We start from the raw sequence: 72,089 nt of genomic DNA on the forward strand, positions 1-72,089 counted from the left end.
TATGCATCACCACCACCATGCCAGGCTTTGCAGTTGGATTTTTCAATTTATTGTTTTTGTTTTGCTTTTATGTTTAAAGCTTTCTTCTTTTCGTGCTTCCTTGGCCAGCACTCAGGGTGATAAGAGGGTTAATTAAATTGGACTAGTTTAAGCTAAACAGCACGTTCCCTCTAGAATCACTTTTGACTTGCCTACAACACGGTTGACTGTCAGGAACTACTCACTGTAGTTCTTTTCATCAGTGACATTGATCTTGCTAACGTACAAAACATGTATGGTGTTTGCACCATGGTCCTCTTGGTTGGAGCCTCTAGGGGCCTGGGTCAGTAGCTAGCATCAGTGGTGGGATGAACAGGACAGGGCAGGAGGAGCCCAGCCGCCTTTCCACCTAGGGCCTCAGATGGAGGCAGGCCCAGGCTGGGGAAGAGAAGTCAGAGTTACTAAGGCAAACTTGGAGTTTTATTTGGTTTGAACCCAGGGACATTCTGCCTCTGAGTTATGCCCCCAGATATTTTTAATTTGTGTGTGTGTGTGTGTGTGTGTGTGTGTGTGTGTGTGTGTGGTACTGGGGTTCCTGGAAACCCTTCTACCTCTGGGCTGCAATCCCACACTCCCAGACCTATTTTATATTTTTTTATTTGGAAACAGGCTTCGAACCAGCATGACAGTTCGAACAGTTTGAACCAGGCTTTGAACTGTCTCCGCCTCCCAAGCGCAGGGATTACAAGCATGCGCCACCACGCCCAGCCTTTTTTTTATCTTTGAAACAGGGTCTTGCCAAGTTGCTGAGGTTGACCTCTGATCCTCCTGTTGCAGCCTCCTAAAGGCTGGGATGATAAACTGGGGGGTTTTGCTTCCTATATAAAAATTTTCACTTAAGAATACTATGATGCTTAAGCATAACTTATGTTTCTCACCCAGGGTATGGATTCTTCATCTGGTCTCTGGATAAAAGTCTATATTTCTTTTTTATATGGGAATATAATTCCATGTTTATTTTCACTAAATTCCACCTGAAATTTAGCATTTCAGTTAATGTAAATTAATAGCAACAAACTCGGTAGCCTTATCAATACTTGTGAGTATGTCAGCAACAGAAATCACAAGGGTTTCCCGTTCACATTACCATGCTGCGCTTCCCTTCATCACTGTCACAATTTTGGCAGCTCTGACACCTATTACCAGCTCTCCCGTCATAGCTGCCATTCTCACACAATTTAAAAAATAAAGCAGAGCGTCATGTCGCATGGCTGTAATCCCAGCTACTTGAAAGAAAGGCTAAGGAAAGAGAATCACAGGTTCAAGACCAGCCTGAGCAACTAGGGAGAAATGTATCAAAAACCGAAAAACATGGGGGATGCAGCTCAGAGGTAGTTCCCAGGTTCAATCCCCAGTATTTAAAATACCTTCCTTTTGAGTGTGTGTGTCTCTGTGTGTATGGTGCTGGGAATTGTACCCAGGGAAGTTCTACCTCAGGGATACATCCCAGTCTCTCTGCCCTTTTTTTCTTTTTTTAATCACGGGGATTACAAGCATGAGCTATCACACCTAGCTGAAAAAACATTTTAAAATATTTTGAGACATCTTTAAGAATTATTATTTTTCTTTTAAATACATGCATTTTATTCTTTTTTTTTAAATACATGCATTTTATTCTTTTTTTAATCACGGGGATTACAAGCATGAGCTATCACACCTAGCTGAAAAAACATTTTAAAATATTTTGAGACATCTTTAAGAATTATTATTTTTCTTTTAAATACATGCATTTTATTCACTTAAAAACATGATTCTGGAAATCATGAGCCAGGAAAATCCAGATTCAAGGCCAGCACAATAGTAGCTTAGATTCTGTTTCAAAATAAATAAAATGAAAGGGGCTGAGTGTTAAGAGGTCAAATACCCTTGGGTTCAACTCATGGTACCACAAATAAATAAATAAGCATGTCAGATTAAAAAAAATAAGGGATGGTGATATAACTCACAGGTAGAATACTACTGAGTTTGACCCTTAGTAACACAAAAATAAAAAGCTGAGGAGCTCCTGAGCTTTGTAGAGGTTTGTGACAGTGAAAATTTAAGAATCTGGTATGGAGGGATAGGAAGTCACGTGCTTACTGATGTACATATTTAGGACAACTCAACCCCCTTCACTAAAGCTTACAGGGAATAGAAGTCATTCAACATGCCAGGTCTCCATGTGGCCCCATCATCACAAGCCAGTCAGACAAAGTGCTGTGTGCTGGAGAGCAGGCAGGTCCAAGTGGAGAGGGAGCATGGCGCAGCCCTGGAGTTGGGCATGGCTGCGGGAGGGAGTGGTCTCTGAATGGCGACGTGCAGGGTTTGGGTGGCTCCGTTAGAGGACAGCGCTGTTGAGGGAAGACAGCAAAGCTTGCATAAAGGCCTGGAGGTGGCAGTGCAGCCTACCTGAGGACATTTCCAGTGCTTGAACATAGATTTGGGGCTGGGAAGCTGGAAGAAGCAGATGTGAATCTTCTCTATGAGTTTACAAGGTTATTGCTGGCCCACACCAGGATGCAATCTCATTGAGAATCTGTCTTATCCACTGTGCATCCTCAGGGTCTAGAATCATACTCAGGGAACAGTTAAGCTCAATAGATACTGGGTTCAATGAAGTCAAACTGAATAAATGTGCAGGCAGGAAACCGGGCACACACAGGCAAAGATATCATGTTAGGGAATTTTGGGATAGTAGCTAAGGAGAGAAATGTTTCTAGAATGAGCAGAAAGATATTTGTGGTAAATCAGAAAACATTAACTTCATCCCAAAAGTATACTGGAACTACTTTTAAGACACCCAAAAGGATCTTTATCCTGCTTTTGAGTTATACCCTAGCACACAGCTGGGAAGGTGTGTAGGGATCTTGGTTTGAAAGGTATTCATAATGCCAACATCCTAAGGGTGATGAAGAACTCTGATAAGACCTTAAGTCAAATGCTGTAAAATGTGCCATATGAACTGGCAGAGAGGTCACAATGAAAGGACCTCCAAGTTTCCACACTATAGAAATTTAAAAGTATAAAATCACAAAGAAACTTGACACCCAGACACCCAGATGCAAAACACAAACAAAAACACCCAAATAAATAAAAAGCCCAAAGCCAAACACTAACTGAAGAAAAGTAAAGGAAAATGCATATTCCTAGTAGCCTGTATATATAAAATTTACCCTACAATTTCAAGAATTTTTGTCTCTTTTTCTATTTTTGGCTCTGAAAATATTTGAATATTCAGATTTTAAAAGAAAAGTTCCCAGTCAGAGATCCAGTGTTTTCTTCACCAATTCAACTGCTTGACCCACTAGCCATTATGAAGTGGAGAACCTACTCCAGTGATGGTTCATTCACATCTTTGCATTTTAACTTTCAGGCCCTCAGTTATCCTTAGTCATTTCCTCCTTTTTTTTGGTAGTGTTGGGGCTGGAACCCAGGGGCATTCTACCTCCGAGCTACACCCCCAGACCTATTTTTTATTCTTCATTTTGAAACAGGGTCTCACCGAGCCACACAGGGCCTAAGTAGCTGAGGCTGTCTGTGAACCCCGATCCTCCTGTATCGGCCTCCCAAATGCTGGTATTACAAATGTGCACCACCACGGCCAGTTCATTTTCTCCTCTTTTAATCCATCCTCCATAATATCGTATACTACATAATATCCCGACTCTGCATCCTTTGAAACACCAAGAATGTAAGTGGGAGGTAATCAGTTAACTTAGGTAAGAGAGAATCCCCTAATATGCGCTATCCCCCATGTGATCTGGCAAACTTCTCTATTATTTACAGATGACTGTCTAGGTCAACATTCTCACTGCTATAATCCAAAACTAACCACACAACTTGGAGGAGGATGTGTTTGCTCACAGTTTTTGAGATTTGGAGTTCAGTTCATATGGGGCTGGGGTCTATGGATCTTAGGTCATGGTAGTGGGCAAGAGAGAGGGGAGAGAGCAAGGGCTCTGCTCTCACATCATGGAGGCCAGAATTCTGTAAAAGAGCAAACAAGCCAGGGGACTGAGCCAAAAGCACAGTCTCTCAGTCAGCACCCTCAGAGACCGGCCTTCTTCAGCCCCACCCACCTGCCTCGTTATGGCCTAGCAAACCTATCACGATAGATTCACACTGTGAGACTAGAGCCCTCAAGACTTAATTCCACCAACCCTGAACATTTATTTCTGAGCTAGCTGTTCAGGGAACAGTCTTCATCTAACCATAACGAAGCAGTGCACAGGCTTCTGGGAATGACCAATACAATCGATGGCATTTTGAAAAAGATGTTTTTTAAACATATGATATATATATATATATATATATATATATATATATATATATATATATATATGTATGTATGTAATTAAGGGTGGTCAAAATGCCAAGAACTTATTTCGAGGCTTTTATAGACGTCAGTTCATTTAGTCCTTATCACTATTCTATGACAAAGATATTATCGTGCACATTTTACACATTAAGGAGCTGGGGTTCACAGTAAGCTTAGCTCTTTGGTCAGTTACCCTGCTAGTAGGCACAATGCCAAGCAGGCAGGCTGTAGAGCTCATACCTGTGGTCATCAACATGTGCTGGCTCTGGTCCACTGTCCATGATTACCGTGTCTCGTGTTTGTGTGCATGTGAGTGCAGAAACAACACACATATTTGCCTTATTTGCCCCCATGATTCTTTGGCCACCACCTATGGTTTGTATATGAATGTCCCACGGGGTCTATATGTTAAAGGCTTGGCCTCCAGTTCAAGGTGCTATTGGGAGGTGGTAGAAATTTTAAGACATGCGGCCTAGTTGGAAACCTTCTGTCATACGGGGGCCTGCCCCCCAGGGGGGCAGCGGACGCGTCCTCCTCTCCTTTTCTTCCTGGCCACCATGAGATGAGTAGCTCCCTCCTCCCTGTATTCCCTGCCATGATGTTCTGCCTCATCACAGGCCCCAGCACAACAGGGCCTGAATCTTCTGAGACCAGAAGCCAAAATAAAGCTTTCCTCTTTTAAAACTTACTGTCTCCGATATTTTGTAATTGACAGAGAGCTGATTAAACATCTTTAACCACTGGTACTATTAAAGGAAGTGCTGGGCACACAGATGGGAGGTAGGAGCAAAGCTGTCAGGGAGGGGGCATGTGTCTAGTTAAACAGTTCTAAGGGCAATAAGGATGTCAAAAGGTAAGAGCTGGCAGCATCATTATGGTTTGGGGGTGCAGGGGAACTTGCTGAAGGAGTTAGCTAGGCAGGCCCCTGAGTGACCGGGATGGTCAGGGCTCATCATGAACTGCTTCTCCGAAAGCCTCACCCTGCAGTCACGCCCGCACTGGCTACTGCCTCGCTCTTGGCCAGGGTGGCGGCAGCACCCCAGCTTTGAACCCAGTGTTCATTCTTTCCCCCCAGCTGCCAGCTGAGGCAGCCAGAACACACGGCGTTGTAGAGGTGCCATCTCCTGCAGACACATTCTAGAGTTAAAATTACTTTGGGACCATCTGCAATAAAGCTGAAGGAAACAACCAAAAGGCCAAAAGAAGCGTGCTTTATTGGATTTACAAAGCACAAAATATATGTAGTTCTTTAGACATTTGCTTTGCTATAAAAATTACACTTTATGGTATAATTATTAATGGATCAACGAGAAATAAACAGTATAAACAAAATATGGCCCAAACCATGAAAATATAAACCATATAAATAAAAAAATCATAAAACAATTATTTAATTCTCAGAAGCCTACTTATATATACACATGAAATTTCTTATACACACATATAATAAAACCCCACAAAAACCATCACTCTGAAGCCAATCACTCTATAAATATGAAAATAAATCTTTAACCTCAATTTTATCTTCAGCAGGAGAGTTGTGTGGCTTGGATTTATGCAAATCACATCTAGTATTAAATAATCAAATGTCACATACATCATATAAAGCAGCAAGTGGAAAAATAAATTATGAAAATGCACAGGGCTTAAAGTTAACAGTGAAAAATGCCTCCTTACCTGAAATTATTTTCTACAATGAAATTAAAATATTATCCAATGTGTCAGGACACATAAAAAAGGAGTGAAATATAATTGTGATTTTGAAAACTCTCAAAGGAAAAACAGAGGCAAGGTGAGTTACTTCCATAGGAATAGGAAAATATATCAAGTCATGTCTGAGTTAAAAACATTAGATGTTTTAGTCCTTAAGGAAAATACACCTTGAACTGGAGAACACCTTCATGAAATAAAAGTGTAGCTAAATAACCATGATCCCCAGCAAGGCTGTGAGGGATGTTTTAAGTAGCTTTTCCTTAAACAAGATTGCTAACCAGAGATACGTCTCTACTGTGAATGACGCTGCCAAAATCTTTATCCACACTCAGACAGCTGAGGATGGGTGGACTGTCCTCCAAAGGCACTGAGGTGATCTCCTGATCCATGGGATGAGCTGGAGCTATGTTCCACAGGCAAAGACCAAGGCAATACTTCTGTATTAATAGTATACTCTTATTTACAGACCCTAAGACAAATGTAGAGAGACTCTTGGGAGTAAATAAATAAGGGTAACACAGTAACGGGTATAATAACAGTGTTGTATAATAAAATTCAAACATGTGTCCTAGTTACTGACACATTTCCAACCTGGGCTCAAGACACACCACCAAGGCAAACAGCAGTAACAAAACTTGTTTTACCAGGCCACGGAAGTAATGACCACTCCCACCCCCACTCATTTGACAATTTCCCACAAGTAAGGCATTTTCTTCGGTCAGAAATGCAATCTTTGTTTCTGGGATCAAAAAACCGCATAGAATAGGAATTCATGGTAGAGTTACCAGAGATCCAATTTCTGCCCAATTCCTTAAATGTCTTCAACAGGAAAAGGCATGCTTTTCAAAGCCAAATGATGCTGTGGCTACTTGTTATCTTTGTGTGTGATGTATCTGGTCAATTTCTACTTTTAAAAAATGAAGCTTGAGTAAATTAAAGTTTGACCATAAAAATAAAAAGTTGGGGAAAGATTACTACATAAAATTATTTTAATTCAATACAAATAAATGTTTTTAACTTACATAATACAATGTTAATGGCTCTCCTTTAAGTTTTTCAGCAAGTTACTTATAAACTAACACAAGTTCAAATTTCTTGCTGGAACAGCTTAAACGGTTCAGGCCACTGAGGGCCAGAGCGAGATTTCTTTGGCTGTTAGTGACATTACAAACCAGGTTCTGAAAGGTGAGCAAGACTGATCTGGTTGATGATGAGGAGTCAATGGTCTTATCAAACAAAGGGCTCTGGCTCACCATTCTTAATGGCACTTCCTCTTAGAGATACCATTTTCCAAAACCATATATAATACTTCCTTCATCCTTCATTATTTAAGGAAGTGAATGCTTAAAACTAGGGAGTTAGGGGATTTGCATTATATTACAGATTATACTTAAAACCATGGGAAGGTTTGAAATAGCATGAATATTTTCATGTGGTAAACATTAAATCCTGCTAAGTGCTGGTATGTTTTAATGAGATATAATTCACATACCATAAAATTAACCCTTTCAAAATGTACAACTGATTGGCTGCTTTGGGTACATTCAAAAGTTACGCAACCATTATTTCTATTCTAATTCCAGAACATTCTCATTCTTCAAAGAAACCCTATACCTATTAGTAGTCCTTCCCAGTTTCCCTCTCCTCAGCGTCTGAAACCACTGGCTACTGTACATGTTTAAGTGAAGAGGAAAATTTTTCCTGGACATCGTACTTTCAGTTGTACATGGCTCTTCATGTTTTCATTAGAATTTCAAACCGAATTCGAACCAAGGACTTTCTAACTAGTCTGAGATTATAAAATATCCTCTTTTTATAAACAACTTTTCTTAAAAAATTTTTTCTTTATACATAAAAGATCGATTTTTGTTACCACTGGATTTAAAATATTACTATTGTTCCTCAAATGAATTCTCTCCTTATTTCAGAAGTGAGAAAAATCAGTATTGAAAAATCAAGAATAGGGCTGGGATGTAGCTCAGTGGCAAAGCACTTACCTGGCAAGCGCACTGCCCTGGTTCGATCCTCAGTCCAAAAAGACAAAAATAAAAAAAATCAAGAATAACCAGAGTCCTTATTAACTGCAGGCCATCATGTTTTGTTTCCTTCTGCTTCGAATGCTACAGAACCTAAGAGGTACCAGAAACACATGGCCTCTGAGGTCAGACTGTTTCTCAGAGAGGACACAGACCTGACATGGGCTAGCCACAAGTCTAGTATCAGAAAGCTAGTTAACAGGGAGGCTAAATAACCCTATTTTACTAGTGCTCTAGAGTCAAGTAATTTAATTGTTATAGGTTAACGAGAAAGTCAGCCACCTCATGAATCGAATCATGTCAATGAGTTTCTTCTACACTTTGAATCTGAGCATGTGATTTTTTAAAACATATTAAAACATTTACATGTCACTTTTTAAGACTCTGTTAAGGACCAGAGGGCCCGAATGGCTCACTGACTGACAGCAAGGAAGAGCCAAGATTTCCGAGGGCCCCAGCAGAACAGTTCAGATCCCGCATGCCACAACTCTCCCCCAGACAGCGTGGGTACGATGAACCACTCTCCTAAGAATCAACCCTGTACAGAACTCAGTATTCTGGGAATGAAGGCCTCATAGAGGGAGACTGTTGGGACTTAACCATTGCAACAGTTCTTCATCTGTGTTGACTTTTTGGAACTGGGCCCCGCCAGACTGGTGATAGACTTGCTGTCATCCTTGTCTGTTCGTTTTTTCACTTCCCTGGGTGTGAGAAGGAGGGAGAAGATTACTAAGATACAAAACTCAGCCACAAGTAGCTCTGTAGAAATAAAAATAGCAATGCTGAGTGTTCATATGAACCATCTAGACATTGTCCTAAATACACTGTACATGTTAACTTATAGTCTTCATAAGAACCTTATAAATTTATTGTGATCACTTTATAGGTATGGAAATGAAGGTAAAATGAAATTAAGATGTGTCTCTTAGGTTACATGAATGGAGAAGTGGGACTCAAACTATGCAGGCTGGCTCTAGTACAGGTATTATGAACACCAGACTAAACATGCACACACGTGTACACACACACACCCTACCGTGCCTCTTTCTGACACTTCACGATGCTGTACCAACTGCCGCATGCGCGGTGCAGTTCCCCACACTCTAGACTGAGCATTACCCGTTCAGGCCTCTCCGTCTCTCCTGGTTTCTGGCTGTGGAGCTGAGCAGTTCTCCTCTGCCACGCCCTTCTGCTATGATTCCTGCCTCACCTCTGGCCCAGAACAATGGAGTCAGCTGACCATGGACTGAGCCCTCTGAAACCATGAGCCAAAATAAACATTTCTTCCTCTAAGTTGTTCTTGCCAGGTATTTGGTCATAGCAATAAAAAGTTGTCTAACATAGGTGACTAATTTGGGGGTTGTTTATTATGAAGTAGTTAATTGAAACTACTGAGAATTTTTCTAATAGAGCAATGTTGTTCAATAGAAATATGAGGTGATCCACATATCATTTTAAAATTGTTAGTACATCCATTTTTTTTGGTACCAGAGACTGACCCTAGGAGTGCTCTATCTCCAAGCTATACCACCCAGCCCCATTTCATTTTTGTTTTGAAATAGTATTTCCCTAGGTTTCTGAGTCTTGCTATATTGCTGAGGCTGTCCTTGAACCTGCAATCATACTGTCTTAGCATCCCAAGTTCTGGGATTACAGGCATGTGCCACCAAACCTAGCCTAGTAGATAAATTAAATATGTAAAAGGAGACAGTTGACATAACTTTTATTAACATATCACTAATCAATTTTTAAATGTAGTATAGCAAGGATATTATCATTTTAGCATGAAATCAATAATAACATTATTGAGATTTTATATTTTATAAACTGTCCAAATCCAGCATATATTAAATATACACAGGATATATGAGTCTGAATTAGCCATCGATGAGGTGACTAGTGGCTAACAAACTGGCCTAGTGTAGCTTCAGAAGATTCTGAAGTGTCCTAACCTTTGAAAGCCACTGTACTATGAGGCAGTAAATAAGATATTCTTACTGTGAGCAACTAATAAACGCTGTAATTCCTCCCCCCTCCCCTCCCCCTCCCCCTCCTCTTCCGCTTCCCCCTCCTCTTCTCTTTCTTCTTCTTCTGTTGTTGTTATTGTACTGGGGACTGAACCCAGGGGCATTCTACATCCTAGCTAGACTTCCAAACCTTTTTATTTATTTATTTTTTGTTTTTGAAACAGGATCTTGTTTGTTGTTGTTTTTGCTTTTGAAACAGGGTCTTGACAGGCTGCTGAATCTTGCTATGTTGCTGAGGCTATTTTCAAACCAACCTGGGATCCTCCTGTCTCAGCCTCCCAAATGCAGGGGTTATAGGCATGCATCACCACATCCAGCTACTTATCTTTAACAGATACCATGCACACACTACACACACACACACACACACACACACACACACACACACTCACACACTCACACAACAGGTTGACAGCTGAGAGTCATTACCCTCACCATGAAGATGAGGAAACCAAGCCTCAGGAAAAGAAACAACGTACAATTAACCCAAACACCCTGAAAGACTCTTGACCTCTAGAACTGTTGGATGAAAGTACATGATTTGAGTCATAATATCTGTGAGAATGTGTCAAAGAGATAAGGAACAGTAAAATAATCTTCAAATAAAAAAATTTGTTCATTTTTTCATTAAACAAATGCCCAATTAATACCTGGCTATGAGACCCTCAGCTAGAGAGCTCTGAGGTACCTAAATAAGTACTTAACAAGGTCCTAAGAAAGAGACTAACACACATGTACAGAGTATTTTAGCTTTATGGAGCTTTCTGGGACTCTGACATTAGAGGGACCACTTGAAATAATAGGGATTCACCTGCAGTCAAGGGCAAAGGGAAATTCCAGGTGCAGGGAACAGCACTCATAAAGGCTAAGGCACTATAGGGCTTGGCCACAAATGGGCACAGAGTTTTTTATGTCTACAGGTCATCATCATTTTAGGAAAAAAAAAAAAAGGATTCAACTAAAGAGGAAGATGAGATTAGGATGAGAGGGTCTATTAGCCAGGTCTCAGGAGCTTGGACGTTGTATCTTAAGAAACATACCAATATGAGGTTTTAAGCTAAAGAGTCAGTGTTAAATTGATTTTTATATACACAGATTCCACTATTTACACTATTTACACTATTACTATTTACTAACCAAGGTGAGAAATTTTAAGGTCTGAACCAAAGGCGAGGGAGAGAGAGACATGGAGTCAAGAGAAGCAGACACGTACCTGTGAACCCGCTGCACTCAGAGCCCACTGGAGACAGACAGAGAAGCAAGAGAGGAGATGAAAGCCACGAGGTCGAGTCTGAGTAGCTGGTGCAGTGGTGCACACTTAGAATCCACTGCAGTACTTGGGAGGCTAAGACAGGTGGATTGCAGGTTCGAGTCCAGTCTCAGCTACTTAGTGAGGCCCTCCTCAACTTAGTGAGAGCCTGTTTCAAAATAAAATAATACAATATGGTTGGGTGTGTAGCTTAGTTAGAATATCTCTGGATTCCACTCCTACTATCCCCCTCAACACACACAGACAAGGATTTGAGTCTGAGTGACTAGCTTTTAGCTATAATTTTGGTAGATACCTGAGACAGGGAACCCAGAATGAAGGTTTAATGAACATGACCATATTGGATTTGGATATATTGGGGTGGTTATACTATACAATTTCCAGTTGGCTCAGGATACACTTATGGAATTTTATAAATATATAGGGGTTAAAATTACAGAAACTCAATGCCACCAGCTAGTTATGATTTCGGAAGCCATGAGGATGGAAGACGTCAGGCAGAGAGAGAGGGAGGGGAAAAGGGAAGCCAATGCAGACGGAATCCTGCGAAGACCAACGCTTACGTACCCAACAGTGGTTTAGGCTAATAGTGAAGACACCTGACTCTACCACTTCCAAGCTGTGCTACTTTGATCAAACTGACTAAACACTCATCTCACCTGTCAGAGGGGCATAACAAGACAGCCTGCATCTCTCCTTTCGGGCGGGTCAAATGGCCTGCATCACATCACGTGGCTGCCTGGTCATATATTTTCATACTTTACCTCTAATCATAAACAAGGCTTCCAAGGCCTCCTTTTATTTCCTTGATATCTCACCAAACTTTGGGCTACCGACATGTTAAATTATCCTAATAATGCAGACATTATTGAACCTGAAGGCAAATTTTAAGAGGGAAAAAGAAACACCTACATCTTTCATTTCACATTTACATCTTTCATTTGACCTTTAGTTTCTTTAATCCACCAAAAATGCAGGCAAAAATGTATATTAAGGAGGTAAGAGGAAAAGACTTGGGGCTATCAAGTCACCTCATTAAAAACTACCACTTGCAGGCCGGGCATGGTGGCGCACGCTTGTAATCCCCGCGCTTGGGAGGCAGAGACAGGAGGATCGCACAGGTTCGAAGCCAGCCGCGCGCGCTGGCTTAGGAGACCCTATTTCCAAATAAAATTTAAAAAAAGTAAAAATAGGCCTGGGAGTGTAGCCCAGAGGTAGAAGGGCTTCCAGGAACCCCAGTACCACCAATAAATAAATAAATAAATAAATAAAACTACCACTTGCTTAAGAACTGCATTTTAAAACTATGAATAATTTTTATGTGTCAATCCAAAAAGTTAAAACTAAAAATAATAATGATCATTCTTATAAACAGATTTACACCCAAGAGGCTCAGATTTTAGGTTAAAATAGTACATCACGTTGAGCTTTTTGTGTTTTTCTCTGATTTGGAGTTGTTGATCAACTGAATGCCTGTTAAATTTGAATCTACTGCAAAATGTTTAAAGCCAGTGGTTCTAGAGATGGTGACTTTACTCACAATGAGACCACGGTTATGAAAGCTAGCCTAGCAACCCTATAGAAAAATCGTACCTTTAGGATAAAATTTACCTGGGATTGGGAGATTTTCAAAGAATAAATGTGTAGTTCGGGTTATGACCCAGAACATACAGCCTCCCCTCAAAAGCAAATTGTATTTCAGACTCTTGCAAACCTATACTATCTCTTATTCCACATTTTAGACATTGTGTGGTATAAAAGGGACCATGCTGGAATCACCCCTTGAAATCTAGATCAAGATCTATGTGCTCTGCATAATATACAATTTTCTAAAGGTTGTAAAACTTAAAAGTAGTAATTCTACCTGTAGAGACTATATCATTTCCATTTTAAACTTGAATACTTCAACATGCAAATCTGAAGGTAAAGCATAACAATTACAGTCTTCACATATTTGCTTTATTTATAACTTTTATATTTAACATATTGCTAACGTAACGAGGCCTAAACCAGGCTATGACAATTCAAAGGAAAAAAAAAAACTCATCCATGATAAGTGGCTCAGAAGTAGCTTGTCTGATTTAATTGGCTAAAGCTTAAAAAGTACCTATGACCTGACCATTACACAGTTGAAATGATCCTGCTATCAAAATGCCTCTGTACACCCGTTGCCTTAAGTGAACAAACACTAGCTGGTGTCTAAGCTACACTGTAAACAGGGCCGATGCCTGGCTGACCCAGCAGGCCACACACGGGAGCAGATGGGAGGAAGCAGGCGGCATGCAACCCCTCGCATGTTTATGATACAATACAGAGAAGTGAGTCCACACTGTGGTGTGCTCAGGACACCTCACATCCACTTAACTCTATTAGGGCCTCGTAAGATAGCTGGGCATCAGTAAGGGTTATGTTGCTCAGTGCAGCGCTGCCATCACATGTAGGTCATAGGCTGTTAGTATTGGGAAGGACCCTGAGATCACTGTTTCAGGCCTGTCTCTCATTTATAGAAGAGAGAAGCCTAAAGGAAACCAGGGAATTGCTGAAGGATGAAAAGCCATTTATGGGTAGATTTTAGAATGGACTGGAGTCTCCTTCTCCTACACTCCTCCAATATGCTAGGCAAAAGCCTGTAACCTGGTGCAACTTGAGTATCTCTTTTATAAAATGCCTGGGCACAGAGGTGTTTCAGATTCCGAAGTTTTAAGGATTTGGGAACGTATGCATAGACTTTACTAGCTGAGTTTCCCTAACTGGAAATGCCCCAAAATACAAAATGTTTTGACCATCAATATCTGAGCATTTCAGAGTGTTGGGTAGGAATGCTCCACCTATAGGGAGCTTGACCTGCAGTATCATTTCCTACTCTGTAGGAGCAGAAGTCAATGCTCCACAGAGCAGGGCGCAGGCAGCACCCAGCTCTTACTAAATCTGGGGTGCTCTAAAGACCCATGGCTCCTCCCCCATCCCTCACAGCCCCAGCAGCTACATCTCTCTCCAGGAATCCTCAGGTATACATTCATGAAACACCACACACCCATTTGTAAAAGTGAAAACACCCATCAACTCAGCAATTATTCCACCTTGAGTAAAGGCAAATGCTACATTTCACTGAATTCTCTCTTTACTAAAAGTTGCTTGTTTGGCCAAAAGCATTTGGTATTTCCTATATACCCAGAGACACAAAGAATCCATTATTTGTCCATACATATCTAGATATATTTTACTCTGGCTCTTTTATTCTTTTATGACAAATGTAATATTAGCCCATGATTCTTTTACTAATCATGGGCAAAAAAATTATGTCATTCAGCTGAACCTATATATGCTTAAATATTTGCCTTTTTCTCTACCTGTTCTAGTTTACACTCAAAGTGAGCACTGGTTTTGCTTTAAATAGAGATGATTTCCAGGGTCACAGGGTTGGGGAAGGTGGCCATTTCTCTTAGATTGATGTCAAAGAGGAAAATGTTCAATGATGCTGAGTGTGATCCCAGGACTTCCACTAAGCCCTGACGCAAACTAGTGTCATGCAGTCTGGCACCCATTTACTCATTCTCTCTAGTGAGGGAACCCATATATCCCCAGACCCAAGCCCAAGACTACTAAGTCTAGTCTGTTAGGCATCATAAATACCAAGTTGTTAATTGCAAAGTAGCACTGAAATTATTACAATGATTCCTTCCTTCCTTCCATCCGTCCGTCCATCCGTCCGTCCGTCCGTCTGTCCTTCCTAGTACTGGGAAAGGAACATTCTATCTCCAAGCTACACCACCAGCCCTATTTTTTATTCTTTATTTTGACAGAGGGATTCACTAAGTATCTGAGGCTGGCTGCGAACCTGTGATCCTCCTGTCTCAGCCTCCCAAGTACTAGGATTACAGATGTGTGCCACCATGCCCAGCTGCAATATACTCTAATTGTAATGTTTGGTAGAATAGGTCGAAAATCACATGAAAGATTCCAATAAAATTTCAAAAATAATCAGAACAAGAATTACATGTCTAAACTGATGTTTGCTTTGTTTACGATTAGAGATAATTTTCCTAAATTTTGTTTATGCATATTTTAATTTTTTTCCTGTTTACAATGTAGTACATATAATCCCTTTAGGCCACTAAGGAACTATCTTTTCATCTGTAGCAGAAAAACTCTGCAAAAGAGATGAATTTAAAGCTGGTTGTGATAGAGCATGTTTGTAATCCTAGCATTTGGGAGGCTGACAAAGGAGGATCACAGTTTGAGGAAAGCCTCAGCTACTTAGTGAGGCCCTTTGCAACATAGTGAGACCCCATTTCAAAATAAAGAATAAAAAATAGGGCTAGGGGTGCAGCTTGGAAATAGAATGGTTCCATCCCCAGTACTAAAAAAAAAAAAAAAGACATGGATCTAGAAAATAATGTTTTCTTTCCTGAGAATATTTTAATAATTAAAGCATGTCTATTTATATGCATGTTCTATAATGATGTAATTTTCATTCCAATATATACCCTCAAATATTTATTATTAACAACCATAGCACTAGTTTAATAATTACCTGGGTAATAATTTTGATTCCAACTGGCATGATATACAATGTGCTTTGTTAGTTTTTTTTTTCCCTTTCTCCCCATTTATTCAATAAAATGTCATAACAGATAGCTGTATTCACAATAGTCTCTTGTATTTAAAATGTGGTTCCTGGAGATGATTCATACAAGTCAATTATTAGCTTTGTGCTGACATTTTTCAGGAACATAAACAACACCTCAGATGCACCTGTTTTCTTTGGCAATAAAGACATTTTGCCAATGTTTGCAGTGAACAAGCAGCACTACCAGTTTTTATACCAATGTGTGTTTCTCCTACATGACTAGAAGACAGAAGGGTATTACTCACTGAATGTTACTGTCAACAAATTGAATATATGAATTAGCGAAGTGAAATTCACTTTGTCTAATTTTCCAAACTTAAGGCAACACTTACCGAGCAAGATGGAGAACGGCCTCCACTATATTGGACCCATCTTTGGCACTCGTTTCACAGAACAATGCTCCATAGCTCTGTAGAAAAGAATTGCGCACAGTTAAAGACACAATTAAATGTATGCAACTATATATGTCCTTAATTTGGCTTCCTAAAATTTTAGTCACTACAAAATCCATGTTGACCATGAAGTGAGACTAGTAATTAAGAAAACTGAATTCAGAACTTCAATACTTAAGAGTATGGTTAGTTCCTAAGTCAGAGGACTTTTATTTTCCATAAAAATACAAAATTTCTCGTGTTAAGTTTTGTAAAGTTCCAATCATCATATACATGCTACCAAACGTTCTCTATTAAATAATTTAAGTGAGGTAAAGATGCTAGCGTAAGGGAGCCACTAAGGATTAAATGTCCATCAGATGCCTGTCTGCTTGCCAGCATCTTCATCTCTCAGGAGCCAGAGGCCTCTGGGATACTAAAGCGAAGGCACATTTTCTCATGCTCTCCTGTTCAACCTCCAAGCAGTCAGGTGTAAGATCACTGACCCTATCGTCCTCTTGCTTCAAACGTCCCCATGCCTCCCAACCCTCTTCAGTGACACTCAAGTGCTCTCCTGTGGCCAAAAAGGCCCTGCCTCATGTGACACAGCATTTCCTTCCACTCACTCGTCAGCTCCAGTGACCTTGCCCTTCCCTGCAGATATCCACCGCCCCAGTTCCCACTGACCTCAGGACCTCAGCACCTGCCCTTCCATCACCTAGTTTACTCCTCCCTTACGAGCTGCTTCACCATTATGACTCCTCACCTATCTTTGGGATTTTTATCTAACCCTCCCTTGAAAATTAAGATTAAGTCATTTCCAACCCTAAAAAGTCTGTATTAGTTTTTTTTTCTGTCATAAAACCTCACAATACTCTGTATTTTTTCTATATAGTATTTGCCATCAAATAATTTCTGCAGTTATTTTTGCGTGTCTTTGCCTAACAAGCTGGAGACATTTTCTCTAAATGAAAGAGAACTAGGTGTGCTGTGGGTCTGGGTGTGGATTAAATATTCCTGTGTGGGACAGAGGGGAATTTGATGTTTGCTCTGGAGCATGGAGAGAGAAGAGGCTGAGCGTGGGGAGAGGCTTCACAAGAGACCTTTACCAAGGAGCTCGAAATCCACGGATAATTTTACATGTCACAGAATGAATGGACGTTTAGCAGAAAGTCAGTGCTTTTGGGCACAGTGGTACACACCTGTAATCCCAGTATTTGGGAGGGTAAAAAAGGAGGACCACAGGTTCAATGATAGCCTCAGCAATTTAGTGAGATCCTGTTTTAAAATGAAAAAGTAAAATAGGGCTGGAGGGCATAGCTCAGAGGTAAAATGCCGGTAGGTTCAATCCCCAGTACAAGCAAAAAGTCAGTGCTGCTGCTGACTACATCCAGGATGTTGCAGAGTGAAACAGACTGCCTTCGAGGATGCAGGAGGATGGACGTGATGAAATGCTGACGGAGGCAAAGCAAGGACTCTGAGAGGGAACAAAGCCGGCAGGTGGCCACGAACTACCAGGTCTTGAAGGGGCTGTGTGGAACAGAGTCTGGCACGTGGACTACATGAGTTTAATGTCTGTGTCCCAGAGAGTCACTGTGCAAGGACCAGGACTGCTGGTTCTGTTCTCTGATCTTCACTTGTACAGAATGAAGTGTGTGTCTCACAGTGGATACACCATGCATGGGATGAATCTCCTCTGGATCTCACTGCCTGCTGTGGTTAATCTCATTTGTTTTGCAGTTCTAAAGCATAAAATGAGATTTCCAACTGCAAATGGTGATGTTCTTCTTAAAGCCCATACACCTGTGCCTGAGAGCAGTCCTTTGCTCATACTCAGGAAAGACACCGATGTCAACAGCAAGTCACACTGCTGCAGTGTGAACTTACTTGACCTCAGGTGCAGCTGACTCCTGGTATGGGTAAAGAATGCAGTGGGAGTGTTCCGACAGTGGTTACTAGTAATGGGAAGAAAAACATTCCCCACAGTAATAATCTGCATAGGAATAAAATCAATCCTCTACAGAAATGTGTAATCAAAAATAATTTTAGACTACTCCAAACAGGCACAAATCTTGGAGGAAAAAAGGCTTTCAATTCTCTTCAACACAGATGAGACATCACTCTGACTTTTTCTCGGCATGGTAACCGTCTGGAACCAAACTCATCTTTTCAAAATAAAGCACTCATTCTTTTTCCTTTACCTGGATTCCAGGATTAGAGGACTCCATGAAGGGGTGAGAGGGAGAAGAAAGATGGGGAAATTGTTTTGAATTCTCTTTGTCAATACTCAGAAGGGGGAAATGATGATGTGACTGTTTGCATCCTGAGAGATTTACTCCTTGCCATCATCACACTCACGCACGGGGAGGGGTGTGGGGAGTTCTACTGTGTAAGAAGGACAGTTCCCCTACCAAGCGACAGAGATTTGTCAAAGACCCTCTTAAGCACAGGCACAAATGTGAATGACACTGACTCCAAAGCCACTCGACCCTTTTCTCTTCTGGTTTACACCCACCCTCACTCTTACCATGGCCAGTTTTTCTCCAAAATATCCAGGCACACACTTTTGTCCCTCTGTGGCAGCAGCTTCACGAAGATCGACCTTGTTTCCTACCACCATGATGGGAACAGCTTCCTGGGCTGAATCCTACCAAGAAGAAAAAAATGGGGCCTATATCAAACACTGAAGAAATTATAATGTTAACAGTAGCAGCAGCAGCAGCAACTGCCCTCAGATGATATAGTCAGAATCTTGAGTAAAAATGTATAAATGTGAACACACTTTCACGGCCTTTGTAATCATTGAGTCATATTTCAATAGAATAAAATGCATACCTATTATTGTCATCCAAGTCTTATAGCCAGTTACAACAATTTAGTACCCTATATTACATTGGAGATAATATCTTTAAACATCAAGACATGAGCCTTAAAATGAAGTTGCATTTGACTGACTTTCTCTTCAGACAACTTTTCTTGGAAGGCACCAGAGCATAGAAAGAACATGGAGAAGCAACATTAAGAAGAAAAGGAAAGGCCCTCCCCAAGATGTGCTGCTCCCTCCTGCACGTGCTCAGGAACTGTGTCCTTGGCGACCTTCTTGGGAGTCACTGGAAGTCATTAATCAATATTCACTCAAGTAAGCCACGAAGGTGAGTGTCTTGACTTCTCACAGTACCACAGGTAAAAACTGGCCTTCCTCCAAGTCTTCACTCCGGTGTCATTTTTCAGTGGGGGCCACCCTGACCACACTGATGACTACTTCAACTTTCTCTTTTTGCTTCCATAACATGTACCACTCTCTGTCACACTGTATCTTTTATTTAATTATATTTGTTGCTTGTTAGCTGTTTCCTGCATTATAATAAAAGCCCCACAAGGACAAGGCTCTTTGTTTTACAAAGAGATATATCCCAAGCACCTGGCACAGGCCTGCCAAGAGTAGGAACACAAGTGTGTAAAAGTCAGAAAGATATCTCATATCCTGTTTCAATCAGTATTTTCACTGCTGTAACCCGAAAGACCTGACCACACAACTTAGAGGAAAGAAGACTTATTTGCTCACAGTTCTGGAGATTTTAGGGGTGCATTCCATGCCATACGGGCACTGGCAGAGCTCAGGGCACTGCGGCAGGAGGCAGAAAAAGGGAGAAAGCAAGAGCTCTGCTCTCACATCATGGAGACCAGAAGCAAGAGAGAACAAAAAAGGGCATCTAAGGACACATGCCAAAGTTTTGTAATGCAGTGGTTTTTCATCAGGTATGCCAACTATCATTGCAGAGGACCCATTCACCACTCAATCCTCTGGCCTATTTCTGAAATGGCACCGTTCATTTCCATTCAATGTATAGCGGCCATATATATATATATATATAGTCCATAGGATTGCCTCAGGTTAAAAAAAAATGAAGAAATGTCGCTGTGTCCATTCTTTCCTAAGAGGAAATTCAAATGCCACATGGTATTTTTCCCCATAACAAATTTAAGAATTCACTCTAAATAGTTTTCCATTTTAAGGACCTATGAAGAGGTGATATTGATGGCTGAAAGGGGTACTTACCATGGGCAGGTGCTAAAAATTAACAAAACATAGCTGTGGGCCACTTCAGGAAAGGGCTCTTCATGGCGACTGAGGGCCCTCTGTGCCTCCTTTTCTTGAGCATAATGCAAAGATTTAAAATGATGACTAAGCCCAAGTTACAACTTGAAAAGTTTTCCTCTGGACTCACTGTTCTAACCAGGTGGCTCTTTGGTTCCCTTGAGCCACTGCCTCTCGTGCACGTACTAATTGTACCTTTGAATTTCTTTCTTTTCATCAAAGGCTTCTTCTATTAATAAGCAGTTCACTCTGGAGCTTTATCACAGTAGTAACCAGAACTGGATCAGGAGGTCTACACTGAGCCTTTATCATGCCCCTGGCCATTCCATAAATACAAGCAAGTGCCATATACTTTCTAGACCTCAAGTATCTCATAAAAACTGATCATGTTTCTGACTTCCTTTCTTAGATGTTATAGACATGAATGCAACATGGAGAAATTTGTAAAGTTATTATATAGCTCAGCACTGTGGCCCACACCCATAATTTTAGGACTTAGGTGGCTGAGACAGGAGGAACATGGGTTCTAGGCCAGCCTCAGAAATTCAGTGAAACCCTGTTTAAAAAATAAATAAATAAAAAGGGTTGGAGGTGTAACTCAAAGGTAGAATGTTCCTGGGTTTAATTTCCAGTGCCATAAGCAAAAAACAATGTGTGTAAACACACACACACACACACACACACACACACACACACACACACACACATACTCACACACTAAATAAGACTACACTTTTACTGTATTTATAATTTATAATAATTTTAAGTCATGATATTTGGGTAGAAAAAAGGGCATATTTGCTTTCACTGCTGAAGTTTTATTGCCAATTGCAGTCATTTCTCCTATTCCTTCCTTGGTATGAGAGAACATTAATCCCAGAGGCTAACATTAAATCAGACAACCATCAGTCCTGGTTAGCCACTACTGCAATTTAATATCCATTTAAAATCACAGTTAGCCAGGCATGATGGCACACACTTGTAATCCCAGCATTTGGGAGGCTGAGACAGGAGGATTGCGGTTCATGGACAGCCTCAGCTACTACTTTGTGAGGCCATTTGCAACTCAGTGAGACCCTGTTTCAAAATAAAGAATAAAAAATAGGGCTGGGGGAGTAGCTCAGAGGCTGAATGCCCCTGGGTTCCATCCCCAGTACCGCAAAAAAAAAAAAAAAATTACAGTTAGTTAATATACTTACTTGAAAAGCTATATTAGCCACTGATTTTTCAAGAGTGTACTGAACCATAGCCTGGACTGTAGTTTTGTTTACTAATAACTGTTAATAGCACATTAAATATGATCAAGATCATTTATCTTTAAAAATTTTTTATTATGAACCAAATGATATAAAACCTCCTCAGTAAAAAGCACAATCTTACTTTTCTTTTTTCCATTTGTTTATTCATGTATTATAACTACATATCACAATGAGGTTCAAAGCAATACTGACATACATGCACAGAGCCTGATGTGTTTCCTTTTGCACCCTAATCCGCTCCCCCTTCTCTCTCCTCCCTTCATGTTAGTGAGAGCTGTACTGATACCTTCATATATGGGCACAGCCTTGCTCAACTATTTCCTTCCTCATTCCTCTTTTTTCCCCTCCCCACCTCCCTCCCATAGTCCTGGTCTCTCTCTTCACTGATCTGCAGTCCTTTTGTTTTCTATTTTCTTTCTATCTTCCACATATGAAAAAAGAATTTTTGCTCTTGACTTTCTGAGACTGGCTAATCTCACTTAGCATTGTATTCTCCGGTTCTATATATTTTCCTGCAAATAACATAATTTTGTTCTTTTTATTATTAATGCAGTACAAGATGGTAGGGGCATACATGCACACATCACTCATTTAGCCCTTCCCCAATTCCCACCCTATTTCCTCCCTCTCCCTCCTTCTTATGTTTTGGCTTAGTGACTGACTTTGATATGTTTGTGAATTCACATCATGTACATAGAGTTCTTTATGTCTGAGAAAATTCCACTGTGTACAGATACCACATTTTATTTTCTATTCATCTGCTGACTTACACCTATGTTTTTTCCACAATCTAGCTATCGTGAATTGTGCTGCTATCAATATGGATATGCCTATCTTACTATAATATTCTGATTTGAATTCTTTTGGAAAGATGCTGAGGAGTGCTACCACTGGATCATATGGTGGTCCCATTCTCAGGTGTTTTAGGAACAAAGAGGCTGATTTCCATAGTAGTGCTACTAAGCCGCAGTCCCACCAACAGCGGACAAGAGTTTCTATTTCCCCACCTCCTCACCAGCATTTATTATTGTTTGTGTTCTTGATGACTGCCATTCTAATTGGAGTCCGATGGTACTCAGTGTACTTAACCATAGCTATTGCTCCATACGTTAAAAATACAACTGGTGTTTCAGAGGTGACTAAAGACCCTACATCACAATCACAATAGTTGTGAAAACAAAGTTGCTACAGCCTTCACACCTCAGCACATGCTCGCTCACACCCAGGTGTTTCACACACCCAACCACACTACACACCAACACCACCACTGTCATGTTTGTAAAAGCTGCCTCTTCTTAGGTAACCTGCGTTCTCACGTGGTTGCATGGGGTTCCGATATTATCTAGAACATAACCCAGAAGTCTGATTCCTAGAAGTTACCTAGCAGTGGCCGGGGCTTTGGAGGAACTTACGCAACTCCCGAGGAAGGGGCCGACCCTGCCAACAGCCACTGGAAACTTAACTTCCTCCTTCTTCCTCCAACTCCGACCAATGGCTTCTAAACAAGTTCACACCAACAAAGAGCAATAACACTTTCTGAGATGGTCTGTAATTTGCTGTTTCTCCACGTTGATTCCTTACCTCGATCATGCCTACCCATTCTCGTACGTTAAGAAAGCTTTTCTCACACGTGACGTCATACAGCAGCAAAACGCCATCGGCTTTTCTGAAGTAAGACTTGGCAATACTTCTGAATCTGGAAAGCAGAAAAGCGCACTGTGACTCAGTCAGCTGACAGCCGCCTCGTTCTTTGTCTCCTTTATTCTCCTTTTCTTCTCTCATTGTGTACAATCTTCCCTCGTTGTGCACAATCAACCTCAGTTGACCTAGGAAAAGGTAATGAACTGAGGAAGGAGTGACTGATCTAGGAAAGCCCATCACTTCATCTAAAATACTAAACCCAAAATATAACCACAACCGTGACGAAAGCCTAACTCAAAGATGTCAGCCTCAGCAACAAGCTACCAGAATGTGGTTCACCGAGAGGCTGGGAGGAGGTGCACACCAGAGAACAGTATCTGTGGGGTTAGTAGGAAGGTGTGGGGTGAGTGGATGGGAAAGAACTAATGATGCAGAACACAGATGAACACCTGAAGAGTGCCCGGGACAGAGGCAGGCGCCCCACACTCATTTGTTGAATAACTGAGTAGACTCTGTTCAAGGTGTTAGGAAAGATTACAATCTATGCTTTATGCTTCTGCTCACTGGCAACAAATGCAAAATGAGCATCGTCACCAGCTGGAGTCTGCCATTTAGTTCGTGCCTTTGCCCTGGAGCTAAGTGGAGTTCGCTTCTCCACCATTTACTGAACAGCTAAGCAGTGCCTCGTACTGTGCTCAGAAGTGGTGCCTCATCTAGACTCTCATTAGGAAAGTGTATTCTTTTTGTTCCAAGTAGATATCAGCTCCAAAGAAGCTTGAAGGCTCTCCTCTCATGCAGCTGATACCCACATAAGAGAAGAGATGATGTGGAAAAATATGGCATAACTTAGTGTATAATATACCTTATAGTTACTAATATAACTAAGACCAGCATGACATAACTGTGATATATATATATGGCATAATGGCATTCCATAATTATGAGTATAAAGAACATCAAGCATCCTCCCCGGCTCATCTTTCCAAACCTAAGTGGAATCTGAAGCGTGTCAACAGCACTTGCCTCTCCTGCCCCGCCGTGTCCCAAAGCTGCAGAACTGTTTGCTCTCCATCCACAATGAGGGTTTTCATCTGGAAATCAACTCCTGAAAGAAATGTGAGAGTGGAGAAGTGACAGAAAGAGTTCTGTTAGCCTGTTACTTTCCAGCCCTCTTTAGATGAGAGAAAAGTCAATAAGCCTGGGCTCAGAGAGAGAGAGAGAAAAATGAACAGCTTTCAAGGACAGAAAATCTCAAGTCCTGCTCATAAAATGAGGTCACATGTGCATGCAGAGGCGCCGTCTGCAGGGTGCCTGACTTAAGGAAACCTTGATCCATAGAAAAGGGAAAGTCCAAGCTCTGTTTACCCAGGTGATTAGAACTCAGTCATATTTGCACATGTGTGCCCATATGCACATTCATATATGTGTGTACATGTGTACACAGTGTGTATGAATACATGTGTAGATTTTAAGCATATGCATGTACATGCATGGATATATGTTTGTGTGTATGCATACATGTGAGCACATGTATGTGTATGCATATATACACATAGACATGTATATATTGTTTTTGTTTTGTGGTATTAAGGATTGAACTTACACCCCTAGCTCAATTTTTTTTTAAATAGGGTCTCACTAGGTTGATGAGAGTCTCACTATTTTCTGAGGCTGTCCAAAAACCTGTGATCCTCTGGTCTCAGCCTCCCAAAGCCTGGGATTATAGGCATGCACCACCATTTCTGGCTGTGTATATGTGTTTATATAAAAATGTCATGGTCTCTAATAACAAAACCAAATGCTGTAGTTCTTTTTTTTTTTAATGGTACTGGGGATGGAACCCAGGGGCCTTCTACCTCCGGGCTACACTCCCAGACCTATTTTATATTTTATTTGGAAACAGGGTCTCTTAAGTCAGCTGAGGCTGGCTTTGAACCTGCGTGATCCTCCTGTCTCAGCCTCCCAAGTGCGGGGATTACAAGCGTGCGCCACCACGCCCGACTCAATGCTGTAGTTTTTTAATGAGTTAAATTGAAATGAATTTTAGCTCGGTTATCTGGAAGGATGTATCCGAGAACAAGAAATTTACAAAGTTGGCCACTGTGAAGAGGGCAATCAATCTGTTCTAACATTCCTATTTATCAAACTTAGAACTCTTTGGATAAAGCAGAAAAGCAAATAATATTTTTCATACCCTGAACTTCTTTTATTATTATGTAAATTTGGGAACTCAAGACACTACTTGTTTTTTTGTTTTTGTTTCTGTAAAGGTGGGAAAGGGTACGATTTTGACCATCAAGACAAACTGGCCACTGATATTGTCACACTTTATTAACATCAAATAACACCTTATGAAAAAGGCATTTCCTGGCGGTCCTATGTAAACCTGCACCTCTTTGCTGGCCTCAGTTGTTTGTTTGTTTGTTTGTTTGTTTGTTTCACTGGGAATTGAAGCCAGGGCAGTCTACCTCCAAGATACACCCCCAGTCCCATTTTATCTTTTTTAGTTTGGAAACAGGGTCTTATCAGGTACCTGAGGATGCTGCTACTTTCTGAGACGGTCTTCAATCTTGTGATTCTCCTGTCTCAGCTTCCCACGTAGTGGAAGGTATGTACTCCCACATCTAGCTACTTAAAAAAAAAATTTTGTCCATTTTTCTCCAGTGAGATATATTTTCTGTGGGCTGGGATTAAGGCTTTCTTCTTTGTGTATCCTCAAAACCAAAACTGTATATGGTTCTAAGAAGACCTCGGAAAATGCACACTGAATAAGTGAATCCAACATTTCAGGTGCTAGCTTTGATTTGGCTCATCTGATGGGCTCTCTGTCTTTTGGAAGAAAGACATGTGTCTATCTGTATATAAATCCCTAAAGGAAAGAAAAGCAAGCTAAAGAAGGCCATTTTAACCCTTTTTTAACCAAAATATAAGTCATACCCAGGGTGGCACTTGTATTTCCTCGAAATTCATTCTTGAAAAGTCTCATGAGGAAACTGGACTTCCCCACTGCAGCGTCCCCAGCAAGAACAATCTTGTAAGCCTTCTGTGAACTGGAAAATTTGGAGTTGTCACCTGCCATGTCTGTCTAGGGAAAGAGGCCACAGTGGGTGATCACAGTAGTGAGTAATAAGGCACAGAATATTAGCAGTGTTGATGAACGGAAGCATATCTGAGCTACTTACCTGGGGTGAAAGAGCTGAAATGGTCTTTTTTGAGCAACTGGCAGTGCTGCCTTCACTAACAGACCCCTGGGGCTTCCAATCCAAGACAGAAGCCACACCATCAGAACCATATGTTTCTTCATCCCTTATATCAGGAACCTGATAAACCAAAGCCAGAGGTTATAACCAAAGTCTCTTGTTACACGTATATACCAGGGACCAAAGACAAGACAATTATGCATCTGAATCTATAGGAAAAGCTGTTATGAAATGGAGTGGCCCTAAAAGGGAAACCTATGAAAACGTCTCCTTATTTGATGGAAAAACAAAACACTCTACCGACAAGCTTCATGTTCATGCCCTTTACAACAAATTCTCATGACAGACACAAGTCAAAGATGGGGGAAGATTTCAGAGGCAGCAAGGCCTCCGAGGATGGGGGTCCGAAGGCTTACATCTGTGTCTGAAGCATCACCCCCGCAGCTCTCCTGCACCCTGTGCGAACTCTGAAATCCTCTGTGGTGCTTGTATTCTGCTTCAGAGTCATACTCATTGGAATCTCTCAAGGTAGACAAGCCGCTGTCAAAGCAGCTCTCAGGGAGGCTGTCAACTTCGTAATTCATCCTCTGCATGGGGTCACAGAGGGCCAATGAGTCACAGTCCTCGTCCATGTAGGAAGAGCGAGATGACCTGGTGGTGAAAGGGAAGACTGCTTTAACTGAGGCCTTGAATTGCTCAAGAATGCACAGGTGACAGAATGTCAAGGCCCGAGTCAAGAACACCAGCATCCTCACTTGCCAAGAGCCAAGGCACACCTCGTGATGAAGGCTCAGGGGAAACACAGTGCTCAAAGCATTATCAGTCCATTTTATGCAACAACCAATTAAAATAAAGCTCCTCATATAACACATGTAATAAATGCAGTTATTTTTTAAAAGTCAGTTTTTATTTCTTGATACAAAAGAATTAGAATGCCCAAGATACAAATGCAATCTCAACCGATGCTTTTAATAACGTTCACAGAGAATGTGAGCCTTTTTACTTTAATGTGGTCAGACCATATTCTGACAATTTGTCTATTTCTGGATAATACCTCTACTTAAAAAGAATGCTGAGCTGGGCACGGTGGTGCATCCCAGGACTTGGGAGGCTGAGACAAGAGGATTGCATTTTCAAAGCCAGACTCAGCAATGGAGCAAGATACGGTGTCAAAAAATAAAATAGGACTGAGGATACAGCTCAGAGGGAGAATGCTCCTGGGTTTAAACTCCAGTACAAAAAAAAGGGGGGAGGGGGTGATGCTTGGAACCCTGACTGGAAAGGCAACTACAAGGATCTGAAACTCAAAACCCTGAGATAAGAAGAATGAACTCAAGTCTTAATGGTTTTTGTCTTCAAATATTTCAAGACCTGATGAATGAAAAATATAGCCTCTAAGGTTGCACAAGACAAAATAAGGGCCAACTGCTAAACTTTCTGGGAGCCATATTTCTTTCTATGTGTGTGTATGGTACTGGGGTGGACCCCAGGGGCTTTTCTACCTCCCGGCTATACTTCCAGTCCTATTTTATACTTTATTTTGGAAACAGGGTCTCACTAAGTTGCTGAGAGCCTCACTCAGTAGCTGAGGCTGGCTTCGAACCTGTGCGATCCTCCTGTCTCAGCCTCCCAAGCGCTGGGATTATAAGCGTGTGTCACCACGACCAGGTAGGGAGCCAGATTTCTGATTGTATTTTAGAACTTAAAATAAGATAACAGAAAGTATGGATTAGTACTCAAAATACAAAGTTGACTATTTAATTCACCGCTAAGGAAATTTACTTTCCTTTTAACTTTCATCTAGAACTCAAATTTAAAAAAAATAAACAGGAGTTAACATACCTGTCATAGCGTAGAGGCTGAGGAGAATGGCCATTAAATTTGGGACTGCTTCTAGAAATTGTATTCCCTGGTGATATATTATTTATGCGCTGTAATATATAATTATTTAATATTCTTTGTAAATATTATATATACATGCTATTTAAACTCTAAAATTCTGATGCAACTACAAGTTTGATATCCTACATGATCAAATGTGAGCATAAAAATTGGAAAATTGCAGAAAAGATAACTCTCTCATCATCAGATCCTATGTCCAGACTCTAATGCATGTTCTATAACTGAGTGTTCTATACCTAGAACCCTCAATTTTTTAGAACCTGGGACATCAACCTCCTTGGACTTATCTCTTCTAAAACCATAACTTAGTTTAGTGACTGACTCTTTCCAATCACTGGAGTATTACCTTTGAAGGTGACCCCCAAAAGTGGGATAAGAGGCTTCATGGCAAATACAACCTTGGGAAGGTTCTCAAAATTACAAGTATGGGTTATCTTATTTCTGTAGTAAGGTGTGAAACTCAACGCCTTCATTCTGACAATCTCACTTGCAGAAAGAACATTCAGTGCATCTAAACTCACTCCTGGCCACAAGTCTCCTCTCCACTAAGGATATGCTATTTTTAACATCATGGGATTTACCATTTTTTCTTTTATTATTGCTATCCGTCTATATACATCCTAACTACCTATCGCATTATAAAGTTGAAGCAAAGACCTTTTTTATATATCTTTCTCTAGCTTCCTAGAATGTCTAACTTAAGAGGAAAATTCTCCAATGTACATGATGTACATTAGAGATGTACATTAGATATGTTATCAGTGTCAATCACTAAGCCAAACATGAGAAGGAGGAAGGGAGAGGGAACGGGGCACAAATTGGGTAAGGGCTAATTGGGTGATGTGTACCTGTATGCCTCTACCATCTTGTACTCCATTAAGATGTAGGACTACAATGTACCAATACAATTTAAAAAAGAATAATAATGGCAAGATTGGAATATGGGCTAATGTAGATGAGACAATGAGAGTGTTTCCACAAAAAAAGAAGCTGATCTTGAATTTGTAATCTCTAAACCTGTGAGATAATGTTTACAGCTTTTAAAAATAAATAAAATAGGTTAGTAATAGGACATTTATTTCTGCAAGATGAGCAGTTTCTCCTTAATTTTGAAAGCTCTCGTCTCTGTTCATTCTAAGGGAAGAGCATCTCATTATTAAAAAGACCCATATGAAATTCTCCTCTGTAATAGTACATGATTTTCATCACCTCCAAAATATTCAACCACTTGAAAGAACAAAACATATATGAACTGAAGCCTACCAAGGACCTGTTGAGCTTGCTGTAGCTGTTTTCAAGGGCAGTTCTAAGTCCATCATTACTGTCATGCAGCTTCCGGTTAGCAGTTCTATACCGGAAATACATAAATAGACAGATAGGGAAATCATTAGTGAGGACCAACCCAACCACTTTCTTTCCAGGCAGTGATGTTCAGATTGTAGAGTTACTTACCACCTTCGTGACTTTTCTTCCACTTCCTTTCAAACCTCAGAAGCCGAGGTCATAATTCATTATTTGAAGTAAAACTGATTAGTTACCTCTGTTAAGTATTGCAGGGTATTTCAAAAAACCATCTGCCATGCCACAGAACGCACTCTTCCCTCTGGGGGTTCCCCTGTTTGAACAAGTTTCATGCAGGTCTCTGTCCCCCAAATGTCTGAGCCTGGCCCGCCAGTTCACATGTTCCAGAGGCCACACATGAGTGCAATGTGTTATTAACATACTTCATCCTTATGTCTACTCCTGCATCCCACTCATGGTGTGGTGGAACCGTATGCCAAGATAACACTTGGATATGGATTCAAGACAGATCTGGGCTCAAATCCCATCTCAGGTCCTTATTCCACAAGCCTTTGTAAAAGCCATTACCATGAGAGCCTTCTTCGGTGACATGAGGAGGGAGCCCTTGCACTGGGGCAGCCCATCCTTCCTGCTTATGGCCACTCCAGCCTTCGCAGCTCGGACAAGTATCACTTCCTCCAGGAACACTTCCTTGACCTCAGATAGGCCAAAGCTCCACTTGGGGCACACGCGCCTTTGCTTTGCCACACCTCTCTTATTTGACATGTTGTACCTATTTCTATCACGACTGATCACGTCTTCCTCCTCTAGACCGGCCCCAGAAGGAGAAAGACTGTTTTCTCCTCCTGTCTCTCTGTCCTCTGCTCGTGGCACGCCTGGCTTGTAAAGAGTGCTGGCTGAAAAGTCTACTGAATTAATGAATGAATGAGTGAACAAACAAACCCACAGGATTGTTGTCATTAATGAACTCTACTGTTGCCAGAGGAGAGACTTAGTAAACCTTCCAAAATCATTAAAAAAAAAACTTGCAAGCTCGACTTCATTTGGCAAACTGAAAACAGAAGAAAATGCTATAGAGATGGAGAAGATATAAAGGGGAAGGGGCAGACCCTCAGAGGATGAATTACTGCAACTTAGTTGTAAAGTTGATGTATCAGGTACAATATTTCTTGGGAAGATGATAAAAAACTAATAAAAATGCACCTCTAAACAAGCATAATAAATTGAAAAACAATGATGGTGTGGCTGTCATCTGGTGGCCGTCACTAGTGTAAGAAGCCAAGCATGCTCTCAGTATTTGGAGTTACAGAGGAAACTGGGAGGCCAAGCCACCACCACCTCATCATCTGGTACTGGAGACTGAACCCAGAGGCTTCTACCTCTGAGCTACACACCCAGACCTTTCACTAAGTTGCTGAAGCTAGCCCCCAAATTGCAACCCTCCTGTCTCAGCCTGCCAGTTCGGAAACTGCAGGCACGTGCCACCATGCCAACCCCACCATGCCAACCCCAGGGCATTATCCTCACAGGCATCAAAAGGACATGATGAGTATATCCTCATACCCTCATACTTGTGAGGACTTTTAAGAACTGAACACTACTCCCTGTATTTGAATAATTTCTTTAGTACTAAAAGGATAGAAAGCTTAGGGGATGTGTTGAATGTACCACAGTGAGAAGAAACATGTGCTGACCTGTCAACCCGGAATTTAGGACTTGCCAATTCATGTTATCTGTGGCATGTGTTTTATTAACAAAAAATAAGTAAAATGTAAAAGCAAAGAGTATTTCATAGAACTTACTGGAGTATTTCAATTTGTCTCTCAAGACTATTTCGATCTTCTGTGTATTCTCGGATTATTTCCAGATCCCTGTAAAATTATATTTGATGTTTAAATGAGAATTAGGCATCAAGTCTTACCTTACCTAGACCTACCCTCCCAAGGGTAACCTTTTCAAAGGGCGTGTATCCTTGACTGTGTGTGTGGTGTTTTTTTTTTTTTTTTTTTCTTTTCTTTCCTAGTTGGAGAACTCTGTCCCAGGGAAATCAGTAGCCTGTTCTCCTTCAGAGACTCCACAAATATACTCCATCCGTGCTTCCTCCTGCACACATCTCACATCACGAACATGGAGCTTCCAGTCCTCCACCACCGCTCGGCAGCCACCAGGGCTCCCTACCCACCCCACTGGCCTGTGTCTTTCTAGAACTGAACTCCAATGCCCCCAAATCTCCTCCAATCATAGAAATGTTTCTGCTCCCTCTGAGCCGTAAGTAATCCAAGCTCCATCTGTTTTTCTTTGCATAGTATTCCTTCTCTTTTCCCCCCTCACCCATATTCCTCGTCTTCCTCCCTCCTTCCCTATCCATATGGGAATCCACAGACCCTGGCTTGCTAGGCTCGCGGGCGTCACACTGCACTCCCCTCCTGCTTTACCACCCAAGACCTGGCTTCCTCCTCAAATTGTCAGCACAGAACATGAGTTGCTCAATCTGGTTCCTGTCCCTTTCTGTCCACTACTAAGCAAAAAAACCGAAAAAACAAAAAAACCATCCCTACCTTCTAAAGACTCTCAGGGCACCAAGTAGTGTGCTAAATAAATAGCCAGCTTGTTTCCTGGATGATAAAGCTAAGTTTCCCAACTGTCAATAGGAACTTAAGTTCCTTAGCCAAAAACGCTGGGCCCTGACAGTACAGCTTTAAACCGGCTTTTAAACTTTATTTTTTCTTTTTTTGCAGTAATGGGGATGGAACCCAGGGGCATTCTATGTCTGAGCTAAACCCCAGATAGTCTCATAGTTTTTATTCTTAATTTTTTAAACAAGGCATAAGTCGTGGAGGGCCTAAGCAGTTGAGGCTGTCCATGAACCTTGATCCTCCTCTCTCAGCCTCCCAAGTACTGGGATTACAAGTATGCAGCACCACACCCAGCTGCTTTTAAACTTTTTTTTTTTTTTTGTAGTACTGGGGATGTAACCCAGGGGCATTCTACCTCCAAGCTGCCCTCATCCCTATATTTTAATTCTTTATTTTGAAACAGGGTCTCAATGAGTTGCAAAGAACCTCACTAAGTAGCTGAGGCTGTCTGAGAAACATGATCTTCCTGTCTCAGCCCCCCCCCCCCCAAAATGCTGAGATGACAAGCATGCACCACCATGCCTGGCTTGCTTTTAAACTTTTGATTTTCTATCTAAAGCACCTCTTTTTGTCTGACCATCTTTTCCCTAATCGACTTCATCCTTCTCCTGTGTCCATGGCTCTGCTCTGGTCACTGCCTCGTCCAGGGCATCGCCAAGACGCTCTTTCCCCCTCATGCAATGGAGGTAATGAAGGTCCCCATCAGACAGAGTACTGTGCTGATGAAGTGAGTACCTACAAGTGAAGTATCAAAGCCAGAGCCCAGCACTGTCTGGCGCAGCCACACTGCAGTCTCTTTACCCTTGACCAACGCAAACCTACCCCTCCAGCCAAGCTTTCCTCCCTCCTCCTCTTTCATGAAACCTGAACAAAAAGAAAACGACGTGGCAAGTGACCCCGGTAGAACTGCCGTATCTGACACTGCTTGCTCTCGTGGTATTTAACTCTGTGAATGTTTTTGTTTTAGTTTTCCAACTAAATTTGAAGGTCTTTAAGAGAAAGATGTAGCTGGGCGTGGTGGTGCACGCTTGTAATCCCCACGCTTGGGATGCTGAGACAGGAGGATCGGACAGGTTCGAAGCCAGCTTCAGCTGGCTTAAGAGACCCTGTTTCCAAATAAAATATAAAATAGGTCTGGGCATGTAGCCCGGAGGTAGAAGGCCCCTGGGTTCCATCCCCAATACCACCAAAAAAAAAAAAAAAAAGAGAGAGAGAGAAAGATGTATCTTTTTATTTTTATATATTTCAAACTCATAATTTCTTATCTAGTTCATGGATATCTATATATGTGTGTATGTATATTATATATAATGTATATATATTTATATATGTTTATATGTAATATATTATGTATATTTATATATATAAAACTTAAGAAATGCTTCAGTGTTTTCTATCACAAGACCTTAATTCTGATTAAAGTTTACAAACAAATGAAAACATTTTCCCAGTGTGTACAAATACAGGGATTCCATTTAATATCCCTAAATACATATCTATCTTATATCTCAGATATAAATGCATGTTTCTTCATGTATTAAATTTTGTTATAAATACCAGGCTGCAAAAAAAAATCACAAAAAAACAAATGGATGAGGTCTACTCTTCCCATTCTTCTGGCCCTAGAATTCCTACTTGCAAAGCACTTAAACAAGCATTAGCTCTGTACCTAAACAAGCTTTAGGGATATACTTCTAGCTCCTAGTTAAACCATTTGTAAGCCCTGCACTGTCTCCAGCAGCCAATAACATAGCCAGTCTGCTTTTAATGAAAACACACACACACACACACACACACACACACACACACACACACACAACTAAGAAATCTGTCACTCAAGGTACAATCTCTGCAAAGCAGAGAACAAATTAGCAAAGCTAGCGAATAATCCTCCATTATTACATAAGTTACAGAGTCAAGCCTCATTCATTTATGTAAGGTGTTCACCTACATAATTATTCACTTATGTAGGATCATCGTTTATATACTTTTCCATTCACACAGAGATCAATGCAAGCTTCCATACCTTTCAGAATTCAGACTTTGGTCAGCATAGTCACTTTTCAAAGCATCAAGCTCACTCTGGAGGAAGGCTATGCTTGTCTGTGCTTCTAAGAGATCCTTCTTGACTTTCTGATTTTCCTAGAGAAGAGTAGCAGTGTGGGGCATCAGATTCAGTTTCTTGCTCCTGGGAGAAACATGCCACTGATATCCTTCCCCACTTCCTCCAGTCTTGCTGCTCAAAGACCTAATTGTCTATTCAAGGATATGTGACATTATTATAAATTATTAAAATGTAAAAAATTCATATCCTCGAAGTTGTTCTTTTTTTTAATATGTAACTCATGTTATCAAATTGTAACAGTAAGAGTTTATCATGAGAAACTTCTCGGAAGATGGCGAATGAGGGAAGCAGCACATATCAGTCCTGTTGTCATCTAATCTCCGTTGCCTTAAAAACAGCATTCTTTCAAAAGTAAGAAAACACCATAACTTTAAAGAGAACACGATAAGTAAAGGATGGCAGGAAGACAGATCAGAGAACAGAAAAGAAACTCACCTGGCAGCCGTGAGCACATCAGAACCATTTTGCCTCATTGTACCCGACCCCAGAGACTCACAGGAAAACAACCATGCACTTGAAACAAAGTAAGTGGCTGCAGATCATCAGAACTGTAAGCCATTAGTTCATCCTGCTCAAATACCAGCTATAACTTGCAACAGGTGGCCAAGCTTACTATGCCCTCCAGAGATCCAGAGTGATGTTCAACAACACTGTAAGTGAACCCACCAACCCCACAGGAGAACACCCAGCACAGCACCCCCAGGGACTCACACAGCCCAGATAAACTTCCTGAGTCTGAGCCTTTGTGGTTCAACCTGGCAAAAGTGGGGGTGGTTTCTGCTGTTGGACAAAGCAGAGGCTTGGACAGACTCAGGCTCTGCATCAGTAGAAAGCATGGAGGGAGACCTATGCTTAACATTAGATCCCAAAAGTAGGATCTCCAGGATCAGCACAGACCACCCAATCGTGGTGAACAGGGAGAAGTCAGACCAGACCAGCCCTAGCTGTGGAGAACAGAAACTCTTACATTGAGTTTGGTCCCAGAGGCATCTGCACCTACACAGGCAGGGAGAAACCCAGGTTCCATATCTGTGGAGGTGATCTATGCGTTTTAACACTAGATCCAGCCCAATTAATACTGGCCACCTGACTGAGAAAGACTCAGAGAACCAGGCTTGCTGCAGGAAAAGTGCTGGGGCACTCAGTCTCTGAACAGAGAGAGACTGCATAGGCCCAGTCTGCTGAATATTCATATATTTGTAGGGTTACATTAATTTCTTGTTGTTGTTGTTTGTTTGTTGTTTCCTTTTTGTGTTTGTTAGTCTGTATGCTTGTTTTTTTGCTCTCTTCCCAACCCCTCACCCAGGCTTCTTCCCTTGTACATACCTACTCTCTTCTCTTAATCCCTTTTCTTTCGTCTCTCTTCTTTGTATTCTATTAAATCCACTTCATATCACCATACTAAATACAATCATTACTAGAATACTACAACATGTTCACTATCTCTCATCTCTACTATATACTACTTATCAAACTCTTACTCTCATTTTATTCGATCCTATCTGTAGCTTTACCCTATTCCTGCATTTATGACTTCATTACCCTCCTCACTCAACCTTCACTGTTGAATACAACATAACTTGCCCTTGGATATACCAGCTGAAACCTAGAGACTGAAAGAAATCTATCATGAGCAACAAAGATACTGAAATCATGACAAGGAGGAATTACAGGGAAGCAATGAGCTCCCACAATGCCACAATAACAGAACCTGAAAACAAAGAATTGCAGAGATTGCCAGAAAGACAAATCAGGAATATAACTGTAGAAATAATACCAGACTTCCAAAAAAAAAAAAAAAACTTAGAGAGAGTCTGAAATAAATTTAAAAAATTCAATCATTAAAATGAAGACATCAATTCACACTATAAGCAATCAATTAGACCACATGGAGAACAGAATCTTGCTCTTAAAAGATGATCACTCCAAAAACAAATGCATAGTATATAACTTAGAAATAAGCATTTGAAACCATGAATTGGACATTGAAGAGATATAGGCCCATTTTAAATGAGCTAAACTAAGAATAACAGACACAGAAGAGGAACTAGAAGGTGAAACCAAAGGGATCAACAATCTTTTCAAAGAAATAATATCAGAAAATTTTCCAAACATACAACAAGAAGTCAATACAGAAGTTCAGAAAACTCTAGAACCCCCTTTAGATAAGATCACAGAAAAGGTTCACCACACCACATAATAGTCAAACTGACCAACAAAAAAGCCAAGGAGAGAATCTTAAAGGCAACAAAAACAAAAGACCATGTGACATTCAAAGGCAAACCAATTAGCATCATTCCAGATTTCCCAAACCAAGTCATGAAAACCAGAAGGGCCTAGAGTACATATTTCAAACTCTGAAAGAAAAAAACTCGCAGCCCAAAATTTCCTACACATCAAAACTATTTCTCCAATTAGACAGGAAATAAAAATCTTTCACGACAAAAGCAGAAAGAATTTATGTCTTACAAACCACCATTAGAAAAAATACTCAAAGAGATTAACTGAAAAAAAGAAATACATAATACACGCCAGAACCAGAGGAAAAAAAAATGTCCATCTAGCAAACAAACTAAGCAAAGAAGTACACACTACTTCAAACAGAAGTTAACTCAAAATGTTAGGAATTAAAAATCATCTCTCAACAATCACACTGAATATAAATGGCCTCAACTCCCCAATAAAAAGACATAAGGTGACACAATGGATTAAAAACCAGAATCCATCTATTGGCTGCCTGTAAGAAACACACCTTACAAAATAGTAATAAGCTAAGGTAAAGGGCTGGAGCAAGGTAATATATGCTAATGGAACTCAAAGACAAGCAGAAGGAACTATAACATCAGACAAGTTAAGACTTCAAGCCCAAGCTTATTAGAAGAGAAAAAGCAGGTCATCTTCTACTGGTGAAGGGAACAACCCAGCAAGAGGAAATAACAATAGTCAACATTTATGCCCCAAACATAAGTGAAGCTACTTTCATAAAACAAACTCTTTGTGACATGAAATCAAACACAAGTCCCAATACAATAATACTGAGAGACTTCAACATCCCTCTCACACTGTTAGACCGATCTTCTAAACAAAAGGTCAGTAAAGATGCTTCAGACCTAAAGAACACCATCAACCAAATGGACTTATTAGATATATACAGAATACTGCACCCAACTATAGCAGAGTTCACATTTTTCTCAGCTGCTCATGGAATCTTCTCTGAAATAAATCATATCCTGGGACACAAGTGAGCACTAGCAAATTCAAAATAATATGACACACTTCCCTGTGTCTTTTCAGACCATAATGGAATGAAACTAGAAATCAACTATAAGAAGACCCAGAGAAACCACATAAACATGTGGAGACTGGACACCAGACTCCTGAATGAAGAATGTGTCATAGAAGAAGTAAGGGGTGAAATAAAGAAATTTCTAGAAACAAATGAAAATAGAGATACAACATATAAACACCTCTGGGGCACTTTGAAGGCAGTATTAAGAAGAAAATTCATAACATTGAGTGCTCACATATGAAAAACAGAAAACCATCAAATAAATAACCTAAGGACACACCTCAAAGCCTTTAAAAAACAGAAACAATCTAGTCCCAAAGCCAGAAGAGTGAAAATTATTAAAATCAGAGCAGAATTCAACAAAATAGAGAATAAAAATTACAGAAAAACAACAAAACCAAAAGCTAATTTCTAGAAAAAATTAACAAGATAGATAAACCATTAGCCAATCTAACCAATGAAAGAGAAAATCAACCCAAATTACAAAGATAAGAGATAAAAAAGAGATATCACTAGTGATGTGTAGAAATCCAGAGGATTATCAGAAACTACTTTTAAAAACTATATTCCAAAAAAATGTAAAATCTGGAGGAAATTGACAACTTTTACATTAAATACAATCATCTTAAACAGCATCAAGAAGATATAGAATATTTTAATCAACCAAGAGCAATCAAAGAGATTGAAACAAGCAATAAAGAGTCTACCATCAAAGAAAAGCCCAGGACAGATGGTTTCCCAAGTGAATTTTATAAAGTTTTAGAGAAGAGCTAATCCTGATACTCCTCAATCTATTTTGTGAAATAGAAAGTAACAATACTCTCCCAAATACATTCTATGAAGCCAACATCACATTAATACTAAAACCAAATAAAGACAGCTCAAGGAATGAAAGCTACAGCCTATATCATTGATGAACTTGGATGTAAAACTGCTAAACAAAATCACATCAAGAAAATCATACACCATGACCAAGTAGGGTTCATCCCAGGGACACAAGGCTGGTTCAAAATACAAAAATCAATTCATGTAATTCATCACATAAAGAGAACCAAAGACAAAAATCACATGATCATTTCAATGGATGCTAAAAAAAGCATTTGACAAAATCCAACATCCATTTATGCTAAAATCACTGAAGAGACTCATAGAAGTAACATATCTCAACATCATAAAGGCAATCTACAATAGGCCGGCCGGCAGCCAAAATTATATTAAATGGGGAAAAACTGTGAGAATTCCCCTTCTAAAATCAGGAACAAGACAAGGATGTACATTATCACCACTTCTTTTCAATATAGTACTTGAGACTCTAGCCAGAACAATAAGGCAAGAAAAGGAAATCAAAAGATTACAAATAGGAAAAGAACTCAGACTTTCACTATTTGCAGATGACATGATACTAAGAAGATCCAACAAACTCAAAAACCAACAAAAAAACATTGTTGCGAAAACCAACAACGCTAGATAAAGTTTAAGTACCAGGTCTTTTCTACTTTAAATAAAAAGTAAATAAAACCATTCATAATAGGTGGTGTATCGTTGATGGAAAAGCCCATGTAAATAATATCTTTGCTCAAAGGCACTTTAGAAACTTTCTCTAACTGTAAAATAAATTCTCTTTAAACCTTCATTCTTGGAGCACTGAAATAATAGCATGATTATGCTTATGTCATCTAACAGAAAATGTATTTCTAAAATTGGAAAGGTGATTCTTACCATGGACAAATCATAAATTTGTTTTTTTAATGCCGCTACATCCTCCTTTTGACTTATGTGCTTTGATTGTTCTTCAAGCTGAAAAAGCAAATGAAAGTCTTTTACAAACTCACTTTAAATTGCTTTGTTTAAATTTAGGCCTATCTCTGAGTACAGATATGGAAATTCTAGAATTCTTCAGTTTTCAACATTATATAACCAATCATTAAATGTCATAAAATCCATAAGTATTTGAACAGTTGACTTAAATAACTTAGACATTTGGGGAAATAAAGTTTTATTAAATAGCTTTTTTAGAAATAGCAGAAAAGGGGCTTTTTAAAAATTCAACTATAAAGCAACCTGATCCTTGTTTTGTTTGGGATGCTGTATATACTTATGTTCTATTATATTCTCTGAAGTTAACATTTTCTATCCTGCATTATAATTGTTTTATGAATATCTTATCTCCCACATTTGCGTGCAATATTTTTTAAAAAGTTAATTTCAGATTCACTTATATTTTCTTCCTAATACATTCAAGAAATCTCCGCATGATACAAAGCTAGAGACCCACAAGTATGTGTGGGTACACAAGAGCCTTGTGTGCCTGTCCACTCATTAGTATTACCATACTAAACTGGTTCAGAAGCAACATTGAAGACAAAAATATCCTCCCTATACAGAGCTTCCGCCCTCCAGGGACTGTGAGTGTCCATTTATGAAGAGCTTACATACTCCCGAAATGTATCTCCCAATCACATTTCCTCAAGTCTAAGTACATCAACTCTGCATTTTCTTCATCCTGCCTGAAGGTGTCAACAAAAGGTTTTTATACAACTATGTCAGGGCTGCCACATGGCAGATTGAGACTGAAAACCATTGATTTAAGATGCATTCTGACTTCACAGAAGAAAAAGTATGAGGAGAATTAGTGTCTCAGAATAGATGACATCAACTAATAGAAATAATAAATTTTAAAATATTCTATAATCTTATTATAAGGTCTTTAATGTATTTAAATATAAATCATCTTATTTTTGCCACTAACAATCAGATCAGGTGGGCAGGAAGTCTCATATATGTTAGAAGGAATTAAATGTATAATAAAACAACTTGATCCTTTATTAGCTGTGTGTGTGTGTGTGTGTATGTGTGTGTGCACATGCGCAGGTGTGTGTATTTTACTGGAGATTTAATCCAGGGGTGTTCTACCTCTGAGCTATACCATCAGCTGAATTTTATTTTTTTTTTTAATTTTGAAACAGGGTCTTACTAAGTTGCTGAGGGACCTTGCTAAGTTGCTGAAGCTGGCCTCAAACTGAGATCCTACTCCCTTAGCCTCCCAAGTACTGGAATTACAAGTATACACCACCATGTCCAACTAGCTGTGTGGCTAGACATGGGGAACTTGAGGGCACTTGGTCAGCAAAGACCAAGGAAAGCAAACTAGGGTGCACTAAAAAACAAGTCAAGCGATCCAAAGTATTAATTATATCTATGAAAGTGATAAGTGATTCTGGGGGAAGAAAAAAGAGCGGCTCAGGGGCCCTTAAAAAGAAAAGTCTAGGGAATCTGAGAAAGGAGGACTGCAGGTTCGCAGCCAGCCTTAGCAACTGAGCAAGGCCCTCTACAATTTAGTGAGGCCTTGTCTCATAACACAAAATAAAAAGGACTGGGGTATAGCTCAAATGTAGAATGCCCTAGTTTGAGAGAGGGAGAGAGGGAGGAAGAGAGGTTGGTTGGTTCAAGTAAGATTCCAAATGTTTTTAGTTATTAACAGCTTTGACACACTGAGGTACAGAGGTCATCCCTAGAAATGCAGTCGCCACACACCTACCTTCTTTAGTTTTTTTATGGTCACTTGTAGATCGCCTACTTCTGTTTCATATTGACGTCTGAGGTCACTGAGGGCTTCCTCAGCTTTGCGTTTTTCCTAAAAAAAAAAAAAAAATAGTTGATTTGAGTATATTTAGCCTCTCAAAGTAAACAGTCTCCAAAAGCCCATAGGTAAAAAACTATTATTTGTCAAACTAGGCTTCCCTCAATTCTGTGCAGGAGAGTGAGAAGGGACGGCAGAAGAAAGCTGCAGGGCTTGAGTCAGCATGTGTGAAACCTACAGACATGAAGAACCGCAGAGACCCCACACGCGTCACCCTAGACTATTTTGTTGTTACAGAGGACTGAGGCATGCTGATGAATTAATCAATGAACTATTAGTATAACTATTGAAAGTTATTGCCATGACTCCAGTACCTGCTAAATCCTGCAACTCAAGCCTTCTCAGAATCAAAACTGTATCACTGCAAATTCCTACAAAAGCACTTCCCATAGGCTAGTACAGTTATATGTTGCTCGACAACAAGTATGCGGTCTCTGAAATGTATCCTTACAGCACTGTGTAAACACTGAAGAGTATATTCACACCAGCTCTGATGGTTTTGACGTCACTGTGCAATGCCAGGACCCTTGTAATATACATGGCTCATCACTGGAAGAAACACTGCTATGCAGCACAAGACTACTTCTCAGATTACTGTGTCCCCAGAAGTCCCCCTGAAGCAGAAAATGGTAGGAGGGCACCTAGGAAGCCAGAGGTTGCCTGCCATTTGGAAGCTTCCCAGACCAAGACATTCTTGAAGCTCCTTTTTCTCCTAACAAATGGTTTAATATATCCTGTGTTCAGTATTCAAGTAGTGACAAGTTAATCACCAGTGAAATTCATTGCCAGGCACTGGAGGCCAGGCCAGAGGAGGGACAATGTGAACTGATGCATTCCACTGGAGAAAGGTGCCCCGAAATAAGCAATTTCAGGAAATGACACCGCTATGATTTAGATTTGGTCATCCAGAGGCTCATGTGTCAAGGCCTGGCCCTACTGGAAGGTGGTAGAACCTATAAGAGGTGGGGCCTCCTGAGAGGTCTAGGTCCTGGGGTCAGGCTCTCTCGTTTTGCTCCCAGTGAGCAAGCTCCCCATCATGACGTCACTAAGGTCCACAAGCAACAGAGACAACTGACCACAGGCTGAAACCACTGAAATGAGGTACCAAATGAAACCTTTCATCTTATCAAGCCATTTTATGTCAGGTATTTTGTTATAGCAACAAAAAGCTAACCATCAACGACACTAAGAAGAAATAAGGAGAAGTGACAGGAAGCCAGTTTGACAGTAGGCAGAGCATGACCTCTTTGCAGAGGTACAGGATCCCGTACTTGGACATTTGCCGGAGTTTAAGGGTGTGCTACTCACATACTGGTTGTCAAATGTGGGGAAGTTACTTAATTTGTTTTTCCATGTTGTTACTGCATGATTCAGAATTAAGTAATCCAAGTAAATTAAATAATCCACATAAATTAAATAATCTCAATAAATATAAAGCCAGGCATGGTGGAGCACACTTGTAATCCCAGCATTTAGGAGGCTAAAACAGGAGGATTGTGGTTCATAGACAGCCTCAGCTACTTAAGCCCTTTGCAACTCAGTGAGATCCTGATTCAAAATAAAGAATAAAAAATAAGGCTGGGGTATAGCTTGGAGATAGAATACCCCTGGGTTTTATCGTCAGTGCTGCAAAAAAAAAACTCCATGAAAATTCAATAATCAATATAAGTTAAAGAATCCATTCAAATTAAATAGCCCTTGTGAAATGCTTAGCAGAAGAAAAACATTTTCCATAATGGAAACCCTAAGTGGCTACAGAGGTAGTACTTTTGAGTAGATAAGTTGGGTTAAAATTCCACTGCTACTGTTCTCTCAGGGTTAATGAGCAAGGGAACAGTAGCAGTGGAATTTTAACCCAACTTATCTACTCAAAAGTACTACCTCTGTTTTCTGTTTTCAGAAAGCATTAGCCACCCAAATATATTTAATAAAGAAAAAAAGGAGAATTAGCTCTTCAAAGGAAATGACTGTAGCAGTGGGCAGCCTTAAAGCATTCCTATAATGCTGAACTCCGTTTGGCACACCAAGGCTGGAAGGCAGAAGTGCATGATGTACATTCACAAACATGTCAGTCACTAAGCCAAACATGAGGAGGGAGGGGAAGGAATGGGGCGAAAATTGAGGAAGGGCTAATTGGGTGATGTGTGCATGTAGGCCTCTACCATCTTGTACCCCATTAAGATGTGTGACTGCAATATACCAATAAAAATTATTTTTAAGTGTAGTGTGTCTGTACTCCCGGGTTCATTCTGGCATTGCACGTGGGTAGCGGGGCAGGATGTGGAAGCCAAGGAGTCTTCCCTGCTCCTCCAGTCCCTCAGATGCCCCCGAGCTCCAACCTGAGCAGGCTTCTCCCAGTCACTGTCCATCATACATGTGCTTTTCTTTTCTTCATTTGTCACTATCTGAAATTACCTGCTTTATTTAGTTATTTTCTCTATCTCTCCTTGCTCCATCTGCCCCCCCCAAAACACCACCAGTGAAGATCCCCTCACTGAGCGCCTCCATGGGAACCTTGGGGTGCTGTATCAAGTGTGGTGCCCAGGGACACCAGTACCAGGGGCTCCATGAAGCTCTGCCAAAAGAAGGACCCAGGCCAGAAACTCACGTCTTTCCGGGTCTTCTGTTCTGTAGCCTGAATCCTCTGGTCCATCTCCTCTTCCAACTCACTGAGCTGCATGGCTGCCTTGTCCTGGGCTCTGAAATTCAAAAGAAGGCTCACCTTTTCATTATGCCCTGGGGCTGGAAACATGAAGAGAACCTTCAGATGTGTCTATTTCAAGCCCCATAGTTCATAGATGAAGAAAACCACAACATCCTAAATAATACTCCCCATGCCTTCCATTTCATAAGACAGACAATGGACCACTTGAGTGTAAAATGACACCAACACTAGATATCAAACAAATGAAATAAAATACATTAGATGATAATATAGAAGACTGTGGCAAAGAAACACTAAGTGCTATGTGCAGTTATGTCCCTATCACTCTGAACTTTATTATGATGTGACACTACAATACACCAGTAAGTGTACATTAAAAATAACTTTTAAAATAGTAATAATAAGCCGGGCATGGTGGTGCATGCTTGTAATCCCAGGGTGGGAGACTGAGACAGGAGGATCGCGCAGATTCAAAGCCAGCCTCAGCTACTTAGGAAGGCCCTCAGCAACTCAGTGAGACCCTGTTTCCAAATAAAGTGTAAAATAAGTCTGGAAGTATAGCCCAGAGGTAGAAAGCCCCTGGGTTCCACCCCCAGTACCACAAAAATAAAAAAATAGTAATAATAAAACAGAAAAGCTAAAAATATCAAAACACTGGGAAAATCTCAATAATTTCTGAAAACTGGCTTTGCTGAGATGACTGTGTTGCAACCTGGACCAAAAAAAAAAAAATCTCCTTGACAAAAAAATGATGATACATAATTATTAAATTTTACTATGTGATAAAATGTCCTATGCCAAGGAGTGATACAGCAGGATGATATGGTGGCTCCATTTCTAGTCTTTTGAGGAACCTCCGTACTAAGCTCCATAAGCACTAATTTACAATCCCACCTACAGTGTATAAGAGTGATTTACCCACATCCTTGCCAACATTTATTCTTGTTTGTATTCTTTGTGACTGCCACTCTAACTGGAGTTAGGTGGACTCTCAGTGTAGTTTGATTTCTCTCCCAGAGACTCAGGGAGATTAGGTAACCTGCCTACAGGTTATCACACCTGTAAGTAGCAAGGCCAGGCTTCAAATGGAGTCCTACCTCTCTGGATAAAATTGCCTATATGCTTCAAGGGCTGAATACAAGATAAATCTCTGAACTGTCCCATAAGGAATCACTGGTTCTGAAGTGGTGGTGTAACAGGATCTCAATGACCTGAGAGGTCCTGAACCAACTTACCCTGTGCTGGCTTAGTTTAGGAAGCTCTAGATTCCTGGGGTCCAGATGTCCATATCTATCATAATGTGCTAATGCAGTGTAGTCTCACAGGCCAGAGTGCAAGGTAAGCAACACACTTTTTTTAGTGCCACTTAGAAAAAAAGGACTCCAAGAAGTCCCTGGACCCCGGGCGGGGATCAGGTGGGGCATGCCGGATCCCCTGAGAAACCCGACCGGGTTGCAGGACCCTGGGCGGGGTCACATGGAACACGCCAGACCCCCTGAGAAACCAGGGCCTGGGGATCCGGTCAGGGGTCAGGCAGGGCACGCCAGAACCCCCGAAAAGCCGAGGCTCGGGTTGCAGGACTCTGGGCCCTGGGTGGAGTCGTGTGGACCACGCCAGACCTCTGGAGTAACCGGGCCCGGGTCGCAGGACCCTGGGCGGGGGTCAGGCGGGGCACGCCGGACCCCCGGAAGAGCCGGGCCCAGGTCAAAGGACTCTGGACCCCAGGCGGAGTCCTGTGGAGCACACCAGACCCCGGAGAAACCAGGGCCTGGGTCGCAAGGCCCTGGGCCCTGGGTGGGGGTCAGGCGGGGCACGCCGGACCCCCGGAAGAACCGGGGCCTGGGTCGCAAGGCCCTGGCCCTGGGTGAGGGTCCGGCAGGGCACACCGGACCCCGAGAAACCAGGTCCCGGATTGCAGTACCCTGGGCCGTGGGCGGGGTCACAGGAGGCACACCGGACCCCCAGAAGAACCAGGCCCAGGCCGCAGGACCCTGGGTCCCGGGCGGGGGTCGCGCAGGGCATGCAGGACCCCCAGAATAACCGGGCCTGGGCCACAGTGCTACTGAGTGCCTGATCCCACAACCTCCTCAAACCACACATACTGTCTTCTCTTATTTAAGAAAAAAAGTAAAAGAAAAAGAAAAAAGAAAAGAAAAATATTGGAGAGGGGTCAAGAAGGCCGTGGCGGATGCCAGGACACTGGAGATGCAGACAAAACTTATCCAAATGAACTGGAACTTTTGGAAAAATTCCCCGCGAAGGAGGACTGCTTCTTCTCTACATTCTTAAGAATCATGGGCATCACCTGTAAGGAGAGAGTTTTAGTGGAGACCTAGGAGAAAGGCGGTGTTGGAAGCGGTTGCCGCGGTGGTGGTGGAGACTTGTATTCAAGAGAAGCAGAAATTGAAGCCTATCAACCTTATTTTTATTTTTGGAGAAATTACACCAAAGGTCGGAGGCTACCATCGCGCATGCTTAGGAACACTGGACAACATTCAGTGTGGAAAAAGAGCTTGGGAAAGATTTGAAATGGTGGAGGCAGTGGCAATGGCAGTGGCCAGTACTCAGGGGAGGCAGAGATCTGATGCATTACACCTGGAACTTTTGAAGTAATGACCCCAGAGTCAGAATGCTACCACCACGCACCCTCGGGAACTTGGGACAACCTGCTGGGCGAAGAGGGTGCTCGGGTTAGAGCGTGCCGACGGGTGAGGCCAGCGACAGGGACAGCAAAGCTGGGATTGAAGCCTGCCATGAGGCAAAGCCTGTGCTGGGGCCTCCAAGGCCGGGACCGGAGCCTGCCAAGGGGTTAGGCCGGTGCCGGGGCCAGCGGCCGGCATCAGAGCCTGCCTTGAGGCAAGGCTGGTGCTGGGGCCACCGAGGCCGGGATCGGAGCCAGCTGAGGGGTTAGGTTGGTTCGAGGGCCAGCGAGGCCAGAATCAGAGCCTCCCATGAGGCAAGGCCACTGCTTGAGCCAGTGAGGTCTGGATCAGTCCACCGGGTAGCCAGGCCATTACTGGAGCCGTCAAGAGTGGGATCGGTACTTGCAATGCAGCATACACAGAGAAATATCAGAGAAAATAAAAACCAGATGCTTCTCCTAATCAGCAATAACTAGGAGGAAAGGGGTAACAGGAAGAGGTCGAGTTATAGAAAGGGCCTATATTGAAGCAATTAAGGTGACCAATCAGAGGGTATGGAATAGGGGAGGAGGGAGCCTCTTTAAAACTCAGGAGGTACATAAACAAGTGTATCAAATTTAGTCACCAAAGAAGCATGGGATCGAGGGAGGGGGAGGGAATGGGATGGGGACTGTATGAGGGCTAATTGGATGATGTGTGCTTGTATATCCTCTCAAGTCTTGTATTCCAATGGGATGTATGATTACAGTACACCAATAAAAATAAATTAAATAATAAATAAAGCATTACCTTAAGATCCAAAAATAAATAAATAAATAAATAAATACCAATAAAAATAAAAAATAAAAAAGGACTCCAGAGTGATAGAGATCTACATGCACAGAGCACACGATGACTCCCCCAATCTCACTCCACCCTCTTCCTGCCCTCATGTCTTCTCCTAAGATCAGAAGTGATCATTTCATGTATGTACACAGTAACAACACCACTCTGAATTTCTTATGGTGTATGATTGCAATGCAGAAAGGAGGAGAGAGGGAGGGAGGAAGGAAGGACGGACGGACAGACACGCACACTCACTGGTACCTCTTAACAGCAATGGCCAAGTTTTCCATTTCTGTGCTCTGAAGTTTGATCTCACGGATAAAGTTCTTTATCACATGTTCATACGGTTGAATTAATCTTGGCTCCACAAGGTTGATGTTTTGATACAGGGTAAGAACTTGTTCTTTTCTGCCAAAAATAGAAAATTAAATTTAAATTACTCAACTAAAAATAAAGAAGCAAATTTGCAGGATACTTTTAGAAAATAAAAACATAACTAAAGAAACAAGGAAAGAAAAAACAGCAATAGAATGAACAGAAAGGATGGCAGCAGTCAGAAATCTTGATGCGTTTTTCTCCATGTTAGACAGAGGCCTTTAAGTATCATGAAAATGTGAATGAGGGTACTCATAAGGAAGGAGATATAGGTGTGTGTGTGTAACATATATATATTACACTGCTGCGTTTTTCTTTTTGTTTCTGTTTTTGGGGGGTTTTTTTGTGGTACTAGAGAAGGAACCTAGGGGCATTCTACTTCCAAGCTATACCCTCAGCCCTATTTTTTATTCTTTGTTTTGAAACAGGGTCTCACTGAGTTGCAAAGGGTCTCACTAAGTAGCTGAGACTGTCCTCAAACCGCAATCCTCCTGTCTCAGCCTCCCAAATGCTGGGATTACAAGCATGCACCACCACGCCCAGCTTTTGTTTCTCCTTTTATTAGAAAGGTAAATAAATTTAGAGAAAATTCCAGCAACATTAAGCATTTCACTAACCCCTGGTAAGACATGTTTTAGTCTTTACAATCCTAAAAGTGAATATACCAATTATTGTCTAGTAAGTTTAAAATTACTTCATATAAACTCAGATTGGTATGCATTATCTGCACTATTTTTACTCCAAATGCTTCTGTTAGCAAAAGTGTAGGGTTTTTCTCACACCAATCAATTCTGTAATTTTTCAGGCACCAACTGGGTGACCATCAGTTTTGCTTGGTTCTGACACTTAACTACCCTAGAGTTGGCACAGGTTTAGGGCTCAGACTCACAATACTGTCGCCACAAGAAATGGCATTCACAAGTCCCAAACTGTATTTCTAACCACCTGGATCCCATAAACCCCTCCTCATGTTCAATCATCTCCTAGAATGGCTTCCATAATTCAGAAAAATACTCACATTTACTGGTTTATTATGAAATGTATACTCAGGGAGAGCCAGCAGGACAGTTCTATGTTCCAACCCTCTAAACATGCATTGCACATGTGGGCAAGCCCCCATTCTGAAGCTATCTAGGGGCCCAAGGCCACCAGCCATCTCATTAAAACAAAAGACCTTCTTACCACTTTGGAGATTCCAAGGGTTTGAGGACCTGTGTGCCAAGAATCTGGGAAATAGACCAAATATATATGTTTCTTATTGTATCATGGCATTTATATGTAATGGTTCTCATCCTCACCATAAAATTACTTTTACTAAAAGAAAACTGTTCAGAGGTATTTCTAAAGAAAAAATTGACAAGATTCAGTAGCTAATTGAACACAGGGAGGAGAGTAGGTTGGTGAGGTTGGTGGTGCCCTTGCCGCAGTTTAGGAGCTGATGCCCTCAGCGGAGCTGAGCGAGCTCTGTAACGGAGGTGCCCTTACGTGTAGGTAAGGAAGCCTGCACCTGATACTGCTATGAGTGGATGCTATGGCTCTGTGGAGTCATAACCACACTATCCTCCAACATATCCTCCACTGACAAGCTGCGTACTGACCTTCTTGGATAGCTCATATCAGCGACATCAGAGACATGCAATCCAACCCTCCTTCTTCTGACCCTAATAGAGAGCCAGGATTGCTGTATTGATCACGAGTTATGACTGTGATATAACAGTAGCAGCACTTTAGAGCAAAGAACATTTATACCAGTTGAAAGAATAGATGCATGGGATTTCTAAAAATCAGCAATTCCTTGGGCCTGCTTGAAAAAAAACTAAATTTTCTTCAAGCCTAGGAATGTTAAGGACAGGTAATAACCATAGGAAAGCTAAACGATTTACTTAAAAGTTACCTCCAAGTCGGGCGTGGCAGCGCACCCTTGTAATCCCCATGCTTCAGAGGCGGAGACAGAAGGATCACGCAGGTTCGAAGCCAGCCTTGTTGGCTTAAGAGACCCTGTTTCCAAATAAAAATAGAAAAAATAGGTGTCTGGGAGTGTAGCCCAGAGGTAAAAAGGTTTCCAGGAACCCCAGTACCACCAAAAAAAAAAAAAAAAAAAAAGTTATCTCCATACCTCCAGCTGGGCATGGTGACACACACCTATAATCTCAGTAGGATCAGAAGTTCCAAGCCAAACTCAGAAACTTAGCGAGACTATTTCAAAACAAAAAATAAAAAGAGGACTGGGGGTATAGCCTGGATACAGAATGCCTCTGTGTTTAAACCTCAATACCAAAAAAATCAATCACCTCTAGTGCTTGGATAATTCTATGTTCAGGGACCTGTCTCTATGATTTTACAGTTGTTTCCCTGATAATTCAAAAAGCCTTATGTCCCCTGTGCCTGACATGGAAGACAGCTCTGCTCAGGGTACTTGTCTCAGTCTGGCAAATCCCTTGTTCAGGCCACTACAGGAACCAGGAGTCCAAGAGCTCTCCACAGACACACACAGCGCCCACTGACATCAAAGTGACAGGCACAGGAGACCATCTCCTGAGCACAGAATTCATGCCCACACCCTCCACCATGTCCCCTGGGCTTCTGCCCTGTTGTTCTGTGGAGGGAGCCTGTCACGACGCTGTGAGGACACCAGAGACTGTGTAATCCCAGGCTTCAGTGATTGAAAGGTGTGCACACACCATCTTGCAACTGGAGATGAGACAGGTATATACGATTTAGAATGATAGTTCTGTTAGTGAGTGTTGATCATATTCCAGGTTTTGTGGTAAGCAATCCATCTCTTTGAATGATCAAAATAACCCCATGAAGTACTTTTATTAACCCATTTTGCCAATTACTCGCGACTAAGGCCCTGTTAATAGGTAGAAGGCCTGAACATCAGTAGCTCAGCATGTAACTGTATTTGGAGACAGGATCTTTAAAGAGAGAATCATAAAACGTGCCATCATAAAAAGAAGAGGTCAAATGTAGACACAATGGGGGAAGGCAACAAACGCCACCTACAAACCAAGGAGACAGGCCTCAGAAGGAACAACGCTAGCCAGGCATGGCGGTGCACACCTGTACTCCCAGTACTTGAGAGGCTGAGACAGGAGGATCGTGGGTTCAAGGATAGTCTCAGCAACTTTGTGAGACCCTGCTTCCACATAAAAAATAAGAGAAAGCTGGGGTGTAGCTCAAACACAGAGTGCCCCTGGCTTCCATCCCCGGTACCACAATAAAAGAGAAGTAACCAACCCTGCTGGCACCGGGATCTCGTACCTGCAGCCTCCAGAATTATGAGGAAATGCTGTTCAAGCTCCATTCTGTGGTATTTGTTAACACAAATGCCCAGGTAGTTCACAGGGCCAAGGTCACAGCGCAACTGGGAGTTAGAAGTGGGATTCCAACAGCCTCCCACTGCAGACCACACAGTCAACCCCAGCATCCTGTCACTTCCCACGGGTACTGAGCACCTGAGCTTCAGCGTAAGAGATGGGCTTCAAAATCAACCCCAGGACTGTGAAACACTACAAAACATGAGGTCCATGTTAATGCTTAGGCAGGGCCCAAATATGTCCATGGAGCTGGAAACCTACTGGGTCTGCTTTTCTAAATGTGCAGAAGTTAATTATTATTCAAAAGAACTGCTCAATTTAAATATTATTATGCTTGTAATCCCCGCGTTTGGGAGGCAGAGACAGGAGGATCGCGCAGGTTCGAAGCCAGCCGCGTGTGCTGGCTTAGGAGACCCTGTTTCCAAATAAAACTATAAAAATAGGTCTGGGAGTGTAGCCCAGAGGTATAAGGGCTTCCAGGAACCCTAGTACCACCAGAAAAGAAAAAAGGAAGATAAATATTATTAATAAACCTGGAGGAGTAATTGCTACTTTATGTAGTGATTTAAGACACAGAAAATAGCTACCATCATCCTTCCCAGCAGAGCTGAGGTCAAATTCTGGACGCAAAAATAACTCATATTTAATTAGAGAGCAGAAGAAAATCTCTACTCTGAGATGGTCCCTGGCAATTTCAAGGCATAACAGGACCACTGTTTTCACACTGACGATGGACAGGAAGTACAGCCTGAAAGCCTGCTCTGTAGATAGGAGCCTGACTGTCAGAAACAGCCACTAGGAAACTGTCTTTTTTTTTTTCTTTCTTTTCTAGCTGACAACAATGAAACGTTCAAAAGTAGATTCCCTCACTTTCTACAGATTTCTAAGATGAGAAACATAAGGACCCGTCAATTCTCTCTGCTGGTCCCGGCATCACACAGAATTTCAGGAGTATTTACAGTGGAGTGCATAAACAGATTAATTCTAGAACATGTCACTAGAAGTATGGTTTACTGCTGTGTCACGACTGCGTGAACTCATCTGTCCTGCTTCTTACTGCAGAGAACTCAGGGAGATTTGATTTCCCAAAAGTGCAGCCACGTGACCATCCTGGGAATTAAAGTGGCCACTTCAATGCTTGGCCCTGCAAGGTCCTCAGCTCACTCGTGCACTCATATTCATACGCATCCCCACACAAGCTCTATCTCCCTTCTTTCTCCCTCAGTCTTATCCCTATCCTGGAGAACTCCCATAGGAAAAAGACACAAAAGGGCATGTGCTTGGATCCCTGGATCACCACACGGAGGTGAACTGCACGGGCCTTTCTGACCACATTAATATGGCCCACACGTAAGAGAGAAGTTTCTACCACATGAAGCCACCGCGAGTGGGAAGCTTTGTAAGGGCCAGCGTACCTAGAAAGAGCATGAGAGTTTCCTAGTGAGTATATCATCCTCTTCCAAATGAAAGTACTTCATCTCCTTACTTGATTGTTTCACATTAACTAAGTAATAGAACATTTCTGATCAAGGTAAATCTTTACCACCAGCACCAGTACCAGCAGCCCCCACTCAACAAAAGACTACTCTGAAAAAAAAAAAACCCACCAGTTTTAGATGTATAAAATCACCTGGAGCATGTAGAGGTATGAACGAGGTAGAAAGCAGGAAGAAGTGGGGCAATGGCGGGTCAAGGCACTGATGGCCCAAGGCGGTGCCAAGCTTCACACAAAGGGAGAGTACTTTAAAGAGGTTGGGGTGCTGCATTCTGGGAGGATGGGGAGCTCTGAAAGACAAGGTGATCAAGTCTGCATCTTATTACCCCCATCTTCAGACTAAAGCAGAAAATAAAGAATTTTGAAACAAATTTGTAGAGATAAAGGTAAATATATAAGACCATTATCATTTAATCCAGAGATGTGGGAATTCAGGGATAGCCGCCAGCCTCTACTATACTATAAGGCAGGTAAAATTATAAACAATTAAAATATGATTACATGATTACTCCTCCTTCAGGCTAAGGTCCTCCTTAATGACCTTCTCAGCTGCCCTGAATAGACTATGCTCATTTAGTCAGTAAATACAAATGCTATTCCCCTTTACCCCCATACAAGATTAGTAAAAATTACTAGTTTAAAATTCACTTTTATGACATACTACACATACTTCTAGAATGAACTCTAACCTGAAAATAAATTTCAATAGCCAGATGCAGCCATTTGCTACAGCAGGGTGTTAGTGTCCCTTCTGAAGTCCAGTCTTGCTTTCTATAGAATGTGCCCCGCCTGCTCACTGCCCCTGGCCTGGACAGCTACGACAGAAGTAATCCCCATTTGTGTCCTTGCAATAGGTCACTCCCTCCTATAATTCAGTTACAGGATAGTTATCTGGTTTTTCAGTCTAGCAGCAAACACAGAGGACAAGATGCTCCAGTGGCCAGAGCTGCCCTGGCCTCAGTTCTGCTGAGGATTTGGTCCCGGCATGAACCCACCTCTGCCTAATCCAAGGACTCCTGCCCGGGTACATACATACCCTGCAAGGGAAAGTCTTTCCAGATCCGTGTTTCCCTGAAAAATATTTTACTTACTTAAGTATTTAGCAGGTAACAGTCTCCAAAAGGCTCTAAAATACAAAATTCCTGGAAAATTGAGGGTGAATGGAGTTCACTCAAAGGCTGAGAACTATTCAGATCGCAAATCGCTTTCTATTTAAAATCACTGACATTTAGTTACGGAGGGTTTGCCAAAGGAGGCAGGAAAGGAGAAACAGCAAGAGACATTGTGCTGCAGGTTTAAAACACCAAAACACCAAGGGCTTCCCCAGGTATGAGTGAAGGGCGTACAGCATATGTGTACTGGCTGTGCCTCCTCCTCCAGGGCAGACTAGCTCCAGGGCCCCGGGCAGGAGCTTAGCCTCTGTGCTTCAGTGCCCTCCATCTGACAGCTGGTAAATGATGCAATCTCCACCTAGGGTGCCCTGAGATGAGCCCTGCTACCAAAGCACACAGGCGCAGCCCCCGCCATGCTCCTGATAATCAAAAGGTGTTGTCCACTGCTGCCACCTGTCATGACTCTTGAATCCCCCCAACTGAGTTACAAAAAAGCAGATGGTTGTCTCCTGTCTGTGCTGTGTTTGGGGGAAGACTAGTGGTACAGAAGTCCTGAAAAGTGAGAATTGGGTCATGTCCAAAGTCAGTCTGCAAAAGATTACAGTCTGGGGTTGAGTGATTATTTTTTTTTTCTGCAAAGCACAAAACAGAAAATATTTTAGGCTTCGCAGGCCAGTTATTTCTGCTGCAACTCCTCAGTTCTATCATTATAAGGTGAAAACAGCCTCAGATTTTTTTTTTCTTTTGGCGGTACGGGGAATGAAACCCAGGGGCACTCTACCTCCAAGCTACATCTTTACTCTATATTTTATTCTTTATTTTGAAAGAGGGTCTCACTAAGTTGCAGAGAGCCTAAGTAGCTGAGGCTGGCTGCGAACCTGCAATCTCCTATCCTCCCATCTCAGCCTCCCAAGTACTGGAATTATAAGGGCCACCACATTCAGCTCTCCAGTAAAATCTTATCAATACAGATGGTAAAAGGCCAAATGGGCCTTGCTTTGCTGACCACTGTTACAGTCTAACAGTCCCGAGCATAGGACCGTGGGTGGGGGTAATACAGACCCCGCACTTCTATACCCAGGAAAACAGGCTTCTGTTCATATCTTAAGTCCAAATCGACTTTTTTTCATCTACAGCAGTTTGTTCTATAGTCATCGTGTTATTAATGTCCTCTAGATGAGCACATGTATATACAAGACCACCCACCTCTTTACTATACTTATTTGCAACACACATTTACTCTTCCAGGATTTTTCCTATATTAACTTCACCTTAAGTCTAATTAAATGCAACCATAACCAATCTCATAATGGCAGCACAACTATATTACATATAGTATATTATAGTCATTTTTTCACTGAAATTTTCTATTTTGGCAAGACAGATGGGTATTGGAAACAAAATAAAGAGGGCAGTATCCATTTCTATGTAAAATTTCCCTTTAGATGACATCTGACACCTTCCTATGTCTGCCTGGGGCAGCTGAGTCTATGCTTGTTGCCTATACTCTGATTTCTTTTGTATCTATCCAGAATTTCCTTTTTTAACCCAAAAGTTGTATTTACAGTTATTATCAATCACTAGGCTGGGTACTAACTGTGCATTTAAAGTCATCACAGTTGCACTGAAATAAGCCAGGATGTGTTTGCGGATCTTCCTTTTACCTCGTAGTTGTGAGACATCCGCGCAGAGAAAAGATTTCTCAAGCATATGTGGCTACGTTAGAAGGTGATCAGAGATAAACCCAGCTCTCCTTTCCAGACCCTTTCCAAGTACAACGTAACTCAGCCTTCCTTGTAAAAACAGGAAACAGAACACTCTGATAAAGTCAATTACACTGGGACAAGAGCAGCTGGAGACACGTGGCTCCTGCAGGGCTCAGAGAGGCAGAGCGGAGGAGGTGCCCCCATGGGTGCCTGGACAGCCCCCAGCACTGCTGCTTCCTGCAGGAGGGACGGCCCAGCCAGGTGGCCAAAAAATGGGAACTGGGGCACGCCAGGCATCGCACCGGCTGGGCCCCACGCAGCGGGCAGCATGATTGGGTCTCGTTACAGTCCTCACGTCTTCTCGTATGATTTTAATGAATAACTAGTTATTTTATTGGACTGTAATGCCTTTATAGTCGGCCATAAACCCTTTGAGCAGCAATGACTTCAAAGAACAAACCAAAAAAGTTTGTTAATAAAAACTTAAGAGTAACAAATTTCCTTTCCTCAAAAATTTAACAAATGCATAACTATTCAAAACATTTGCTAATGGTCACAACCAAAAGGCACTTAGGAGGTGCGGCAGCTAAGTGTAACACAGGATGGGACAGGATGGGCAAGTGTAACACAGGATGGGACAGGATGGGACAGGATGGGCCGGTGCGGGGACGGGGCTGGGCGGGGCAGGGCCAGATGGTGGAAAGTAAAAGGGCATTAAGGAGAAATGTTGAAATCCGAAAAAAAAAAAAAAAATAGGCTTTAGTTAATAATGTATCCAATGTATCGGTATCACTCACTTCACTAATTGTAACAAATGTACCTCACCAAAGCACCCTGTTAGTAGTAAGTGAAAGTTGGTTTAGGTTTTATGGGAAATTTGTACCATCTTTCCAATTTTTCTTTAAATCTAAAGCCATTCTAAAGTAAAAAGAAGTTTATTTTAAAGGATCTGGTCAGCATTTATCATTCACACTGGTGTCCCACTGACCACGTGAAAAACAGAAAATTCCGAGTCTATGATTTCCCACAAGCAGCTGCGGAAATCTCATCTATGCACAAAGCGGGCCGCACACTGTTCCCAGATAGAGTGAATGGCATTCTTAATTCTGTGCACTTTTACTCCAATTATTCTGTACGTGTGCAGCATGATGTGATACTATTTATATTTTCTCCAATAACAAAACAAATCTTACAAAGGTGAATGAGTATACTGTGTTTTGTTTTGGTACTGGAGATTGAACCCAGGGGCATTCTACTTCCAAGCTACATCCCAGTCCTTTTTTACTTTCTGTTTTGAAACAGGCTCCCTACATTGCTGAGGTTGTCCTTGAACCTGCGATCTTCCTGTCTCGGCTTTCTAAGTATTGGAATTACGGGCATAGGCCACCACATCCAGCTTTCATATGAGTCTACTTTTATACCAGTGCAATGAGATGCCTCAAAAATAATCAGTTGTGCCGGGCGTGGTGGCACACACTTGTAATCCCAGCGCTTGGGAGGCTGAGAAAGGAGGATCGCACAGATTCAAAGCCAGCCTCAGCTACTTAGTGAGGCTCTCAGCAACTTAATGAGACCCTGTTTCCAAGTAAATTATAAAATAGGGCTGGGGGTATAGCCTGGAGGTAGAAAGCCCCTAGGTTCCACTCCCTAGTACCACAAAATCATCATCATCATCATCATCAGTTGTGTTAATTCCAATAATGATTTGACTTTTTTTGACCCACTACATGAATCAAAGTAAATCTTTCAGAAGTTCATTCAGTCAAAGGTAAAACATTCAACCTCACTACAACTGCTATTATAAATTTGATCAAAATTAAAATGAAGCATTATGATATATATATTAACTTTTATTAAATTAAGAAATTCATAAAAGAACAAGTGGTGTTTTTCTTTCTGTGTCTGACTTATTGCACTTAACATAATGTCCTCCAGTTCCACTCAATTTCCAAATGATAGGATTTCATTATTTTTATGGCTGAATAATATTCCAATGTATATACATACCACATTTTCTTTATCTAGTCAGCCATTTATGGGCATCAAGGTTGGCTCCATATCCTTGCTATCATAAATAGTACAGAAATAAACACAGGCTTAAAAAGGTTGGTGATGGCCGGGCGTGGTGGCGCACGCATGTAATCCCAGCATGGGAGGCTGAGACTGGAGAATCGCGGTTCATGGACAGCTCAGCTACTTAGTGAGGCCCCCCCACAACTTAGTGAGACCGTGTTTCAAAATAAAGAATAAAAATAGGGCTGGGGGTGTAGCTCAGAGGTAGAATGCCCCTGGGTTCCATCCCCAGACCCACACACACACACACACAAAAAAAAAAGGTGGGTGAAGGAGGGAGGAGGTCAAATAGGAATACAAACACAGCTAGAGAAAAGAAGTCATGAGTTCTAGCATTCTACTGCACAGTAGGGTGGCTACAACTCACAATAACCTTTTATGTAAGATAGAAAAAAGCAAGGAACTTGAAGCTACCAAACACAAAGTAGTAATAAGGAGATGGAAGTGTTAATTTCCCTATTAATTATGGATACATATTGCACACATGTACTGGAATATAACACTGTACCCCATAAATACATACAACTACTATGCCTTAATCAAAAAATTAATGTTTAAAGAGATAGAAATATTAACTACCCTGATTTGATGGTTATACATAGTACATAGGTATTGAATTGTCACACTGTACCCCATCAATTTATACAATTAGCATAAAATTTAAAAAGAAATATCGAGTAGACTTGCACTTGGAATCACTGGTACATATAACTGTATTCAAACAAACTTTGATATTCTGCCAACCAAATCAAAGCTGTAACTGTCAAAATTTTACTTTACAGACACAAACAGTATCTAAATGAAACTTTTTTTTTTCTTTTGCCTTACTGGGGATGGAACACACAGGCATTCTACCTTTAAGCTACACACTCAGCCCTATTTTGTATTCATTATTTTGAAACAGGGTCTCGCTGAGTTGCAGAGGGCCTAAGTAGCTGAGGCTGTCCACAAACTGTGATCCTCCTAGCTAAATGAAACTTTCTGAGAGTCCCTTTCTATCTTGATGGCCTGTCATCATTCAGATTTTGGAAGCGTTTGCACCTTTGAAAAACTACTCAGCAAGTCATGCGCTTCCTCAGAGCTTTCATGTTCAAAATCTGTTGAAAAACTTTCATCACATAACGCAACCATGAGAGATATCAAAGCTACCTTCAGCTTTTGAAGCTTTTAGCAGATGAATATTAACTGAAAACTATGCCTGAAAATACACAGACACTGAAGAACTAAGACTAAATGGTGAGAGCTTAAATATGCACATTTAATTTTGAACTTCTGTAATTATGGTTTGGAATATCTCATCTTACAAGAAAAATCTATTGATGGCTCCCCATCTTCATCTGAGGTTTGTCGTCTACAACTGAAAAGAATGAAACTGGAGTGGTCCATAATTTTTAAGCATCTGGGTATAAAAACATTCAAAAGAATTATATATGGAGGCATTTCAATTAACAAGTCTTATAAAAGTTGAGAAATGCACACAAGCACCTGTCAAAGAAAAGTACCTTGAAAGAAGGCAAAATCATGGAACTCGTAGCAATTATGGGTTATTTACATACACCAATATTTATGCCTCATGCCCCCCAAAAAAGAAAAAGAACTGGAAATATTCTCCATTTACCAGAATTTGTTCTACATCAGCACACGAGAATGTTTTCTTAACTTAAAAATGTTTTATGTGCTCGCTTTGGCAGCACAAAAACTAGGAAAATAAAAAACAAAAAAAATTTTGGTCTACAGATGACGGTCAATTACTAATGTCCTCAATTTCTAATTTAACCATCATAAAACAAAACTTTTAAGATTACAAGCAACATTATGAAACAAATATAAACCAAAATAAGCCGGGCATGGTGGCGCACACTTGTAATCCCCACGCTTGGGAGGCGGAGACAGGAGGATCGCGCTGGTTCGAAGCCAGCCTCGCTGGCTTAAGAGACCCTGTTTCCAAATAAAAATATAAAATAGGTCTGGTAATATAGCCCAAAGGTAGAAGGGTTTCCAGGAACCCCAGTACCACCAAATAAATAAATAAATAAGTAAAGCAAAATAAGATTCTATTGAAAGTACGTTCTTATATTGAAAAATACAGATGATGAAGGCACTAGGGATACCTAGATATAGAAAATTAACTGATTAAAATACTTCAGATGTTCCCAAACTATTCTGTCTATGCTATTTTAATGTCCATATAATTGATACACAGACTTTTTTGTTCTGTTTGGTTTTTTGTTTGTTTTGTCTTTTTTGCAGGTCTGGGGATGGAACTCAGTGGCATTAGACCTCCGAGCTAAACCCCCTGCCCTATTTTTTATTCTTTATTTTGAAACAGGGTATTATTAAGTTGCGGAGGGCCTCACAAAGTAGCTGAGGCTGTCTGCCAACAACAATCCTCCAGTCTCAGCCTCCCAAATACTCGCATTACTGTCGGGGCCCACTCGGCTGGACCGAGATGGCACCCAGGCTTGTTGCCGGCGTGGACTCAAGATGGCGCCTAGGCATGTTGCCAAGTCACGAGGCTCACGAGGCTGGCGGTGCCCTGAGCCTGCGCAGTGAGCCCTATCAGGCGCCCTACGGATGATCAGTGACGCAGCGCCTCGTGCTACCACCAGCCCGCCTATGAGAGGGTTAGAAATGTGCATGCCCTAGCTGTGGGAAGCTTGGGGTTGGTGGAGTGATGAGGAAGGAGTTATGAGACTGATATATATTTGCCTGCTGTGCACATTGAGTGGAAAGCATTAAAGAGGAAGCATCATCAGCAGACTCGGCGTTTGTGTCTTCTTTCCTGGGGCTCTGCAGGACGGAGCCTTAGGGACGCGATACATTACAAGTGTGTGCCACCATGCCCAGCTCAGATTTTTTTGTTTTAATGTATATGAACATTTTATATATTTTAGAAATAACTTTTAAAATATTAATAAACTATTTTATAGGACTACCTATATAAAAAAGCAATTGGCCAGATAAGAAAATAGTATTTCAATAAATCATATATTGCAATATATCAGTGCAGTATATTAGTTCTTCTCATTCTTATCTCAAAAATAAAAAAAGCTCTAGTTTTGGAAATCAGTTCTATAGTTCCTCTGCTTTCCTATCATATTTCTTTCACTGTCCTCCACCCTTAGATACTGAATGTCTTCAAGTATTTTGCACAATGGTAAATACACAATATATACTTTTCAACAAAGGAAATTTCTCAGAAGAAACGTTACCTTGGTTAATTTCATATCATCCCATCTATTAACTATTTTTCACTTTTTAAGACTGAATAAAAGCTAAGAAATAGCTTTAATCCTCCCTAGTCCATTTCAACTCTCAGTTGTGGTCAGAATCTACCCACCCTTGTACTTTTTATCCAGAAGTCACACCCTACGTATTGGTCAAGGATTTCCCAAGTCACCTCCTCCAGAAAGCCCGTCCTGACTGCTCCAGCCACAGGAACTCCTGTGATCCCTCAGATCTCCTGCCAGACTTTCCTGAGTTACCTGTGGACATTTTTTCTTACCAATTTCCTATCAGATCCCATATTCCTTGGAGCACCTGTAAGTCTAACCTGCAGATCCTGCATTAATGAAAGGAGATGGGAGGAATCTGGGAAGAAGGGCTCAGCGTGAACTGAAGTGGAGAAGGTGATGATTTGACTAAGGCCGGCTAAGGACTCAGAGAGGAGTGGAGGAGCCTCGGCACAGCCGCCAGGAGAAGACCACCGTAGACGATCTGACTGCCAACCTAAGGAGGGCCCAGCCCCTGTGGACACAGTGGGAAAGGAGATTCTAGAAAGCATATCAGACTGCCACTGACCCTGACTCACAGAGCCCATGCTCTTCTTCAGCTCCCCGGCTGCCTTCTCCATTTAGCATTCAGTTTCCTCAGTTTCTGCTACAGCTTGAATCTTTTTTTTTTTTTTTTTTTTTGGTTGGGGTGGTACTGGGGATGGAACCCAGGGGCTTTCTACCTCTGGGCTACACTCCCAGACCTATTTTATATTTTATTTGGAAACAGGGTCTCTTAAGGCAGCTGAGACTGGCTTCGAAACTGCGCAATCCTGTCTTAGCCTCCCAAGCACGGGGATTACAAGTGTGTACCACCACTTTCGGCTACAGCTCGAATCTTAAAGGTCCCCAAAAGCCCATATGTGAAAGGCTCAGTCCTCATTGTGGACTCTGGGTGGTGGCGGAACCTTCTGGAGGCGGGGCCTAGTGAGAGGAAGTTAGGTCGTGGGGCGTCCTTGAAGGGACTTTGGGCTCCAGTCCGCTCTTTCTCTCTCTTTGCTCCCCAGTCACCATGAGGGGAACAGGCCTCCTCTGCTACCTGCTCTCACCAGGATGTGCTGTGCCACCACAGGCCCAAAGCAACCACGATCTGAAACATGAGCCAAAATAAACCCTTTCCCTTTGTAAGTTGATTTTCTGATATTCTGTCACAATGACAGAAATCTGAACACACTTTCCAATGTGAAAAGTACCCAATGTTAGCCACATAACTAACACTAGGGAAGATGAAAATTCTGCTACGCAGAGGCCCCTTCACTGTCTAATGTCACATTCGCATTTTCATGAGTTGAGGCTGCAGGAATGTGAACTCCGCCTTAATGGGTAAACCCATGTTTAAATCCTAAACATATTTCTGCAGTAATAAATACGGATGGATTGCTAATGAAATGCTATTTATGCCTGTGAACAAATGTGAGTTCCAAAAGCACAAATTATATTTCAATAGATTCAAAACATTAAAAAAAAAACCACTACCAGCTTCTATAAAAGATAAAAGATAAAAAGATAAGGATTTGCTTGTTGTTCTGTGTCTCCAAATCTCTGAATATACTACAGCCTTAGGAGTCCCAGTAAAGAGACTTCCTCTCCTAAAATCAATACCCCCTGGAATAAAAGTGTGTTCTACTTGTTCTCTCCACAGAAAATATATTTCCTAGAATAGCATTATTATATATTAGACACCTACCACTCATAATTGTTTGTCATTTTACTCTAAACTATTATTGGCATCTTGGAAGGACAACTCCTTGATACCTAAGCGACGGTCAGACTTCTTTTTTCAACAGTTAAATCAGCCTTTTCCCATGAATATAGATGATGATGGCAAGAAAATTTATTAAGAGATTGAACCAAACCTTCTGGCCTCTTTAAAAGACTCTTTCAAAGGTTACATGAATCTGCTATGAAAGATCATATATTAGGAAGTAAATTAATTTGACGGAAAAAAAAATTTAATCTACTCTTCTTTGGGAGGTACTGGGGATTGAACCCAGGGACATTGTACCTATGAACTACACCCAGCCCTTTTTTTTTTTTTTGGGGGGGGTTGTTTTGTAATACTAGGGCTATACTCCTAGACCTATTTTATAATTTATTTGGAAACAGGGTCTAAGTTACTGAGAGCCTCACTTGGTAGCTGAGGCTGGTTTCAAACCTGTGTGATCCTCCTTTCTCAGCCTCCCAGGTATTGGGATTACAAGTGTGCACCACCACACCCAGTTTCAATTTTTTATTCTTTATTTTGAAAAAGGGTCTCAGTTGCGGAGGGCCTAAGTAGCTGAGGCTGGCCAAGAACCTCTGATCCTCCTGCCTCAGCCTCCCAAGCACTGGGATTACAAGTGTGTGCCACCACACCCAGCTTTAATCTACTTTTCACTTTAAGAACCATTTATTTCCTTCTACTCTCCTTGCTACTTAATCATAAGACACAAAACAAATCAGCATAGTTATCTAGCCTCTTTTACAGAAAGATGCAAAAAGGAACCAAAAATATCAAATCAAAGCAAAACTAGTTGTAGATATGTTCTAACAAATTTTCTTAGACATGTTTCCCCTTCAAAATAAAATTCTGCCAACCTCTCTGCTTTGAAATCTCATCAGCTAAGCCTTGTGAGGGCCCACGGCCTCATTCACTGGTGGCTGGGAGCATCTTCCACAGACAGAAGTTTCCTGAGACACTATCATTGGACTTGCCTGTACATGCCTATACATGCTTTCCCTGCACACTGTGAAGTTTATTTTTTCATTTGATTTTTTGCAGAACAAAGAGAGACTTTCTGGGGGGAAAAAGAAAGGAAAGGAAAGAAAAAGAAAAGAAAAGAAAAGAAAAGAAAAGAAAAGAAAAGAAAAGAAAAGAAACGCCAATCTTCCCCTAACTGAGTCAGCAAGCCGAGTCCCGTGTTCACTGGATAAGGGAAAGCAGAACTCTTCAGTGAAATGTGCATTTACATTTACCTCCATTTATATTTTCCATCCCAAACCTCTAACAGGCTGTCGGTTTCCAGTTCCCTTCCCCTGCAGGCTCAGCTGCACTCCCCGTCACCTGGCTGCATCACAGGCCCTTTGCACAGCAAGACTGGCACAAATGCTACCAGATGAAATGGAAATAAAGCTTAATGGTTACTTTATATTTAAGTACTAGCCGGGCGTGGTGGCGCATGCTTGTAATCTCCGCACTTGGGAGGCAGAGACAGGAAAATCCCGCAGGTTCGAAGCCAGCCTCGCTGGCTTAAGAGACCTTGTTTCAATAAATAAATAAATAAGTAAGTAAGTAAGTAAGTAAGTAAATAAATAAAGCATAAAATAGGTCTCGAAGTGTGGCCCGGAGGTACAACCCCACTACCACCAAAAAAAAAAAAAAAAAAAAAAAAAAAAAAAAAAATTGAAGTGCTAAAGAGCAAGCTATAACAAAATTATTACAATAATTTGCTTGAGTAGACAAAGAGAATGCACAAAGCAGTATAGCTTGTATGTCTCCCACCAGACCCCACAACACTCCTTCCCCTCCCAGTACATAATATTAAAGCTGGTATCAATAACTTCATGTATCCACATAGCACTCTTTGAACTATTTCCTTCATTAAGTCTCCCTTCTCACCTCCCCAAATTCCTTTCCACTACTCTACCAGCACCTCTCCTCATTTACCTGATTCCCCTTTGTTTCCCAGTTCCTCTCTAGCTTCCACAGATAAGTGAAGACATATGGCCTTTCTGAGACTGGCTGGTCTCACTTAGCATAATATTCTCTAGTTCCATCTATTTTCCTGCAAATGACATAATTTTGTTCTTTATGGCTGAGTAAAAATCCATTGTGTGTATGTACCATTAAGCTTTCTTCTAAGACTCAAGAAGATAGGATTAAAATAATTTCCTGACCATTTATTAGCTGATGGCCCAAGACCCAGGCGACAGCCTCCCACAGATTCCAGCCCCCTCATGACTTATACCCCAGCTTCTGAGCTGTAATCATAACAATATAGCTCTACGTTTTCTGCTTATCTTTCTACATGACATTTCAGCAAAGATAATGAAGAACTATAGTGTCTACTTGGGGAAACTTTCAATATGAACAAATTGGAAAGAGGGTTAAAATAGAAATAAAATGGGAAAAGAATTAAAACATAAATAATAGTGATTTCAAAATGATGGCAGCACTCTATCTGAAATTCAGGCATCTGTATCATAAAGAATTCAAGAGAAGACTGAAAAATCAAAAAACAGAAAAATAGCCTATACTCTAATACAAGTGGCCAAAATCGCTGCTCTCTCCTTGGGGCTGACCACACATAAACAAAGCCACAGATTCACAGTGAGTATGTGCTAGCACTGGCTAAAGACATTAGATACTAACTTTAATTATTGCTCAATAAGAATTTTATAATTTCAAATCTCATTCAAAACAGCAGGTCACTTTCTAAGGACCCAGATGCCCAGCTATATAATCATACTGTGTGTGTGTGTGTGTGTGTGTGTGTGTGTGTGTGTGTGTGTGTTACTGGGGTTCCTGGAAGCCCTTCTACCTCCAGGCTGCACTCCCGGACCTATTTTATATTTTTATTTGAAAATAGGGTCTCTTAAGCCAGCGAGGCTGGCTTCAAACCTGCACGATCCTCCTGTCTCTGCCTCCCAGGCGCGGGAATAACAAGCATGCGCCACCACACCCGGCTTATATAATCATATTTTAATTCTAGCCAGGGGTCATTAGGGCTGTAAGAACCTAACAGATCTGTGGACTGGCAGAATCTTATAACCTGAAGACAGATTATTCACTGCTCTCTCTTAGGAAAGCAATTTTAGACCATACCAAACCGCCAATCTCTAAACACAGAAAAAATAGCGACTCTTCCCATCTCTGCACCTTGCTGTGGCCTCCTGTGGGTTTGTACCCAGCATGAGGAGGACCAGTCTACCATAATGCAGCTCCCCACCTCGTGGCATCAGGTAAATCATTCCCGGGTCAAGAGCTGAATGGCACTGGAGTAGAAATGACTTCCCCACCCCTTGATGCTCTCCACCCCCAGTCACAGCCACAGAGTATAAGACCACAGGGAGAGCTAGATGCAGCGCGGGCTGCAGAGGAAAGCAGGGCAGGATGCTGTCCACTCCCACTGCATCCTCCCGTAGGCACAGCCTGTCTTCTTGCCTTCTCTGGGTTTTCTCAGATCTCTCTGCATTTTGTCCTTGTCCCCATAACTAAATCTTTAACCTGTATACCTCCTTCCACCAACCTACCCTTACCTTTATGAAGAAAACCCGCAAAATCCTATACTTTTGTTTTGGAAACATCTATGGCCATTCTGGCCTGTCATCTGTCAATGTCTGTTAAGAACCTAACATGACTTTCTACTGAGCTAGTATTTCATTAGCTGTTTGAGTGTTCTGGTTATAGAGCTATAGAGATGTGGAGAGGTCTCACCTCCCTACTTCCCCATGCCCTGCATGTGTCTGCAGAACCTCAAGGCTGTTCTGGACTACAGCCACTGTGGAGAGCAGAAGCGCACCAGCCTTCACTCACCAGCACCCCGAGCTCCCCACACCTGCCTGTCTCAAGTACTAGCTCTGTCGACAGATCCCCAAGCAGGAAAGAAAAATGTTCTATGCCACAAACACACAATTTACAGCATGCCTGTCAGAAAACACGAGACAGAAGTATCTTAAAACACAGATGTTCTAAACAAACATGTCTGGCATTTCAGGAATTCTTTCACATCATCCCAGATTGGACTGTAACTCTGTCCCACAGAAGCAATTACTATGAGGTGACTGTGTCGTGCCCGGGGATGCACTGGGACAGTCTGCCATACCTAAGCAGACAGGCACTGTATCAATAGTGCTGCCCTAGCCTCCCAGAGTGCTTTCTACCCAGGAACCAGATAGCTACAGGAGCCAGCAGTACATACATACTTTCACCACGGCACTCAGATTTCAGAATGGAGAACTCCAACAGGAGTTTCCTTACTACCCAGATGTTTAAGAAACAATCTATAAAACAAAGAAAATGGCCACTTAAGCATGCTGCATTATTTTAGAGTTGAAAATTGTTAGTAAGGAGTATCAAGGCCAAACATTCCCATAGATAACACCCAAACCTAAATTTAAAAAATTAAAATTGGAGTAGCTGCTCTTGAGGGGTACATGTTGGAAGGAGCTCTCAGAATCTCAAGTGTTTCTGCCTCATCACCTAAAAATGAAAGACAAGACCAAACACATGGAAAGGTATTTAACATGCTTCAGGGGGAAAAACAAAGACAAGACATACTGCTTCTATAGTGAGTGAAGTGCTTATAAAAAAATTTTACCCAGAAGACAAAATATTCTCCCTTCCTTCCTTTCTTTCTTCCTTTCTTTTCTTTCATTCTTCTTTCCTTGTTTGGTACTGGAGAATTAACCCTGGGGCTTTCAATTTCTGACCCGCCCCCTCCAGACCTATTTATTTTTTTAAATTTTGGAACAGGGTCTAAGTTGCTCAGGCTGGCCATGAACCTGTGATCTTCCTGTCTCAGCCTCTCAGGTACTGGGATTACAAGTGTGTGCCACCACACTGGGCTGAAGATAAAATATTCTAACAGTGAAAAAAAACACTGCAATAACTAAATATATGACCTCCTATAACTAAATTACCTTAATTTTAATCATAAGTCATCCCATTTCAGTTGACTTCTTACATGTAGTAAGAACTGTGAGAGCCAAGTACTTCTAGAGTCAAATGAAGAGTAACAAAAGTAGTGTAGTAAAAGGCATCCTGGACACATCCCAACACACTTCCCCAAAAGAAAGGCAGGCTACAGCACATTACCAGAAGGTAGAAACTACATCCAAAAATTTTTGATAGTCTCAAACAAGGTAACAGCAGAGTACACTAACATGCAAGATTAAAAAAAAAAAAGTCGATTATCTTTGGGGAAAAAACACTATTCCAGGTGGGCGTGGTGGTGCACAATAGTAATTCCCATACTTGGGAGGCTGAGACAGGAAAATTGCACAGGTTCGAAGCCAGCCTCAGCTACTTAGTGAGGCTCTCAGCAACTTAGTGAGACCCTGTTTCCAAATAAAGTATAGTCTAGGAGTATAGCCTGGGTAGAAAGCCCCTGGGTTCCACCTTCAGTATTACCAAAAACAAAAAACAAAACAAAACAAAAAAACCACTATTCCACAAACTTACAAATGGAAGATTCAAAGTTAGGGCTTCATGAAACCAGAAGCTCAGAATAACACAAATCCTCAAAACAAGATCGTACCTGACACTTGAATACACATGCCACATTCACAGGCAAGGAACCAGAGGCTGCAGAGTGGAAATGCTCTCTCGCTCCCTGCAGCCTTTGACTTTCATACCCCTGAGAATGTGGAAAGGTCTGCTAAAAATGCAGCATTCTGGGCAGCCCTGGGCCGACCTCCTGCAGGACAGCAGCTGTCCAGAGCTGAGCAGTGGCAGCGCCCAGGTACAGCTGACCTCCCACCCACAGCAGATACAGCAGCTCTTACTGGCCACAGATGGCAAGTCACTAGATCACTGTTACCTGCCTGGCCCTGGAGGCCCTGGGCTGTGAGCCCCACTCCATTTCATCACCTGCAGCCCATGACAGGTGAGGGCAGAAGGGGGCTTGAATCATTTGACAGCGGACTGGAGTCCCTCTCAATGGGCTACTCTGCCATCATGTAAGATTGGGCAAGCTTTGTCCTCAAGAGGAAGGCATGGAAACATTAATTCTGCATTATAAAGGAAAGGACACTCTGAATGGAGCTATCTGCTTGATTCCTGACCAACAATGAGAACTATCAAAAACTTTTATTTCTGACAGAATACCTTGATTTTTTTTTCTTGTTTTGTTTTTGGTTTGATAGTACTGGGGATTGAAACCAGGGGCATTCTCCTTCAAGCTATATCTTGATCCCTTTTTATTTTTGTTTTGAAATAGGGTCTTGCTAGGCTGCTGAGAGTGTCCCTACGTTGCTGACTGGCCTTGAACTTGAACCTGCAATCCTCTGCCTCAGCCTCCGAAGTACTGGTATAATGGGTGTGCATCAACACACCTGGCTCAGGATACTGGTTTTCTTTTTTTTTTTTTTCTTGGTGGTACAGGGGTTCCTGGAAGCCCTTCTACCTCCGGGCTACACTCCCAGACCTATTTTTACATTTTTTTATTTGGAAAAAGGGTCTCCTAAGCCAGCACACACGGCTGGCTTCGAATCTGCGCGATCTTCCTGTCTCTGCCTCCCAAACGCGGGGATTACAAGCGTGCACCACCACGCCCGGCCAGGATACTGTTTTTAAGCACTTAGTATCTGGGGCACAGTGGATACAAAAAAAAAAAAAAATGTTAGTTAAGTGAATAAATGAATTAAAAAAAAACAGGAAAAAGATAAGAAGAGTTTCTTCTGTAGAAAAAGAATAGATGTATCACTTGTTTAAGACTAGGCAATTTAAGATGAAATTTTCGCTGTTTTATATCCTCAATCTAAATGATGGAGATAAAATATGCAACAAAAATTAGAGAGGCTAACATTTTCAAGCCTGTATGGCTTTTGAGGATTTCAAAACCCTTTATCTCTCACATTTGATTAACATGTAGATCTTTTAACTCTGCATTCCAGAGTTGACCTAAATATTTTGTATCATATTTTCTGTGACCAAACAAAAAGCACATATAGGACTCCTTATATTGTTAGCTCCAATATATTTGTTAAAACAACATGCATTTACCAAGTCAGGGAAATAAGAATTAGCAACATCCAGCTAACCTGAGAGGGCAGTTTTACTGAAAATCAGTCATGACAGCCAACCCAATGTGGTGCTGGCAGCTCATGCAGGGCTCTCTTGCACACGAATGTGACAAAACCCATTTTCCCCATCACTTCTATGGAGACCACACAAAACCCAACACTCTGTGCTAGCAGTCACCTGCTATGAACACACAGTCCACACAGAAAACCCACCTTTCTGCCATCCCCATCAGCCTGTGACAATGTGTACCGTGCCATACAAACACAAAGGTAGGCTGTGCAACTGTGCCACCAATCCATAATGCAGGAGTCACCCCCAGGATTCTTAATGCATTCACATTAACTTGTCTTTTAGTATCATCAAAACGCAACAAGAATGGATGGTCTTCCAAAACTCCCAAACATACATACATACAGGTGGCCCTGATTTGAGCAACACTCTTGGCATGGCATGTCACTAGTCAGGGAAAGCAGTGTTTTGGTATGCCAGCAGGGACTTTTCCTCGCATCGTTCTATACCCCAGGGCCATTAGGTATCAGAAACTTCTGGGTATTTAAGAAGGTGACACAATGAGCTCCCTGAAGGTCAGGACCAGGTTTATCACCCTCACAGTGCCCAACCAGATGCCAAAGACAATGTAAGCAGTGAACGGCAGAAAGAATTAGACACACATATTTGTGCTACTACACCAAGCATATCTATCTTGTTTGGAAAAAAAACACACAGACTAAGGCCTTCAGGGTTAAAAACTCAATTTTCTCTTTTATAATCACTCTAACAAAAGCAATTAGAAGTGATGAACTTGTTTGAGAAAAGTATTCCAAGAAAATCATATATGTCAGAGATAAATTCCACCCTTGCAACTTCCCTTTGGGACACAGTGTTGACTTTTCATTTTATAGCCTGATACCAGACTAATATAATATGGTCAAATGAATTAGGCTCAACACCCAGAATCAATACTCTCTTCCCATTAATTCCTTCCAAGTACATAGGGCAGTCAAGTGCCACTCCAGGTACACAAGTGAAGCAAGGAAGCAAGAAGACATACTGTATACATATCCTCACAGAAGGGAAAGGAAAGCATGTTTTGAATCCTCACCCGCTCCTCCAAGCTTTCCAAACATCTCAAAGAATCTCCTTCTACCCATCAGCTTCCAAACTTCCAGCCATAGCAGAGCAGCTTGATGCAGATGCTTCTGTTCTACAAATGAAATAAGACTATGTAGCCCAGGCAGAAATGAAGAAAGAGGTGAAGATTCTAAACCCTCCCAGTGAGGGGTTAGCACAACTACAAATCTCAACAATAATGTGGGAGAAGAGTAACTTCAAAGTTCAGGTTCAGGGAAAAGCTAGAGATAAGGCGGTACTTTTTGGAGTACGGCCTTCCCAATGACACGGAGTTTTAAGCTTTATTTGTTCAAACCATAAAGGCAGGGTAAATCAGCTCCCACCAATTCCGAGAGCAGAGCTCAGGGCACACACTGAGATCTGAGGGTCAGAAGGCTTCTGCCCATATGGCCAAAACTGTGAGTGTACTAAGAACCTCAGAGGCCAACAGGAAATTGCTTCTTTGAGATTAAATTCAGATATCATACAGAAGACATACAAAAGAGAAAAAAAGTTACAGAATAGCAACAGTTAAAAGAATAAAGACAGATATAAACATAAACACTGAAACAAAGAAATACACAGATGTTAGGACACTGGTCCAGAACCCAGAAAAAGAGAAATCTCCAGAAAGCCTGTGGCTAACATACTAACAGGTCCCAAAGACAATGCCAAAGGTATACATCATACATGGTAAAAAATACCCTTGAGCCAGGTACTGTGGTGCACACCAGTAATCGCAGTACTCGAGAGGCTGAGACGGGGCGATCACAGGTTTGAGGCCACTGAACCATTCAATCACCATTGAACCTAATCCAGGACTGGAGTGCACCCATCATTATGTTGCAGGCTAGAAGAAATCATCTCCTCGCATAACGACCAGATATTACCTGCATGTGCATGGAAAATACACACTTTAAACACTTGTAAATACATTCCAAAGCCCAAGATGCTCACCTGCTGAAGATACTCAAAAGCTGATTAACAAAGACAGAAGAAATGATTTGCCTTTCCCATCTCCAGGTAGGTCAGGAACCAAAATCTCAGTGAGTGGAAGAGAGGGGAAACTGAGGCAAGATGGAATCAACCATCCCCTCCACCTGTCGGTTGACCTCAGCCTTTCTCTCCTCTCACGGTGCCCCTCCCTCATTCCCTATCGGCTCACTCTTTTTAATTGCTTTCTTTTTCTCGATCTCTCTTCCTTTATAATTTGCCAAGCACCCTATCATGTAAATTAAATGAGCTGGTGAAGCAACACCATTATAAGAAAAGACAATCATGTATGAGAAAGGA

General features: G+C 41.5%; 1 protein-coding gene across 1 annotated transcript; it reads right to left on the reverse strand.

Moving 5' to 3' along the window:
• Positions 1-8,680: 8,680 nt before the first annotated feature.
• On the reverse strand, positions 8,681-47,898 carry RASEF (RAS and EF-hand domain containing; the record flags this gene model as incomplete). The annotated part of the gene is made up of 16 exons (XM_080709342.1): positions 8,681-8,786; positions 16,345-16,421; positions 18,911-19,030; positions 23,323-23,437; positions 24,406-24,487; positions 26,320-26,467; positions 26,565-26,702; positions 26,999-27,233; positions 28,425-28,513; positions 29,748-29,832; positions 31,589-31,657; positions 34,449-34,564; positions 39,556-39,633; positions 41,375-41,470; positions 44,085-44,175; positions 47,870-47,898. The coding sequence occupies 16 exons, from the start codon at positions 47,896-47,898 to the stop codon at positions 8,681-8,683; spliced, it is 1,674 nt and encodes a 557-aa protein (XP_080565468.1).
• Between the last annotated feature and the right edge of the window lie 24,191 nt (positions 47,899-72,089).

The sequence above is a fragment of the Muscardinus avellanarius genome (genome assembly GCF_963383645.1).
Source record: "Muscardinus avellanarius genome assembly, chromosome: 13".
Taxonomy (NCBI): Eukaryota; Metazoa; Chordata; class Mammalia; order Rodentia; family Gliridae; genus Muscardinus; species Muscardinus avellanarius.